Source organism: Triticum urartu, chromosome 3 (genome assembly GCF_003073215.2).
Source record: "Triticum urartu cultivar G1812 chromosome 3, Tu2.1, whole genome shotgun sequence".
Classification (NCBI taxonomy): Eukaryota; Viridiplantae; Streptophyta; class Magnoliopsida; order Poales; family Poaceae; genus Triticum; species Triticum urartu.
The window spans coordinates 464,099,239-464,171,327 of NC_053024.1; the positions used below are offsets into that span (position 1 = coordinate 464,099,239).

The 72,089-nt window shown below is 44.6% G+C and overlaps 1 protein-coding gene across 10 annotated transcripts; it reads left to right on the forward strand.

Moving 5' to 3' along the window:
* The first annotated feature begins 34,698 nt into the window (after positions 1–34,698).
* On the forward strand, positions 34,699–40,208 carry LOC125544354. Of its 10 annotated transcripts, none has more exons than XM_048708007.1 (7): positions 34,699–35,069; positions 35,172–35,379; positions 37,197–37,214; positions 38,014–38,148; positions 38,221–38,293; positions 39,127–39,246; positions 39,954–40,208. In XM_048708007.1, the coding sequence occupies exons 2-6, from the start codon at positions 35,194–35,196 to the stop codon at positions 39,222–39,224; spliced, it is 510 nt and encodes a 169-aa protein (XP_048563964.1). In that variant the 5' UTR covers positions 34,699–35,069; positions 35,172–35,193; the 3' UTR covers positions 39,225–39,246; positions 39,954–40,208. The 10 variants fall into 10 exon arrangements, 7 of the variants coding, with proteins under 7 accessions (XP_048563964.1, XP_048563965.1, XP_048563968.1 ...); XM_048708008.1 differs by lacking the exon at positions 39,954–40,208 and adding an exon at positions 39,667–39,922; XM_048708011.1 differs by having other exon boundaries at positions 34,700–35,069; positions 38,221–38,289.
* The last annotated feature ends 31,881 nt before the right edge of the window (positions 40,209–72,089 follow it).

Genomic DNA, 72,089 nt, shown 5'->3' on the forward strand with positions numbered 1-72,089 from the left:
CTATAATGAAAATTCCCACTAGTATATGAAAGTGATAACTCAAGAGACTCTCTATATGAAGAACATGGTGCTACTTTGAAGCACAGGTGTGGAAAAAAGGAATAGTAGCATTGCCCCCTTTTTGGGGGGGGGGGCTTCTTTTTTTATTTGGCCTTTCTCTTTTTTATTGGGATAATGCTCTATTAATGATGACCATCACACTTCTATTTATTTACAACTCAATGATTACAACTCGATACTAGAACAAAGTATGTCTCTATATGAATGCCCCCGGTGGTGTACCGGGATATGCAATGAATCAGGAGTGACAAGTACGAAAAAATTATGAACAGTGGCTTTGCCACAAATACTATGTCAACTACATGATCATGCTAAGCAATATGACAATGATGAATGTGTCATGATAAACTGGATGGTGGAAAGTTGCATGGCAATATATCTCGGAATGGATATGGAAATGCCATAATAGGTAGGTATGGTGGCTGTTTTGAGGAAGATATAAGGAGGTTTATGTGTGAAAGAGCGTATCATATCATGGGGTTTGGATGCATCGGCGAAGTTTGCACCAACTCTCGATGTGAGAAAGGGCAATGCATGGTACCGTAGAGGCTAGCAATGATGGAAGGGTGAGAGTGCGTACAATCCATGGACTCAACATTAGTCATAAAGAACTCATATACTTATTGCAAAAATCTACAAGTCATCAAAAACCTTGGTACTACGCGCATGCTCCTAGGGGGTAGATTGGTAGGAAAAGACCATCGCTCGTCCCCGACCGCCACTCATAAGGAGGACAATCAAATAACACCTCATGTTTCAAATTTGTTGCATAACGTTTACCATACGTGCATGCTACGGGACTTGCAAACTTTAACTCAAGCACTTCTCAAATTCACAATTACTCTACTAGCATGACTTTGATATTACTACCTCCATATCTCAAAACAATTATCAAGCATCCAACTTTTCTTAGTATTCAACACACTCAAAATAAAGTTTCACAAATCTTGAATACCAAGCATGTTATTATTAAGCAAATTACCATGCTATTAAGACTCTCAAAATAATTTAAGTGAAGCATGAGAGATCAATAGTTTCTTTAAAACAAATCCACCACCGTGCTCTAAAAATCTAAGTGAAGCACATACAGCAAGATTATAGCTCAAAAAGATATAAGTGAAGCACATAGAGCAAAACTACTTAGCTCAAAAGATATAAGTGAAGCACATAGAGTATTCTATCAAATTCTAATTCATGTATGGCTCTCTCAAAAGGTGTGTGAAGCAGGATTATTGTGGTACACTAACAACTAAAGACACAAATAATACAAGACGCTCCAAGCAAAACACATATCATGTTGGTGAATAAAAATATAGCTCCAAGTAAATTACCGATGGAAGTGGACGAAACAAGGGATGCCTTCCGGGGCATCCCCAAGATTTGGCTTTTAGGTGTCCTTAGATTATCTTGGGGGTGCCATGGGAATCCCCAAGCTTAGGCTCTTTCCGCTCCTTGTTCCATAATCAATCACAAGAATTCACCCAAAACTTGAAAACTTCACAACACAAAACTTAAAGTAGAAAACTTGTGAGCACCGTTAGCGAAAGAAAACAAAAAACCACTTCAAGGTACTGTAATGAACTCATTCTTTATTTATATTGGTGTTAAACCTACTGTATGACAACTTCTCTATGGATTATAAACTATTTTACTAACCATAGATTCATCAAAATAAGCAAACAACACACGAAAAACAGAATCTGTCAAAAACAGAACAGTCTGTAGTAATCTGTAGCTAGCGCAAGATCTGGAACCCCAAAAATTCTAAAATAAATAGCTGGACGTGAGGAATTTATCTATTAATCATCTTCAGAAAGAATTAACTAAATACCACTCTCCAAATAAAAATTACAGCAGTTCTCGTGAGCGCTAAAGTTTCTGTTTTTTACAGCAAGTTCAACAAGACTTTCCCCAAGTCTTCCCAACGGTTCTACTTGGCAGAAACACTAATTAAACACAAAAAACACAACCAAAACAGAGGCTAAATAATTTCTTTATTACTAAACTGGAGCAAAAATCAAGGAATAAAAATAAAATTGGGTTGCCTCCCAACAAGCGATATGGTTTAACGCCCCTAGCTAGGCATAAAAGCGAGGATAGATCTAAGTATTGCCATCTTTGGTAGGCAATACATAAGTGGCTCTCATGATAGTTTCATATGGCAACTTTATTTTCTTTCTTGGAAAGTATTACATGCCCTTTTTAATGGAAATTTAAATCTAATATTCCCTTCCTTCATGTCAATAATCGCACCAACCGTTCTAAGGAAAGGTCTACCAAGAATAATAGGGCAAGAAGGATTGCAATCTATATCAAGAACAATGAAATCTATGGGAACATAATTCCTATTTGCAACAATAAGAACATCATTAATTCTTCCCATAGGTTTCTTAATAGTAGAATCCGCAAGATGCAAGTTTAGAGAGCAATCATCAAAATCGCGGAAATCTAGCAAATCACACAAAGTTTTGGGGATAGTGGAGACACTTGCACCCAAATCACACAAATCATAAAAATCATGATCTTTAATTTTAATTTTAATAGTTGGTTCCCACTCATCATAAAGTTTTCTAGGGATAGAAACTTTCAACTCAAGTTTTTCTTCATAAGATTGCATCAAGGCATCAACGATATGTTCGGTAAAGGCTTTATTTTGACTATAAGCATGTGGAGAATTTAGCACGGATTGCAACAAGGATATACAATCAATTAAGGAGAAACTTTCATAATTAAATTCCTTGAAATCCAATATAGTGGGTTTAGCAACATCTAGATTTTTATTTCTTTTAATCCCACTTTCATCAATTTCATCATAAAGATCTAAATACTCCGAATTTTTAGAACGCCTTCTAGGTAAAGGTGGATCATATTCAGTTTCATCAAGATTCATATTGCAAAACAAAGATTTAATAGGAGACACATCAATAACTTTTAGATCTTCATCTTGATTTTCATAGGAATTGGAAGAACACGCTTTAATAAAGGCATCTTTGGAAGCACGCATCCTAGCGGTTCTTTCCTTGCACTCAGCAATGGAAATTCTCATGGCTTTGAGAGACTCATTGATATCATGCTTAGGAGGAATATATCTAAGCTTTAAAGAATCAACCTCAAGAGAAATTCTATCAACATTCCTAGCCAAATCATCAACTTTAAGCAATTTCTCTTCAAGCAAAGCATTAAAATTCTTTTGTGAATTCATAAACTCTTTAACACTATTCTCAAATTCAAAGGGCATCTTATTATAATTTCCATAAGAGTTGTTGTAGGAATTCCCATAATTATTAGAAGGATTACTAGGATATGGCCTAGGATTAAAATTCCCTCTATAAGCGTTGTTACCAAAATTATTCCTACCAACAAAATTCACATCCATAGATTCATTGTTATTCTCAATCAAAGTAGACAAAGGCATATCATTAGGATCAGAAGAAACACTCTTAGCAGCAAATAATTTCATAAGTTCATCCATCTTTCCACTCAACACATTGATTTCTTCTATCGCATGCACTTTTTTATTAGAAGATCTTTCAGTATGCCATTGAGAATAATTAACCATAATATTATCTAGGAGTTTAGTAGCATCTCCTAAAGTGATTTCCATAAAAGTACCTCCCACGGCCGAATCTAAAAGATTTCTAGAAGCAAAATTCAATCCGGCATAAAAAATTTGTACAATCATCCACAAATTCAAACCATGAGTAGGGCAATTACGTATCATTAATTTCATTCTCTCCCAAGCTTGTGCAACATGTTCATGATCAAGTTGTTTAAAATTCATAATGTCGTTTCTAAGAGAGATGATCTTAGCAGGAGGGAAATACTCAGAGATAAAAGCATCTTTGCACTTGTTCCAAGAATCAATGCTATTTTTAGGCAAAGACGAAAACCAAGCTTTAGCACGATCTCTAAGCGAAAAAGGAAATAGCTTTAATTTAACGACATCATTATCGACATCTTTTTTCTTTTGCATATCACATAAATCAACGAAGCTATTCAGATGAGTAGCGGCATCTTCACTAGGAAGGCTGGCGAATTGATCTTTCATAACAAGATTCAACAAAGCAGTATTGATTTCACAAGATTTAGTATTGGCAAGAGGAGCAATCAGAGTGCCAAGGAAATCATTATTATTGGTATTGGTGAAGTCACACAATTTGGTAGTATCTTGAACCATCACGACAAACAAGCAATCCAACACACGGGCAAGCAAAAAGGCAAAAGGAAAAGAGAGGCGGAGAAGGAGAAGGAGATAGGGAAAGAGAGGGCGAATAAAACGGCAAGGGTGAAGTGGGGGAGAGGAAAACGAGAGGCAAATGGCAAATAATGTAATACGAGAGATAGGGATTGTGATGGGCACTTGGTATGTTGACTTTTTGCGTAGACTCCCCGGCAACGGCGCCAGAAATTCTTCTTCCTACCTCTTGAGCTTGCGTTGGATTTCCACGAAGAGGAAAGGATGATGCAGCAGAGTACCGTAAGTATTTCCCTCAGTTTTGGAGAACCAAGGTATCAATCCAGTAGGAGGCCACGCTCAAGTCCCTCGTACCTGCACAAAACGATAGCTACTCACAACCAACGCGATTAGGGGTTGTCAGTCCCTTCACGGTCACTTACGAGAGTGAGATCTGATAGATATAATATTTTTGGTATAAAGATGCAAAGTAAAAAGTAAAAGGCAAAGTAAAAAAGCAAAGCAAGATTAAAGTAATGGAGATTGATATGATGAGAATAGACCCGGGGCCATAGGTTTCACTAGTGGCTTCTCTCAAGAGCATAAGTATTCTACGGTGGGTGAACAAATTACTGTTGAGCAATTGACAGAATTGAGCATAGTTATGAGAATATCTAGGCATGATCATGTATATAGGCATCACGTCCGTGACAAGTAGACCAAAACGATTCTGCATCTACTACTATTACTCCACTCATCGACTGCTATCCAGCATGCATCTAGAATATTAAGTTAAAAACAGAGTAACACTTTAAGCAAGATGACATGATGTAGAGAGATAAATTCATGCAATGTGAAATAAACCCCATCTTGTTATCCTCGATGGCAACGATGCAATACGTGCCTTGCTGCCCCTTCTGTCACTGGGAAAGGACACCGCAAGATCGAACCCAAAGCTAAGCACTTCTCCCATGGCAAGAACTACCAATCTAGTTGGTCAAACCAAACGGATAATTCAAAGAGACTTGCAAAGATAACCAATCATGCATAAAAGAATTCAGAGAAGATTCAAATATTATTCATAGATAGACTTGAACATAAACCCACAATTCATCGGTCTCAACAAACACACCGCAAAAAGAAGATTACATCGAATAGATCTCCACGAGAGAGGGGGAGAACTTTGTATTGAGATCCAAAAAGAGAGAAGAAGCCATCTAGCTACTAACTATGGACCCGAAGGTCTGAGGTAAACAACTCACACTTCATTGGAGGGGCTATGATGATGTAGAAGCCCTCCGTGATGACGGCCCTCTTCCGACGGAGCTCCGGAACAGGCCCCAAGATGGGATCTCGTGGATACAGAAAGTTGCGGCGGTGGAATTAGGTTTTTGGCTCCTGTTCTGATCGTTTGGGGGTATTTAGGTATATATAGGAGGAAGGAGTACGTCGGTGGAGCACGAGGGGCCCACGAGGCAGGGGGCGCGCCCTAGGGGGGGCCCACCCTCGTGACCGCCTCTTTGACTCCTTGGAGTAGGGTCCAAGTCTCCTGGATCACGTTCGGTGAGAAAATCACGTTCCCGAAGGTTTTATTCTGCTTGGACTCCGTTTGTTATTCTGTTTCTTCGAAACACTGAAATAGGCAAAAAAACAGCAATTCTGGGCTGGGCCTCCGGTTAATAGGTTAGTCCCAAAAATAATATAAAAGTGGAAAATAAAGCCCAATACAGTCCAAAAGAGTAGATAATATAGCATGGAGCAGTCAAAAATTATAGATACATTGGAGACGTATCAAAGACTCCAAGGAAGTTCTGGCCTGAAGCCATTGATACTGCATGCCATGTCATCAACCATGTTTATCTTCACAAGCTTCTGAACAAAACATCCTATGAGCTCCTCACTGGTAAGAAGCCAAATGTCAGTTACTTCAGAGTATTTGGTGCCAGGTGCTGGATCAAGGATCCTCATCACACTTCAAAATTTGCACCGAAAGCACATGAAGGTTTTATGCTTGGTTACAGAAAGGATTCGCACTCCTACAGAGTCTTCAACCTCTTTCACTATAAAGTGGTTGAAACTGTGGATGTGCGGTTCGATGAGACTAACGGTTCGCAAAGAGAGCACCTGCCAAATGTGCTAGATGAAGTTCCATCCAGTGAATCCATAAAGCTTATGGGAACTAGAGAAATCATACCGTCTGAAGCACAGCCTGAAGAGGAACTTATCATCTCTGCACCTGATCAACCTGAAGACAATACTCATCCTGAAGACAATCCTTCTAACGATGACAATGATCAGCAAGAGCAAAACCTTCATCCTGTTCATCCTCGGGTTGCAAATGAAGTACAGATTGAGAAAATAATTGATAGCATCAATGCACCTGGTCCACTCACTTGTTCAAGGGCAACACAACTAGCAAATTTCTGTGGGCACTTCGCATTCGTCTCAATATCTAAACCCAAGAAAGTTGATGAAGCCTTCATGGAACCTGAATGGATTCAAGCTATGCAAGAAGAGCTTCAACAGTTTGAGCTGAATAATGTGTGGGAACTGGTCAAGTGTCCTGATCCTCGTAAGCACAATATCATAGGCACTAAATGGATATATCGCAACAAGCAAGATGAGCATGGTCAAGTTGTTAGAAACAAGGCTCGTCTCGTTGCTCAAGGATACACTCAAGTTGAAGGAATTGACTTCGATGAAACATTTGCTCTTGTGGCTAGGCTTGAAGCCATACGCATACTGCTAGCCTATGCAAATCATCATAACATCCTTTTGTATCAAATGGATGTGAAGAGTGCTTTTCTCAATGGCAAGATTCAAGAAGAAATGTATGTTGCACAACCGCCTGGCTTTGAAGATCCAAAACATCCTGACATAGTTTACAAGGTCAACAAGGCACTGTATGCCCTCAAACAAGCCCCTCGTGCTTGGTATGACACACTCAGGGACTTCCTGAAGAGCAAAGGCTTCAAACCTGGTTCCCTGGATCCCACGCTCTTCACGAAGACATATGATGGTGAACTGTTTGTGTGCCAAATATATGTGGATGACATTATCTTCAGCTGCACTAATCAGAAATACAGTGATGAGTTTGGATACATGATGCAAGAGCAATATCAGATGTCCATGATGGGTGAGCTGAAGTTCTTCCTTGGTCTTCAAATATGACAGCAACGCAACAACATCTTCATATCTCAAGAGAAATACCTCAAGGATTGCCTGAAGAAGTTTGGAATGCAAGACTGCAAAGGTTACACGACGCCAATGCCTACCAAGAGTCATCTAGATTTTGACGCCAATGGTAAAGAGTTCAATCAAAAGGTATACTGCTCCATGATTGGTTCCTTGCTTTACTTATGTGCATCTAGGCCAGATATCATGCTTAGTGCTTGCATGTGTGCCCGATTCGAAGCGGCACCAAAGGAATCGCATCACTTGGCTATGAAGCGAATTCTTCGATATTTGGCTCACACCCCAACACTAGGATTATGGTAACCAAAGGGCTCAGAGTTTGATCTAGTTGGCTTCTCGGATGCTGATTATGCTGGTGACAACGTGGATCGCAAGTCTACATCAGGCACATGTCACTTTCTGGGACGATCACTTGTGTGTTGGTCTTCAAAGAAGCAGATCTGTGTATCTCTCTCCACTACTGAATCTGAATACATTGCTGCTATATCTTGTTGTGCTCAGCTTGTATGGATGAGGGAAACACTCAAAGACTATGGCATTCATATGAAGCAAGTGCCACTCTACTGTGACAATGAAAGCGCCATCAATATCACCAACAACCTAGTTCAGCACTCGAAGACAAAGCACATTCAGATCCGTCATCACTTTCTCGGAGATCATATCATGAAGGAAGATATTGATATCATTCACGTCAGCACTGAAGAGCAACTGGCAGATATCTTCACAAAGCCCTTGGATGAGAAAAGGTTTTGCAAGTTGCGGTGTGAAATAAATATATTGGAATCCTCAAATGTCCTGTGATCATGCACACATCCTAACACTTATGCATGTTGATGACTTAGATGTGCAACACATGAAGTAACGTATATCTTCAACTAATGAAGACTTACACTCTAAGTGTGAATACATTAACGCGGAATTTGACTTCGGAGCGCCACGATAATTGTGCGTCGTGTCTGGGTCTAATACTTCCTATACGGTGGGTAACGCCACCACCAAATTTTTGTTTAGAATACTTTCTGTTGGTGTTACATTTGCAAAGTCTTCGCATTTTGTTTGTATTCAATGTTAACATGTCTTCATGTTTATCTTCAATGTACTGATTTGGTTTTTGTCCTCTACAGCATTCACTTATAGCTATGTCTTCTAGTTAAATCTTTTGAACTAAGTGAATGTGATCGGACCCTGACCTTTCTATGATCCCGTCTTAAGTCTATCTATCCAAATCATATGCATTCTAATGAAACTGTCGAATGTCTTCGCTGCGTCCTTGTCAGCAGAAGATACATAGACAAACATTAAATCTGTTTTAAATGCTCAATCCTTTTTTCCTGAAACCCGGAGAAGAGGGAACGACCACCCGACAATCCAGGCGTGTGTGGGAACATGGAACAACCTCCAATGTGTTGCATGATCGCCACGTGTCCTTCAGATGTGAACCGCCAGGGGCACCTGCGTAATAACGTTGGGCCGTCCCTGTCCCTATAAATACACACCTCACCCCAGTCATTATCTCTTCTTCCACTCTCGTACAAACCCTAGCGCCACCGCTAGCCCTCGACGACGCCGGCGACGAAGCGCTTAGCTGTCGCGACCTCACCGACGCCGTCATCACGCCGGCCGCGGACATCGTCTTCTCCGTGTCGCCGTAGGTGTCCTCCGTCGCCAAGTTAGGGCACGGAAGATCGAACTACTCTGCCTCCTCTCCCACTCCGTCTAGCAGTTCCTCGTGTGGTAAATAAAAACTCTTTTTACAGTCTTTTTGATCTGATAGATTCATCCTTTTCAACCACAAGTGGTTTCTGTTGCTACAAAGTTGGATCTACCCTGTTTTGCATCTCATAGCATGCCTAGTATGTTCACTTATGCTTCACAAAGTAGTTAGATTCCTCACTTGTACTTATTCATGGATTCGTACAAATCTGGAACCAACTCTCTACATAAGAGTGAATGTCTTCGCACTATGAGGTCAATGTCTTCTAAACTGATTTATCTTCAAAATCTTCTAAGAATGCATATGACCTCTTCCCCTTCCCTCGCATCTCTAATGCTGTCACAGGTACATGTCCGTGGGAGAATCCCTTGGTTCTCATAGTCTGCATTCATTTGTAGAGTTCTTACAGTGTCACATAAATTCTCCTGAAGCTAGTTCCTGTCTGACCAGTAGACGGAAGACTTCGACAGTGTTGGCGCCTTTCAATCTAAACTTTATGACAACTCAAAAATCAGTTAGGAAGGGCGGCAGACAACGCCGTGGAAACACTGCTAAGGACCTGCCACCGGATCTCTATGAGTTATACAAGTCAGATCCAGAAGAAACCTACGGAGAACGCAAGAACCGAATCCAATGGATTCGAAGACATTGGGCAGAGGAATGGTTCAAGTACAGATTCGTCACCAAGGAGTATGCTGAGAAGAATGCCTTAAAGGGCCCCTGGGGAGATATAATTTACAAAGGTCTTCAGCCCAAGTCGAAGTCCGAAGCTATTGCTCAAGGCTTCTACCCCTGCATGATTCATGGACCTCAGCCTGCTAATGCCGACCCATCCTCTCTGTTATGGTGTCATGAAGATAATCTATTCAAACGCAACTATCAAGCTACAAGGAACTCAGCCAAGGAAAACAAGAAGTCTTTGGGATTAGACTTCAACACAGGCCCCTCTGCACCACGTGCTGATGGCACACGCGAAGCTGAACCCAATCTTATTGGGCCCTTCTACAACTTAGAAGGTCTCATCACTCACATTCAGGTTCAAGGGACAGCCGTGGACCACTCTGCAGATGACATTGATTCTGACGAAGAACCTGCACCACCGAAGCCTGTGAAGCAAAAGAAACCAAAGGCTTCAAAGCCCTCTTCTACACCAAAGGTCTCACGGGCGAAGCCTCTGGCCACTGCATCTCCTGAAGTCAGTGTGTAGTCTGAAGATCTCTCACGCATCTCCAAGTCTGACAAGATGAAAAAGCCCATGCAACCCACTGGTCAAGCACTGACTCCTGCTGCTGTTTTGAGAAACGAGAATGACGCCATTGATCTATCCAGCGACGACGATCTTGGCAATGACGCTCTAGAGCAATTGATAAAGAGCAAGCAAGAGGCGGAAATCTTCAATGATCTTCCTCTCTTTGATGTGGAGATCATGTACAAGTTTATTGATGAGTGGTTTGATAGCCCAGATGTCAGTTTTGATGATCTTCAGCTTCCAATTGGCCTCAGCGTCTCCTTCCACAGAGCCATTGCTCCTGAGCTGGCTCTTGCCTAGAAGATTGTTGAGCTGAAGCACAAGATTGACTATGAAAAGGCTCAGTTCAAGAAGCACATGGCCAAGCTCAATGTTGAAGACATTCAAAACTTCAAGGTCATGATGCATGAGCTCAAGGAGGCATTCCACAAGACACGAGAAGAAGCAAAAGGTTCTCGTGAGCGCATGAAGAATCTTGCTGCCAAATGTGTTCAAGGCTACAATGAAGCTAAAAAGCGCAAGGCTTCGGGGCAACCAGGTATCGACCCCAGAATGGCTGCCAAGAAGAAGAAGCCAGCTGTGGCAGAACCAGAAGCATCAAGGCAGGAAGAACCTCGCATTGTCTTCCCGGCCAGGATGACAGGCTCGAAGCCTAAGGTCCCCACAGTGGCTTCAGAATTCAAGAAAACTAGAGCAGCTGAAGTCGAAGCCAGAAAGCGCAAGACCAAAGCCACCACTGATGATGCTCCCCCAACCAGGAAAAGAAAAATAAAGAAGAGAGGCCGGGCTGCTTCCACAGAGCCCCTTGTTGTCGAGCCGATCTCAGTGGCTCGTCCTGCGTCTGAACATCGTGAACGTCGTTTGTTAGTTCATGAGCCTGCTTCCACAGAGGCTCCTGAAGCTGAAGAGAATCTAGCTGTTGACCTCACCACAGCTGAAGACATTGGTCCACACGACAATGTTGAAGATGATGAAGTCCTTCCTCAGATCGAGCACAATTTGGTATCATCGCCTGTTCTCACGAACAGCGAACTCATCAGCATTGGTCGTCCATTGACGCCAATTGCTCAGGATGACTCATGGGCTGATCACCCTCAAGAATCCCCTCGTGCTGAAGAAACACCAGTCACTCCCCCACCACAGGTCACCACTCCGGTGATTGACAGTGAAGACTTTGAGGCCCAACTAACTCCATCTCCACAGGCGTCGCCAGCATTTCGCAGGCTTCGCAAAGGACCAAGGCCACATGTCACATTGTCAAGTGTTCCAGAAGGAGAAGAGCGCCAATCCGTTTCACGCGAAGTCTTTCCTGAAGCCTCTCCTACTGCGAACATCCCTGAATCTGAAGCCAAAATGGTTGAAGATATTCCGGCTGCATCAGCCGATGACCATGAAGAAGAACCAAGAGAAGAAGAACGTTTTGGTACACCCCCGTCCAACCCTGAAGTTTTTCTCGAGGAGAACGTGTCCGATCCTCTAGCTCCTGAAGTGGAGGTTACCAATACTGAGGCGGCCACCAACATCAATACTGAAGCCAATGACGTTGTCATGGTTGAAGCTAATGTGGCGCCTGAAGCTAATGTGGTGCCAGAAGTGAATGCATCTGAAGCCAATGCAGCACCCTAAGCAAATCCACTGCCTGAAGCCAATGCCTCTGCTCCTGTACCTCCTCCAAGGCCACACACCATCGAGCAAGCATATGATTGTGGACAGCTTGTTACCGTCTGCTGGCCAATCCTGGTTCCTCCGCCTGCTCCCGGACCTCAGTTTGCCTATCATGTGGAGCACAGTCCTCATGTCCAGAAGCCAAAGCCAAGGCTACCACGGTTTCCAGGTATTGCAACTTCACCAGGATCATTTAATCTAAATGGATTCAAGGCACACAACACATTCTTCGACAGTGACAAGAACCCCTACACAAGGCCAATAATCTCTTCTGACCGATTCTGGAGTTATCAGCAGCGAAGCTATTATTCATGCATCTTATACAATAAGGGACGCATCTTTCCTCATATGCATCTTGATTGTGAAGCCATTGTTGGAATGCCATGCCTTGAAGAAGCCCTTGACTGCTTTCGTGATGCGGGTCTGCTCAACTTTGTGAATGCAAAGGAACACTGGAATGAAGAACTTCTGCTTCAATTCTATGCTACCCTCCACATTCGTGGATACAACAAGGATCCGAAGACTTGGATCCTTGAGTGGATGACAGGCGATGTTCATCATGAAGCTAAAGCCCAAGACATCATTGAGCTCACAGCCCTGCCCACTCCTGGCGAATATTATGAACCAGGTTGTCAACAACACCAGAATGCTTTGGAGAGCATTTTCCAGAAGCCAGAACCCAACACGAGCCAAATGTTGAGCATGATGAAGCCTTTGCCTCACGATGCTGAATACCCAACCGAATTCTTTGTTGAAGACCTAGAGTATCTGCCCCGCACCATTTACCATATCATCAGAAAAACTCTATGGCCTGTCAAAGGACATTCATCTGCAGCGAAGCTTGAAGGAGCAATAAAGACTTTGGTTTTCTATATCTTCAATGGCATAAGCTTCAATGCTCAAGACTTCTTCATCAGGCAGTTGGCTGCATCTGGCTCCGACATTTTTGGTCTGAAGTTCTATGCTCCATGGGTCATGCGCCTTATCAAGCTTCACTCTGCCTTCAACTATCAGCCATCTGCGCGCAATCATCTTGTATTCTTGCCAGAGGTTGATCTATCTGTTGAAGCTATTTACCCAGAGCCTGCTAAGGATCCAATCTATCTTCACAATGTTGATCGTCAAAGCTTCACCCAGCCCATTGAAGGAGTTCAGGCAGTCTCTCATGTTTATCCCTTGGCTGGCAACACACGTGCCCCTCGCGCCCAAACTGAAGCAACTGGAAGCACCATTACACAAAGGCCTCGGAAGCGATCTCGTGTTCTCAATGACCGAAAGCCTCTCGTCGCGCTACATCAGAAACAGGATAAGCATCATGACTGGATTAAGCATTAGATGCAAAGCCTCTTGGTGGACGTCAATTGCATTCGCAATCTTGCCACCAAGAATGCCTTTGTTACACATGAAACCTGTCGGAGGTCTTGGAAGAGTTTGACTTTGCTCACTGCTGAAGAAGATCTTCAAGACGATGGCTTCAGAGAAAGATTCAAGTTTGACTCCACTCCTCCAAGGAATGCTCACTTGCGTCGGACTCCCTCCCTTGAAGACTCTGACTATTCTTCCTCAGCTGCAACAGTGAATGCCAGAGTTATCGATGATCAAGATGATGTCACTTCACCACCTCCACCTTCAACGCGTCTCGATAGTGCACCAAGTTCTTCTGCACCACCGGACCTCAACGACGACCCTGCTGCTTCGCCTACACCTCATGGGAACGAGTAGAAGCTCTATGTCTTCAAACCTTTTTGGTCATTACTGACAAAAGGGGGAGAAGCATATGAGTTGATAGTCTTCAAGCGGGTCCATATGGGTGGTTGCTTTACTTTTTGCTACTTTTGCCAAGTGCTTACAACTCTCTCTTTTGGAACATTTGGTTCGTTTTGAGTTGTAACACTTAAACTTGAAGGTCGTCTGCTACTTTTTTGACACTATGTGATGCGATGATAAATTCCGCATGTGCGACGATAAATTCCGCACGAAGTCATTTGGCAGACGTCCATATTCCATTATGCATGTCATTATCTTCGATATATCCTTTCATGCATGCTGAATTGTCTTCATAAGTAAAAGAGGAGCTCTGCAAGTACAACCTGCCATGTGCATTTGCATTCAAAAGCAAATACTTATATGCACATCTTCAGGGGGAGCTTTCCTGCTACTTACGAAGACAATACTTAAATCCTTTACAATTTCACATACCTTTATCCCCATTGAAAACTTCAACCAGTTTGTCATCAATCACCAAAAAGGGGGAGATTGTAAGTGCATCTAGTGCCACCCCTAGTTGGTTTTGGAGTATTGACGACAAACCTGGTTGAGGGACTAATGTGTTTGTGAGAATTGCAGGATAACACAGGTAGAAGTCCCTCATTGATTCGGTTTACCTACCGGAGATGACCCCTAAAAATGTATAAAGACATTGAAGACAAAGGTGGTATGTGAAGGTATTCACATTGAAGACTATGACAAGAGAAGACATTGTGTGAAGACTATGGAGCGCGAAGACTTAGTTGTTTCGTTGTTTCGTTTTCTTCTTTGTTGAGTCATAGGAACCACCGTACTGTTAAGTGGGGTCCAAGTGAACCAGTCAGAATGACTGAAGTGATGCTTAACCAAAATCCTATGTCTTCGAGCAAAGACAATGAGAGCAAATCTTATCCAGAGCTGGATAAGTCAGCTTCGCTTGTAGCTCAAGTAAAGTTGTCGTGTGTGTTTGAAATCTGACCGTTGGAACACGTGTCAGTTCCTTAGTGACCCAGGGTCATTTCGGACAAATTAGGTCGAGTTGCCTAGTGGCTATAAATAGCCCACCCCCTACACCATAAATTGGTTGGCTGCTCAGAGTTAGTGCACGGCTTTTGTCGTTTGAGAGCAACCCACCTCGAAGCCTTTGAGAGAGAAATCATTGCGAGGACAAAGCCCTAAACACCCAGAGCCAAAGAGTGTTAGGCATCACTTAAGTCTTCTTGTCTGTGTGATCTGAAGACTTATTACACTTGAGGACTGTGAATCCTCCAGCTGGTTAGGCGTCGCGTTCTGAGCATCCAAGATTCATTGTGGATCGCCGGTGAACGAAGTCTGTGAAGGTTTGGAAGTCTACCTTGAAGACTTACCAGAGTGATTTGGCGAGGACTGGGTGTCCTTATCTCAAGGGGAATAAGGTGAAGACACGGTCTTCTGAGTTAAATATCAGCCTCCCTAACCAGATGTACAGTTGTCACAGCAACTGGAACTGGTCCAACTAATCATTGTCTTCAACAAGCAACTGGTTCTATCATTTCCATCTCTTTATTTACAGTTGGTCCTTGTGAAGTCATTGCCTGTTTGCATTATCTTTTGTCTTCACTGAGTGACTGCTTGTTCTGATTGGCTTCATACTATCTTCCATCCTGATCTATACTGCCTAGCTGCTATTAGTCGTTGTGCTTTCATTTCATAGAATACTTGACTATGGCTTGCCTAGTGTAGTCTACCTTCCGCTGCATGGTAATAGGTTTATTTCTATCGTTTGTCTTCGAAACTTCCATGTTTTGAAGACTTCCATAAAAATCGCCTATTCACACCCCCTCTAGTCGATCACTAGCACTTTCAGAAACGGAAGTGTACGTGATGATTCCACCCTAGGCTTGCCAAAGTGGACCCCCTCTTGATAGTACGGTGACTCCTACGAAACTAGTCCACCAAACAAGAAACGAAAGAGCTACACCGTCTTGAAGAACACTCTGAGGGGAAAGAAATCATCTCGAGCCAAAGGATGAATCTCTGAAATGATCAAAGCACACAGTTAGTCCGCAAACATGTTGTCATCAATCACTAAAACTACATCAAGAGAGATATGCCTTAACACCCGGCTGTCGACTCAGGAGACTGAAACAAGAAAATTGAATCCAAACTCCAGTTGAGCATGTCTGACGCAGAGAAACTGAAGACCAGTTTTAATGTAGAGAAAAAAGTCTTGGGCCGATGAGAAGACTGCCCTGATGCACGTGCTGAAACGGCCGAGGCGGCTCTGAAAGAAGTTACCACTGAACTCACCGGTTTAAAGAACTGTGTGTCTCAGATGGTTTCTGCAATATTCGGTGAGTCACCTTATTATTTACTTAAAGTCTATATTTGTGACCATAATGTAAGCCGCATGCTTAACTTATTGGAAATACCTCACAGGTACCCAGAGCAGCAATCTGATTCAAGATAGTCTGATAAAGCTCAAGGCGGTTTACACTCTTGTGGAGCAATTGTACACTGGAGCTCAGCGGGCTCTTGCCATTATCTCTCTAGCAAACCAAGGACCAAACTTAATTGAGTGATGTCTTGAAGAAGCTGTCCATCTTACCCGCCAGGTTTCAGGAAGTTACGTGTTCCTGTGCGAGAGCTGGAGCCATAACTGCTTTGAGCCGCTCCAAAGCCTGGGTACCGGGGTTAGACCCGGCGGACGTAGCCAAGGGGTACCCCAGTTTTAAGGACGATGGAAGTCCTTTCAATCAAGAAGATTTTGCTGCTTGTGTGAAAGAGATTCGTCCTCATGCCACCATCATTGCTGAAGAAACCAATCTCACAAAGTATCAGCCGGGTTTTGATGCAGAAAATAAGAAGATGGCCACTCCTTCATATAAAGTGACTGACTTAATCCCGCCAGCTCGGCCGCACACTTTTGCCCTGGAAATTGACCCGTCTGGTCTGATTGATGATGAGGCTGAGTTCGTCGCCCTTGATGGCTTTGACTGGTCCAAACCCCACTTCTAAACGATGGAGGAGGACGAACCAGCAAGGGATAGTCACAACCATCCAGTCAACCCGCCCAGGATTCATGAACTGGTGCCAGTCTATCATCTGCTATGTGTGAGAGTAAAAACAATATTATCTTTTTTGGGCTCCAAGCGCCTTGTAATAGGCTAGCTTAAAACTTCATGTTCTGCTTATGCCATCGTGCATATTGTGGTGCGTAGAACACTTTTGTCCGTCATATGAAGATATGCTTTATATCTCTTACAATATTAGTAGTGTTGAATCTGTTCCTGCATGAAATATATAAAATTGTCTAGCGGTTTACCGCTGGACGGGTCATATCACCCAATACACAACCAGGGAAACCAACATAACTATATAATTAAGGCCGGATGTAAGGATAATTAAGGCTGGAATAACCTCTGATTGAAGAAACACATATAAGCCTATTATGAATTTTAACTTTGAAACACAATGGCAATATCATCCGTGTGATCTTGAGTTTGAACTGCCGGTTTATGTGACCCGAACAGTAAGGGTGATAACCCAATCTTTAGAAGCCAACACTTCCATATGTATGAGGACTGTCATACACTGGCAATTTATCATGAAAAAACCAAGCTGGGTTAAATTGAAACCATACTTATACTTAGATCTAGACGAAAAGTTGCATAATAAAAAACAAAGATTGTCTTCTAAAAATGTAAGTCAAATAAAAGAAAATTTTGGAGGCTTCTGATTCGAATACGATCAGTAAACCGGACCAAAGGGGTTAAGCTAGGATTCGAATACGATCATGTAGCCCCCAGTGGCTTTGGCGTTGCGCCGATCAAGAGTGTACCGACAACTATGTTTTCTTTGGTTTGAATACGACCTATGTTTGAACAGGAAGCCCCCAAGTGACCTTGAGAATTTTTTAGTGACTCTGATTTGAATATGATCAAAGTCGGACCCAAAAGGGGTTAAGCTATGATTTGAATACAATCAAGAAGCCCCCTAGTGAGTTTGGCATTGCGTCGATCAAGAGGGTACCGACAGCTATGTTCTCTTTGGTTCGAATACGACCTATGTTTGAACAGGAAGCCCCCTAGTGACCATATGGTTTAACGGCTAGATTCAAATACGATCATCACTACACCACAACACTGCATCCCCGACAGCCAAGTTGGCTGGGAATACAAGTTATAACAACAAACAGTCGGTCGGGAAAAAGTATTGCCGACCAACAAGGTCTGTTGGAGAAAGTCCAGATGGGAAAGCCCTTTCCCGACCGACTGCTTGTTGGCCAAGGAGTATCTTTCCCGACCAACAATCTGTTGGGCCTACCACGGGCCTTCCCCGACCGATAGTCTGTTGGGGCTGTCATGGGCTTTTCCCGACCGACCATCTGATAGGGTAATCTTTCCCGACCGACTATCTGACAAGGCTACGATGGACCTTTTCCGACCGACTACCAGACAGGGTAATCTTTCCCAACCAACATACCGTTGGGCCTCATGGGCCTTTCCCAGACGATGGACAATCTTCTGTTTCCCCTCACATAGCTACATTTCACTTTACCATCAGAACATCAATCAAGTTACATAATTCACAACAGTAACATTCATGTCGACCAAGAATAATATATCAGAACCAAACAATTATAACACACATTCATTAATTTTTACATATAAATAGTGCATATGTTATGAACCAATGGCCATCCAAGTTTCCTATAAACTGATGTAACTAATGAAATAGAGGAGACATTATGGTTCATTGTCTGAGAGCAAAAATTCCTAGTGTTGTTTACTGGAATTTTTCTAAGAGGCACATCATCTGCCTTGGCTCCTTGTAGTGGGCAACTACATACCCATCCTCACAGCCTTCCACCAACATCCTTGCATCGTTCTCGTACTTGACATCAAAGCCTTCATTCTACATCTCATTGCAGAACATCCTCCAACTTGAACATCTGCAAGTAAAAATCCCGAGTTAATATTCTGCATCTGCTTCTGGAACACTTCTCAGAGAACATATTAGCAGTTACATTGCACAAACTCTAGCCTCTCTAGGTTTCCTATTTTTCAAAATCAGAACAAAATTTCAGGGGGGAGGGGGGCTACAAAATGATATGATTTTATTTTTGAAATACCAAAGTATGACCACAAGTTGCAATTTGTATCATGTTAAGCATATTGATCCTATCTGCTTACAGAATACATTTCTAACACCAATTACATATAAAAGCTTCTCCAAAACAGAGTACTACCAAAATACAACCTTCTTTTGAGGAAGTACCAAAATACTACTTAACCACATAGTTTTACCTTTCCATTTAGTGCAAAATCGTATGAGCTAATTAGAACTTTTCCCAACATGAATCAAAACTAATAAAAAAGCAAAATCAAAAGAATCAGACTACACTACAGTACATCAATAGGAAGGATACAAGTAAAATTACCATCGGACAACACTAGTGGAAGAGGTGAGGCAGAGTTGATGATGTTATGATTTCCTACCCAACGCTCGACACCATCACATAGCGTCACTGCCTGTCGTGAGCATCGCCAAAGTTGTTTACTACAAACAGCCTAGTGGAGTGCTCGTCTTCTAAGTAAATGACCTGGGGTGCCTAGGTTCGCCCTATCAAAGCTCCGCCACTTAATAAGCCAAGGTTCAGAGCAACATATTTATCAACCATCTTTTGTTACTCTGTCAAATATTGAGTAGAAGGTGTACAGTAACTATGAACCCAGGGGTCCTTAATATAAATATAAGAAGTATCAATATACATTTATATAAATATATAGTGATAATTATCTAACTACAAACAAACATGAAAAACCAGCAGTATAGATTGTGTTCTACTAGAAGAGAGCTGGTGCACAGAAAAAATGATCACTTCAGATCATATTTCTTGCTCAGAAAACTATGAGGCCACTCGAATGGGAACAACGGAGACATTAAACCACCAATGGTACAAGAAATGGTTTGATTTCATTTGTCATAACATTCAGATATTTAAAATATTCTGGAAACAGGGCACAAATAAGATGCTCTTCAGGTTAAATTTTAGGTTAAAGTAGTGCATCCAAGACCCATCATTAGGGTCATATAGTTCTGTCAGATTAATATACACAAAAAACACAAGCATGTCTAGCATCACTTCTGCATACAACAATTTTCTACTCGTGTGTTGCTTAGAAAGTTATAGAGTTGTCTTTTATTATCTTTACCTGCAATTGGGGCTCTTGGGGATGTACCCTGCTTCCTAGACGATTTTCAGGTTGACATTTTACTTGATGAAGGAGAGGCGCTTGAGCTGCATACATGAAGCCATTAACAAACTAACAATTGTGACCAACCTGGTTTAAAATATTTTGCAGTAAGCTATATTAGCAGACTGCATCATGGAATAAGCTACTAGTACGACAAATTTCTTGATAATACAACATCATTGATTAGTAGACTGTGTCATAATACAACATCATTGATAGAGTTCTAACAAGCTGATGTCCTAATATGGACTCTCTTGAGAGTAATAGTGGGCAACACCCTCATGTATGATATATCTTGGTTGCTTCCAAAAAAGAAAAGGCATGGAACAAATTGCATGTCAGTTATGCAAAACAGAGAAGAAAACCTCCAAATACCTAGTTTTCATTCACTGTGTAGAGAACAAAAAATATTTAATAATATGATGCCCCATTACTAAAATAAAAGGAACAATGAACTGAACTGAACTAGGATTATGAAGTGATGACCTATGAAGTGAACTAGGATTATGTAGTGAACTAAACTAGGATTAGGAAGTGATGACCTATGAAGAAGAAAGCTTATTATACCTTGGTGCTTTGAGGCCACCAACTCCTGGTTGGTTTCAGCGATGGCCGAAACAGCAGCAAGCAGATGAACCTGGGATGCGCGATGACGACAATGGGCCCTGCTGCTAGCTGCTGCATCGACTGTGGCGGCCTGTAAGGTTGCAGAGGCGCAACAGTAAACCGGTTCGGGGTTGAAGGGGATGCTGGGGTGGGCTGGGAATCCTGCAGCACAACACTCCTGATTAAAATTCATTCACCCTCGGTGGAATTAGAATACTTTCAAGCAGTATTGTCTCTGATAAATGAAACTATAAAACACTGCAACAAAGATTCTACTACTTCCATCATTTAATATACATGGAATTTTGATTAAGGACATACTATCGTAGATAAATATTCATAACACGGAGATCATTTGGTCCAGAAGATATAATAATATATCGACTTTATTTAATTTAGATTTATTATGTGAGGACACTGGAAGCAGTGTAAATTGAACAGAGGAGGCAGGACACCCCCGAAACCTTACCTAACATTATTCTTATTTCATTTGTAGGATTTCTTCCATTAAACCTGGTAACATGTTTAGAAATACTTTCACAAATCTACATATATATATATGTAGCAGAAATTGCAACAACTAATCAACGATATAACTACTGCCTTGAATCTGATTAGTACTACGTAGAATGTAGAATAACTACATAATAATTACATGGGAAAGAAAATAAGGAAGCAAACTATGGGGAAATTAAACATGAGTATAGGCTGGACAAATAACATCTTCTATAATCGAGAAAAAGAATCAAAATACAGTACTGATGCTTAATGATATGTCAACAGAAAATATATATGGCAATGAAGAATTTTCTATGAGAAAATCAGTAACATGAAGAGTATCTAGAAGGCCTGTTACATATGCTCCCTTCTTCTGGAAACCATCGAACAGATTAGTAACAAGTTAGACTTTCGAAATAAACAAATACTCGTAAAGTATCTCTATGAACCTGAGAAATTTTCATCCGGGGAGCAAGAGGCCAATGGATTCATGGATGGATCCGGGCCTAGTAAGTTACCTACACGTCCTGCGCGTTGAATGGAGGAGGGCTCGTTGATGAGGAACCAGATCCTGGAGACATCGAGGTTGGTACCGGAGCAGATTACGCCGCTCACCTCGAACACAACCCTGGAAGCTTCAAGGCGAGGTAGGTGAGGACGTCGACGGGGTTGGACACCACGAGCAGCAGTGCCTCCGGGGAGTGCTTCACCACTGCCGGAGGGGCAAGATCGATGGCGTTGGGCGGCGGTGGGACGGGGTGGGGATCGATTGGAGGAAGCCCCGGTCGGCGTCGGGCGGCGGTGGGAGGCGTGCAGATCGACTGGCGTGGGGGCGGAGGCATGGAGATCGACCGGCGTGGAGGCAGCGGCGCGGAGATCGGCTGGGTGTGGAGGCGGCGGCGCGGAGATTGACCGGCGTGGGGAATGTATGTGTACGAAGGAAAGCTAGGGATTTGGCTGATGTGTGCGCGGTGTGACTGTGTTGATTTTGGGAGAAAAGTTCGCGGGTTGGGCCGGCTATTCGCGCTGAAAAATTGGCTGTTCGCGCCCAAAAGGCCCATAGCATTCTGTCGGATTTCGGGTTCTGGCAGACCCTTAAGGTTCGAACACTGGGGTGCGCACGGAGATTACGCCTTCTACCTCTCCGTCTCGCAAAGATCTAGACTACTGAAAGAACTGCACAAGAGACACAAGGTTTATACTGGTTCGGGCCACCGTTGTGGTGTAATACCCTACTCCAGTGTGTGGTGGGTGGATTGCCTCTTGGGGCTGATGATGATGAGCAATAGAAAGAAGAACAGCCTCGCGAGGGTCTGTTCTTGGATGGGGAGATGAACTGCTGGGAGGAGTTCAGCCACCTTTCTCTTTCTCTCTCTCTCTCACTCACTGCCTTACTCTTACTTGCCGGCCTTGCTGTTTGGGTGGCTGGTTCTAGATCTGCCCTACCCTGGGGGTGGCTAGTCCTATTTATAGAGGCCCTGGTCCTCTTCCCAAAATATCGAGCGGGAAGGGAGCCAACAATGGCGGGCTAATTTGAAGGGGGACAGCAAGTATCAACTATCCTCACAAAAGCAGTCTTTGCCTGCGCAAAGCTCTGGTGATGACGCCGTCTTGGGCTCCACGGTGACCTCCGTCTCGTAGTCCTCCTGGTCTTGGTCTCGTTGCACCGAAATGGCAACCTTTGCCTGATGCCTCGGTACTCCGCGGCTGCACTTGCCCCCTTTGCACCAAAGAGGAAAGGAGGACGCTGCGCGGGCTGGCATCCGCCTAGCGCCCTGAGTCGTCATGGCTTGCGTCACGGGCACCTCGCGAGGTACCCCGCCTTGATCTCTCCGCCTCCTCGCGAGCCAGCCTGACGAGGCCGTGCCGGAGGATGGTCCGCGTCATCCGCCCCGCGAGGCTTGGCCCCTCGCGAGGGTCTTGAGCCTTGTGTTGATGAAGATGGGCCATGCTGGGCCCCCTTTTGAGCCACGCCACAGGCCGCAGGCAGGCAAGTCTGGGGACCCCCGTTCCCAGAACGCCGACAGTAGCCCCCGGGCCCAAGGCGCGCCCGGACTTGGCCGTGCTGAGAGGCGAAAGGGCAAGGGCGAAGCGCCGCGGGCCCTAACAGCCTGCGGCCTTGGGCGCCGCGTGGCGGTTGATTGGACGTGGGCGGCACTGTTCCCCCACGCCCCCTTATTCTGCGCCCTACTACGCGGACTTGTAGTTGTACACAGCCGCTCCCCTTCCTGTTGCTCGAGTGTCCGCTGTTCTTCCTCCCTTCGAACGCCAGCTCCTGCTTCCAATCCAATCTCGAATCTTCCCCCTCCTTCCCATCGCCATGGCTCCAACGAAGAAGGAGAGAGGGAAGAAACCCATGCCTCCGTCTTGTGTGCCACCATCGGTGGCCCCCGCCGTCGGCCAGTCGACCATACTCGATTGAGAGTGCCTGGGCAAGGTCAGCTTGGCTCTGGCCACCATCTTCAATGAGTGCGGGAGGACGACGGCCTGGCCCGCGCCCCACTTCTCCATCGACAGGATAGCTACCGAGGTCCCATGTTTTGACGACGCCCTGTGGGCGGGTTTGGTTCCCCCCTTTTCCGATTTCTTCAATGCCGTGCTCTCCCATTATCAGATCCACATGATGCACCTAAGTCCTGAGTCCATCACCCTCCTTTCGGTCTTCGCCTTCGTTTGCGAAGCCATGGTGGGCATCCCTCCTTCGGTTGCCTTGCTGCGCCACTTCTTCTCGCTGCGTCTTGTCGTCCCTACCCAATGCTGGGCGTCCGTGAGCTTCGCTGCCGAGCCTGAGACTGCGGCCTCTGGGATCGACTTCAAGCTCCCCCTGCCCGCGGTTGGGTTCCGCGAGCGGTGGCTGTACGTGGACGCAGGGGTACCCAGCCCCCTGCTATCAGAGCGGGCCTCGCTTGCGGTCCCCAATTCGGGTTGGGTCCAGGAGACGCTCGAGAGCCCCCGGCTCGTCTTCGTCTGGCGCCGCTTCGCGCTCTTGAGGTCGCTTGGCGTGACAGCGCCCAAGGTGGTGAGGGAGTTTCTGTTATGCCGTGTTGCTCCCCTTCAGCGCCACTCTCGCCGGATGTGGGCCTTCCATGGGCGCGAGGATAACATGAGGCTCCAGGAAGAGGACCTGGCTCCTGAGGTGCTCAAGACGGCTCTCTTGACCTTGGCCGGGGACCCCAACCCCGGCAGCGTCTGGCAGGGAGGGGCCTTGTTGTATCTCTGCCAGAGCAGGGTCGACTTCGTGAAGCAGATGCCCGTCTTTGATGAGTGGGGGCTGCGTCCCGCCGGCCTCCAGGGACCTCGTGAGAATCCAGTGGTGGTGACTGCCCTTCCAATCGGCCAAGGCGACTCCTCCTCAAGTGGCGGAGCAGGGAGGCAGGAGGCGCCGAAGGCCGAGAGGGCTCCCGATAAGGTGACAGCGCCAGGTGATGCTCTCGAGGGGACAGCCCCTGGGTCCCGTGCCGCTGCGGCTGAGGGTGGTAAGCAGCCGCTCCCAGCGCCCGGGGCTAAGGCCTCGGAGGCCCCAGCCGCATCTTCTGGCGAGGTGATGGGCGGCATGCGCCAGGCAGGCGCCCCTGATGTGGATCGCTCCGATGCTCCGTCTTCGTCGTAGGTTGATCCTTGCGCTCTTCTCTTGGGCCGCTTCCGCATGGACTTTGAGGCCCTCCGGAGAAAAGGGAGGCCCTGGGTGATGACTTCCCTTACCGCGTGCTAAAGCGCAGGAAGTACTTCGCCACTGACGAGTGAGTCTTCTCCCTTTCTGGCTCCTGATCCTCTTGTTGCTTTCACTGATCCTTGCCCCATAGGCCCCTTCTGGCCGAGCTCGCGGAAGTAGCCAAGGTGCCACCTCCTTTGGCTTCGCCCCTCTACCGTCCTCAAGTGCTCCGAGCAGCTCTGCCCTTGTGGTGATGGCGATTGAAGGGGAGGACCATCCCGAGGTGCACCGCGGCCCTTCATTCCCCCCCCCCCGATTTTCCTTCGCGGGCCCTCTTGGGGCATAGCCAGCCTGCCGTGGGCTTCTCGTCTGGTCGCGGGCTGCGACTGGTTGAGGCGCCCCCTGCGCCCTTCATCTGGAGACGGGCTGGCTCCAGGCTGGGCTTCTGGTGCAGTGCGCCCGGCCGTCGCGAGGATGGCAGCCCCCAGCCCCCTGCCCGAAGGGGGAATGATGATTCGTGGCCCCCAGCGCATGCTTGGGGCAGATGATGGTGTGGAAGACGTGCTCGAGCGCGCCCGGGAGCGCCGCGCTCGCCGCCAAGGGTTCCTTCGAAGGGCGACTGACGTGGTGAACCTACTTGGGGAGGAACTTGCTGACGAAGATGCGCGCCTGGAGGCCGAGGGCCTGCGCCTGGCTACAGGGAGGCGCGAGCTGGAGGCCACCATCGCCCTCGCGCACCGTTAGCGTGATCTTGACAATGAAGAGGCGAAGGCGTCGCTAGAGGACTCTCGGGTGGCCCGATCCCAGGCTGCCGAGGAGGCCCGGAGAGCTGACCGACGGCGAGAGGTGGCGGAGGAGCGGGCTCGGGAGCTCCTGGCCTAGTGCCACTCACTGGAGGAGCAAGTGGAGCTGCGCGAGTCGGCCCTTGCGTCGATGCGGGTGGCCTCTGGCGACCCAGCTGAGCTCCAGAAGCGTGGAGAAGCGTTGACACTGGAAGCTGCCGAACGCACCCGCGAGTACGAGCGGCTGGAGACGAGGGAGCGCTTGGTGACACAGGCAGAGGACGATGTCGCCGCACAGGAAGCTCGTGTCCTGGAAGAGGTCGGACGTCGGGTGGCGATGGCGCGCCAAGACCTCGAGCGCGAGTTCGAGGGGAGACTGGAGTTGATCCGGGTCGAAGCTGAAGGGAGGACCGCAGCCTTGAGGGTCAAGCGGGAGGAGGCGACGCGGCTGGCCGACGCCTCCCAGGCCGCCCTTGAGGTAGCGCAAGGGGAGTTAGTCGCCTCCCAGGCCGAGATGCTCCGTCTTCGCCAGCGGGTGGAGGAGGCTGAGGGCGTCGCGCGCCAGAACACGGATGAGATACGTCAGCGGCAGGTCCTGGAGCACGTGCACGGCCCCATGCTTGCCACGCTCCGGGAGAGAGCTAGCGCAGCCTTGGGCAACATCTGTGAGGCGGCTGTTGGCGAGCCGCACACAGCCAACTATGCTGGCAACCTTCAGTTCTTCACCGCCGTGGTGACGCAGCTGGAGGCGCGGTCGGCCAGGGCCAACAGGTTGGTGGAAGAGAGGAGCCGCGCCCTGCTCGGGCGCGCCTTTTCCCGTGTCTTCAGTCATCTCCTGAACATGGATCCCCACTTCGATTTTGACGCCGTCATCGCCCCAGTTCCCCAGGCCGTCCGAGGCGATCTGGCGCACTGGGTGGAAGACAACGTGGACGCCCTTGTCAGGGCCTTCGCTTCGGACGATGACGACGCGATCATGGCTGCTGACAAGGACGGTGCGGCGAACGGCCCTGGCACCGCTGGTGGCGAAGCAGACAACGATGGCGAGTTCGGCGACGCCAGCGACGGCTCGGGAGGTGCTTCCGAGGATGCATTGGGGGATTGGTCCGACTGAGTGTGTATCGCTCCTGTCTTTTTTACCCTGCATGAATAGAACTCAGGTTTTTGACCTGATGGTTGTGAGAGCATTTTGGGAGGGGAAGCCCCTCATGTAAAACCTGTGTTCATCGTATTGGTATTTGTCATATTGCACGAGCGCCCGCGCCTGGTGGTTGGCTGGTTTACCTTTGTTTCGCGCAAGCCCCGAAGCAGCCTGTGGGAGGGCGTGACGTCCTGGGTGTTCTTTAGTCGAATCCGTAGGATATGAGAGTATCGCCGGCGGGGAGCTTCACAGGCGTTGGCCTTTTTCATAGGCTCCGGGCCTTTTCCCAAATGCGACGGCTTCACAGGCATTTGCCTTCTTCACAGGCTCTGGGCCTTTTCCTGAACGCGACAACTTGACAGGCATTTGCCTTCTTCACAGGCTCTGGGCCTTTTTCAAAACGCGATAGCTTCACAGGCACTCGCCTTGCTTCACAGGCTCTGGGCCTTTTTCAAAACGCAATAGCTTCACAGGCGTTTGCCTTACTTCACAGACTCTGGGCCTTTTCCAAAACGCAATAGCTTCACAGGCGCTCGCCTTGCTTCACAGGCTCTGGGCCTTTTCCAAAATGCAATAACTTCATAGGCGTTTGCCTTGCTGCACAGGCTCTGGGCCTTTTCCAATCAGGACAACCTCCGCAGGCACCCGAGAATCCTCCCGAGAGGGAGCAACAACGGCAGTTTGGGTTGCGCACGAGCCAGGCCTGACCCGACTCGCGAGGGGCTCGTGAGGGGAGGCAGCTGTGGCGAAGCGGTAACCAGAACGCGAGAAATGGCTCGAACGAGAATAAGCACCCCTTCCCCGAACACACGCAAATCTCAAATTCGAATCCAACTTAAATCCAGCGGGGGAAAGATACAACCAAAGGGAAAGGCAACAAAAGCAAACAAAAGGCCGCGTCCGGCACCTAGTCTAGTCTTGGACGTCTTCTCACCAGCGCGGAGCTAAGTGCTGCCACTGGGCGTGGGAGGGAGCCCCAGGGCCTGAGGCCGGCACCCCTGAGACTCTGGAGCGTGTACAGCCCCACTCATTATTACGTGAGAGTGTCACGGGGCGGCGAGCTTCACAGGCACCGGGCCTTCTTCACAGGTACTGGCCTTGCTTCATATCGCCAGATGAGGGACCCGCCTTGCGCCACACTCTAGTGCCATCAGCAACGACCGAAAACCAGGACGCCGCCCGATGGGGTAGAGCGGTCGCCAGCGGTTCCCCCGACGACCACGGGTCCTCCGCCAGGGGCAGGCCCTGAGGCACCTCCCCAGCAAAGGGCCTACCTCCTGAGAACACCTTGCTCCGAACGCCGCGGTGGTGATGTCGGATCTCGGCCCCTCTCCTGCAGCCCCCTGCACCCTCCTCCCGAGGGGTAGGAGACTGTGGGAGCGGGGCAGCTGCTTGCTGCGGCGACCTGCACCTCCTGCGATCCATGGTTAGTGTATACCTGCTCTTGAAGAATTAGCGGTGCCCAATAATCGTTGCCTCCAGCATGGCCAGTGGGACCGTTCCGGGGCTCCTGGAAAGGCTCGGCTTCTAGTGCCTCGTCCCCCCAGTTTGGGCTGAGGAGCGAGCCTTGTCCGTTCTCGTGGGGGTGTCCTTGGTCCATCATGGGGGGCACGTATTCTTCCGGCGCTGTCATCCCGAATGCCGCGCCGTAATGCCCCGCATGCCACGCGGTCCCGCCTGTCACGCCCACTGCGGGGTGGCAGCGCGGCCGCGCACTAGGGTTGCGGGTCGCGTTGAGTCCTTCTTCTCCGCAGGCCGGGGGCGGGGGCAGCGCCGCCGCCGGTCCGGTGCTGACAGCTTCGCCGGCGTCGGAGCAGCCCTGGAGCCCGCGGGCGCGTGCGGAGCCCCCGCGCAGGTCGCCCTGGGCTTGAGATGGGAGCTGGGTGGAGAAGGGGTGAGCCCCCGAGGCGGCGAAGCCCAGGAGCTCCGCCACTCGCTCTAGCAGCACATCGTGGCCGCCCTCCAGCAGTCTGCACCGCAGCAGCTCTCAGGCCACCGTGAGCGCGGCCCTCGAGTTCGCCTGCTCCCGGCGGGTGTACGGTGTCGTGGTCGCGGCGTGATTGGAGGCCCTTGCTGCCGATCATGCCTGCCGCGGTGTAAGAGTTGTCGAAGTCTGTCCGCGTTGCCCGTGGCCCGCAGCGCCCTGTGGACCGCGAGCTGCCTGGGGCACGGGGTCGCCCGAGGCAAGCGGTTCCGCGCGGGCAGGCCACGCAGCCCATGGGTTAGGGTTGCCCTCATGGTCGCCGGGCATGGTGATGACGACGCGACGGGGCACGGAGCGGTGGAAGACGAATTCCGGCGCACCCCTACCTGGCGCGCCAAATGTCGGATTTCGGGTTCCGGCAGACCCTTAAGGTTCGAACACTGGGGTGCGCACGGAGATTACGCCTTCTACCTCTCCGTCTCGCAAAGATCTAGACTACTGAAAGAACTGCACAAGAGACACAAGGTTTATACTGGTTCGGGCCACCGTTGTGGTGTAATACCCTACTCCAGTGTGTGGTGGGTGGATTGCCTCTCGGGGCTGATGATGATGAGCAATACAAAGAAGAACAGCCTCGCGAGGGTCTGTTCTTGGATGGGGCGATGAACTGCTGGGAGGAGTTCAACCACCTTTCTCTTTCTCTCTCTCTCTCTCACTCACTGCCTTACTCTTACTTGCCGGCCTTGCTGTTTGGGTGGCTGGTTCTAGATCTTCCCTACCCTGGGGGTGGCTAGTCCTATTTATAGAGGCCCTGGTCCTCTTCCCAAATAACGAGCGGGAAGGGAGCCAACAATGGCGGGCTAATTTGAAGGGGGACAGCAAGTATCAACTATCCTCACAAAAGCAGTCTTTGCCTGCGCAAAGCTCTGGTGATGACGCCGTCTTGGGCTCCACGGTGACCTCCGTCTCGTAGTCCTCCTGGTCTTGGTCTCGTTGCACCGAAATGGCAACCTTTGCCTGATGCCTCGGTACTCCGCGGCTGCACTTGCCCCCTTTGCACCAAAGAGGAAAGGAGGACGCTGCGCGGGCTGGCATCCGCCTAGCGCCCTGAGTCGTCATGGCTTGCGTCACGGGCACCTCGCGAGGTACCCCGCCTTGATCTCTCCGCCTCCTCGCGAGCCAGCCTGACGAGGCCGTGCCGGAGGATGGTCCGCGTCGTCCGCCCCGCGAGGCTTGGCCCCTCGCGAGGGTCTTGAGCCTTGTGTTGATGAAGATGGGCCGTGCTGGGCCCCCTTTTGAGCCACGCCGCAGGCCGCAGGCAGGCAAGTCTGGGGACTCCCGTTCCCAGAACGCCGACAGCATCGGACTGTTGATCGGGGTTATTTACCGACCGATGGTCCATGGGCCATAAAAGAATTCCCAACCGACACTTGGACGGTACACGTGGTAGCATTCCCGACCGACCGCAGGTCACCGTACAGAGTTTTCCCGACCCACAGTCCGTTAGAAATTTTCATGGCTGACTGTGGGTCGGCAATAGTGACCTTTTCCCAACAAATGTCAGTAGGGAATTCTGGTGCGTGGTGTAGTGCATGTGCCGGACCAAAGGGTTAAGCTAGATTTGAACACAGTCAGCCCCCCATTGGTCATTTTGAAATTATTATGATGAAGACATGTGATTATTGAGGATGAAAAGGACAGAGGTCATGCTTTATTACTTATCATAATATATACAATGTCAAAGTACGTACATCATGAGAGTCGGTGGCTCAAGTATAGTAAGGCCGAAGATGAGAGATATTCCACGGCCGGTGGGTCTCTTCCTCCGTCTTACGTGAGTCTTTGTGCTCTTGAACATCGATGAGGTAGTATGACCCGTTGTTTAAATTCCCGCTGACCACAAATGGTCCTTACCAAGGCGAGGATAACTTGTGTGCATCAGTTTGATCCTGGATGAGCCGGAGCACTAAGTTACCTTCTTGAAAGGTTCTGGACTTAACTCGGCGGCTGTGATAACGGTGCAGGTCCTGTTGGTAAATCGCCGAACGAGCTGCTGCTAAGTCACGGTCTTCATCTAACAGGTCAAGTGCATCTTGAAGGGCTTGTTCGTTATCAGCTTCAACGTAAGCCGCCACGCGGGGTGAGTCATGACGGATGTCACTAGGAAATACTGCCTCTGCTCCGTAAACCATGAAGAAAGGCGTATAACCTATAGACCTGTTAGGGGTAGTATTGATGCTCCATATCACGGAGGGTCACTACTAGAAATATGTCAACTAGTGACATTCTTTCAGTGACCCTGGAAGAATTGGTCATAGATCTATGACCATTTGAGGCCAATTGGTCAAACGTTATTCGGGGGGCTCCAAACCCTAAACTATATCGACCATTTTGGTCAGAAAGGTCGTAATTTCCTCACACGAAATGGTCATAAAGTAGACAACACTAGTCCGTTGCCTTATTTCTAGCTGATCATGACCAATATAGATGGTCATAACCTTGTAAATTGTGGTGGATTGGTATGACTTGGCGCCACCTCATCAGTCTCCTATGTGTCATGTCCATGTGTCAATTTTTGCCCTAGGTTGTGAAGCAACCTATATTTTTGTCATTCCCAAAATTCCCAAACAAATCTCATAAACTCTTCGGGTCATATCTTCATCAAATATGTAAAATCCTTCCTTGCCTAGTTCAAAAATAATTCAACAATATTCATTTTCCTATTCTGTTCACAATAACACTTTATGAAGGAAGTGCTATTTATATATTCTTGATTGCCCTTGAAATTTTTGGGCACTTTTTCCTATCCAAATCATTGCCTCATGACAAAATTTAGCTCCATTTTCCTAGCAAATCTTCCTCGGCAAATTTCCAAAGTTTTTGTCCATCTAGAAGCATTGTGAAGGAAGTACCTTTTTTATATATCCAAATGACATGAAATTTATACAGTTCCTTCATATGCCCAAATTATCACCCTGCTTCAAATTGCATCTCATTTAGATCATCTATGTGAGCCCAGGTTCAATTTATATTTTATGGCCAGATTGGCACGTTGCAAAGCAAGGATTATCTAGACCCCTCCTATTAGCCTAAAACTTTTTGGGCACTCTTCCATACCCAAATCATCGCCACATGATAATATTCAACTCCATTTTCCTGGTAAATCTTTCTCAGGAAATTTCCAAAGTTTCTACCTCGAGAGAAGCTTTGTGAAGTAAGTACTAGCTAGGCTTACCCAAATGATCTGAAAATTTACAAGCGCATGACCTACACCAAATTTGAGCTCATTTCATTCATCCATTTTCTCTTGCTAATTTTTCCAAGTTTCTGTCCAGAGAGGAGCATTGTGAAGGAAGTACCACTTTGGCATGTCCAAATGGTATCAATTTTCTACAGTGCTTTCCTATGCCCAAATAATCATCCTCCACCAAATTTCAGCTCAATCCATTCATTATTTTGAGTCGAGCTTCAACATTCATAGTTTTGTCCAGTGTGGTACTTTGCAAACCAAGTACCACCTAGGATCCTCCTTTTGAGATGAATTTTTTTGAAGACATTCCTCTTAGTAGACGATCATCCTCAACCAAAACTCACGCCCATTGGCCACGTGCATTTCCCGTACCGCTAATCAAACACTTGGCTGCTAATTCATCTTTGAGCATAGGTCGGTCTCCTTGTGAGATTCTTCTGTTATAATTTTCTTCCTAGAACCTACCTGGGGAGTGCCCAACCTACTACACATGCCTAGGCCTCCCATAACGCATGTCAACACCAAGGTCACGCGGTGACCACGCGACGGGCATGCGAATTTACGCGCTTTGGAGGGCCCTGGGCCACCATCCAAAACTTGACGTATCGCCACCAAATCATGCATTTATGCTTAAATAGATACTTATGTAACTAGAATTGATTTTTGGGAAAAATAAAGAGTAAACAATAAGGTAGCTGCAGTTCAAATTTGACTCGCTTCCTACTGAATTAGCGAAAATTTATCTTTTTCACCAGAGGTGGATCAAAACTTTTGAAACCCAACCATTTTATAAATTATGCATTAAATATGGCCTAGTATTTTATAAAATTGATTAGGTCCACTTTTGCAACAAATATATGGTAGGTCCTTCACAAAAAAAACTCATTTCAGGCACTCAAAAAATGGAAAATGAATTTTCCATACAAAGAAAATGGAAACTCCCTTAGGAAACATTGTTTGGAATCCCAAGATGCACCCTAGTGCACAATATGAGATCATTTGAACAAACTATGCCATGAATGTGGCCATAAGATTGATCGTTTGGCTTGAAAGCCATGAATCTTCACGCATGATAGCTCATTTCTGAGAACATTTTTTTAAATAATTTTCGTATTACAAGTTTATTATTTTTACTGGTAACTTGGTCACATATAATGACACAATGCGAAGGTTTTCCAATTTTTTCAATTTTTTACGCCCGTTTCAAAATGCGGTCAAAACGGCGGGCTTGACTGTTCCTAGCTAGTGGTTGAGCTTGGAAAACTTTTGATGTTTCTCTGATTAAATAGATACTTATGTATCTAGAAATGATTTTTGGAAAAAATAAAGAGCAAACTATGAGGCAGCTGCAGTTCAAATTTGACCCGCTTCCTACTAATCGATAGAAATTTGTCTTTTTCACAAGAGGTGGATCAAAACTTTTGACACCCAACCATTTGGTCAATTTTGCATTAAATACGTCCTGGTATTTTAGAAAATTGATTTGGTATAATTTTGCAACAAATATTTGGCAGGTCCTTCACAAAAAGCTCATTTTGGGCACTCAAAAAATGGAAAATGATTTTTTCGTGCAAAGAAAATGATAACTTCCTTAGGCAACATTGTTTGTCATTCCAAGATGCACCCTTGTGCACAATATGAGATCATTTGAACAAACTATGCCATGAATGTGGCCATAAGATTGATCATTTGGCTTGAAAGCCATGAATCTTCACGCATGATAGCTCATGTCTGAGAACACTTTTTAAAAATAATTTTCGTATTACAAGTTTATTATTTTTCCTAGTAACTTGGTCACATATAATGACACAATGCAAAGGTTTTTCTAATTTTTTTGACTTTTTTTGAATTTTTATGCCCGTTTCAAAATGCGGTCAAAACTGCGGGCTTGACCGTTCCTAGCTAGTTATTGAATCTTGGAAAACTTTTGATGTTTCTATGATTAAATAGATAGTTATGTATCTAGAAATGATTTTTGGAAAAAAAATAAAGAGCAAACTATGAGGCAGATGTAGTTCAAATTTGACCCGCTTCCTGCTGAACCGGCAGAAATTTGTCTTTTTCACAAGAGGTGGATCAAAACTTTTGACACCCAACCATTTAGTCAATTATGCATTAAATATGTCCTATTATTTTAGAAAATTGATTTGGTACAATTTTGCAACAAATATTTGGTAGGTCCTTCACAAAAAAGCATATTTTGGGCACTCAAAAAATGGAAAATGATCTTTTCGTGCAAAGAAAATGATAATTTCCTTAGGCAACATTGTTTGGAATTCCAAGATGCACCCTTATGCATCATTGTTTGGAATTGCAACATTGTTTGATTTCTTTATTTCTTTATGCCAATTTCAAAACGTGGTTAAAACCATGGGCATAACCGTTCGTAGCTGCGGGTGGAATCTTACAAAACTCATAGTGTTTTGTGATGAAATATATACATGTGTACCTAAAAATGATTTTTGGAAAAAACAATGAGCAAACTATGAAGTTGTTGTACTTCAAATTTACCGGGTTCCTCCTGATTTGGTATAAGTTGGTTAAAATCTATAAAATATGGTATAACTTGAGTGAAAATTTTAGTGGTTCCATTTTGCAAAATATCGTTGGTAGTTGCTTCATAAACCCTTTTGTTTTTAGCGCTTAGAGACTATATTTTAAATTACACTCGTAGTCTCCAACCAATCAGGACGTCTCTCCCGAATCACCCTACCGTGGGCGATCTGAACCATCCGATCGTCCCGGATCCAACGGCAGACTTGACCCCCTCACCATCTCACCCAACTAGCTAGCCCTAACACAACCTGCACCACTCGTCCTCTCGTCCCCCTCTCTCCTACGCACCCACAACCGCCGCCCTCTCCCTCCCTCAGATCTCGATCTGCCGCCGCCCCCAAACCCACCCCCCCCGTCGACGACCCTCACCGTAGACGTGGTGCTGTGGCGCCGAGGCCGGGCCGACCTGACCGCCCTACTCCTAGCGACCGCCGTCGCTTCCTGGATCCTATTCCACGGCGCCTCCGGATACACGGCCGTGTCGCTGGCCGCCGACGTGCTCCTCCTCCTGGTCGTGTTGTACGCGTGGTCCAGGGCCGCGCGCCTCCTTGGCCACCCCGCGCCTTGATGGCCCTCATCGTCATCACCTCGCTCCAGATCCACCACCACCACCTCAAGGCAAGGAAGGCCCCCTCACCACCTTCCCTTTCCATTTTAGCTCCCCTGCCCTAAACGAAGGACTGACTGACACTGGAGCCCCGCTCTCTGTTCCTCCGTCAGGTGGATCTCGGTAGGTCCGACTATGCCACGGCCACAGCCACGCAGCAGCAGCGGGAGGGGGGACGGCGACAATGGGAAGGCGGCGGCCCGCTGGAACTGGAACCGGAGGACCGGCGCCGAGGGCCTGCCGCGCGGGATCGTCCAAACCAGCTCCGACATGTTCCTTCGCCTGCTTTGGGACCCCGCCACCAAGCATGCCATCCCCAAGGTCCGCTCCCCCTCCTCCGGCGCCCCCCTAACTGTCACTGTCACCGTTACTCTTCCACATCTTGCTCTGCCACCATTTGTACCTTCGCTATGTAAGGAATGAGTGAATACTGATGAGCTACATTCAGTCAGTTTTGAGAAAATCTAGTCTAATGAGCTTGATTTCTCAAAAATCTAGTTTTGACAATCTCATCTGTATTAATTGCTCTATAAGTTTAGTTTGAGCAAGATTCAATGTAAATCTTGTCAACTAACAGTGTAAATCTTTTCAACTAAAAATAAGCACTATGAATTCCCAGCAAAGTTCCATTGCATTTCAGTTAAGTCCATCAGAAGAGAATCTAGTTCAGAGATGAAAACTAAGAGAGAGTTGTGGTATACTGCTATGTAAATTTTGTATCTAAGCCACTCCTATGCTTGTTTTAGTGAACTAATTTCATTTACATTTGATTTCTTAGGAGAAGTACCATAAGGTGGTTAAGGAAAATTAGAATCTAGAGAAGCATGTGTTCTCTTTGAAGGTATACCACAGTATGTTGAAGAAAAATATGTTAGCTGAACTGCTGAAGTAAAATTAGTTTCAGGTGAACATTTCACCGTGGCTTTAGGTTCAGGTTCTCCTTAAGTCAGCCTTCTAACTGAGATTGGAAACACAAAGGATGACCTGAAGCTTCCCACTTATGATGTCCTTCTTTCCTAGGTTTGTGCTCTAGCTGTTAAAAGCGTGCTCTAGCATATCTTGTAACACTTTAAACAAGCAGAAGCCTGTAATTAGTGTTGTCCCTGAACATCTAATTTTTTTAACACACTTCAGCACAATCAGCACTATCATAGCAACACACACACTTTTACTCCTAATTAATTTGAACTTGACACAATATCAAGGACTTGGAGTACATTATTAATGTGGATTCAGTTTACTGAAAATTAGGTTAAATTCAGCACTAAAGTTTTGTTCCTTTGCTGCTTTGGTTCCTCTACAACACTAGGGTATAGGTTTGGCTGCCCTATAACACTAGCTTACATAGCTCTACGAGTGTCGAAAATATGTTCCTCTACCTCTAGTTTTGCTCTGCTTCCATTTCATCTCATCTCATTTAGTTGCTTGTTTCTGAATTTTTTCTACTATGATTATGAATGTGCAGATGTAACACTTCAACTAAAGAGACCAAGGCACAAGTTCCTGATCCACTACTGCTGACCCACACTATTTAAAAGCCACTTAAACTAATTAAAGAACTTAATGATCCACTGCAAAGGATCTATCTATGTTGCAGATTTTACACTAGGACGACGCAGATTTAACTTGCAGATTGCACAACCAGTCCAATTTAATTTCTGGATTTGTATGGCTACCTGATCCACTAGGAGTAATTGAATTTCACTATTGGATTAATACTGCTAGAGTAATTGAATTTCACTTCTGGATTTGTACAGGAGTACCAGTACAGGAGTAATAGACCTGTTCGGGTGCTACTTTCCACATCAAAATAGACCTGTAATTCTGTTTGTCTTGGTAAAAAGCAATTCCACATCAAAATTTGGGATGTGTTACTCCCTGCTCCTGTATTCTATTAGCACCAAGTCTGCCTTGCCTGTGTATTATATACTTTATTTTTCTTGCTAGAGTACTAGAAGAGTAGTGCTATCTTGCTGCTGGTGACACTCCAAGATAATGCACTATTTTATCTTCTCAGCGTTGTTGTTCTTATTTACTTGCAAGTTTTTACTATGCAAGGTTCAGTCATGCCATCTTTTGCTTGTACTGCATGTTAATGTCATCAAAATGCTCACACCAAGTTTGTGAACTGTGGCCAGGTACCAGAGGCTGACCAGGTACTCCATCGACATCTCTAGCTCCCACATGTCGCCCTGGGCTGTAGCGCCCTCTCGTGGGCGATCGACATCCTCTTGGTGGCGCCACTCCAATTAGTATAGTGCTGCTATAGTGTCGAGACAACATGCTATTCAAAACTTTGATAATATGTCATGCACCGTATCCTAAATTCAGGATCTTAAGCATTGCTGCAAAGGATAAGTTGTTAGCTTTCACATGTAATTCTATCATTTTCCTAAATTTATATCTCCACAATCATGTGAAAATAAATAAACACTGCTATCTATTTAAAAGTTAATTCAATTGGGCAGGGAGGAGCAATGCTTGCAGCTAGGTATCAATTTCATACTTGTCAGTAAAGCTGCTGCCACTTGTAAGGCACATGCATGTTGGGTGTCTTGCCGCAGTTGCAGCCATGCTAATCTTTTCCTATGTGAGATTAGAATTTGAGTGCCATCATTCATCTCTTGGTATCTTGTTCTCTATGATGACTGTTCATTGTTGAGTGCTATATATATATATATATATATACTTTGGTTGTCATGCAGTGCTTGTAGTTCCATATTTTGTTGATGCACCGATAGCTGTTCAGAACTGTAGTAGTGTAGTTAGTTTTTTGAATTATTTGGTGTGCATGGAACACTGATTTTTCTTTAATACACTGTCCAAGTCATGATTTTTCTCAACTGGTGCATGTATATATATTTGGGTGCTAGTCAATTAGAGAATGTATGTGATACCATGTCTGTACTATGTGCCAGTGTAGCTGTACTGATGCTTTGGGATTCATCTGTGCAGCAGAGGACAAGGGCTTCATGGACAACCAAGGCGCATGGTGCTCGCAAGCGACGAATGGAGTTTGTTCGACATAGGCACGGAGGAGGAGGAGGACGGGCACGGACGAAGGAGGACAAAACATCTCTCTTCTTCCAGGTTCTTCTCCTTACCTTCACTTCTTGTACGTGCCTGTGCTGTAGCTCACCCATGGTCTTGTTTGTCCTGCAGGTTAGTGAGCAGCATCAGGAGGAGGAGCTCAAGAACGACCACCAAGAGGCACCACCGCAACAGCAGATAGCACGTCCATCTCCACCTCCCTCTCCCTCTGCTCCCAATCCTTTTTATTAGAATATATTGAGTACATTCTGTCAACTTGTGTGTCAGTAAGAATATTATTGCTGTTCAAGTATAGTAGCTTCTGTCCAAGTGCTCTTCATCTTGTGTGTCATCTGCAAGGCAATCAAGTTAATTAGATGTTGCTCTTTTCATGTTCTGCTTCATACATACATGCATATGTGATAGCTCCCTGCCTCCCTGCCTGCTACATCTCCGCTTGCATAAATCAAAGAGAAGAAAGAAACACTCAGCTTAAAATAATTGTAATGAGCAGCACATGCCTTTCATTTTACAGGATGGTCATTGTATCATGATAACTGGATCATGTCTATGCCAAATACAAATCATTGAGCAGTGTTCCTAATGGCCTGTTACCTTGAATAATAATGTTGACATGAGCACTTTGGTTGCATGTTTGTGACTTCTTGCTTGAATCCCAAAGTTTCAGATCAACGTGGGGTTCAATGTTTGCTTTCCATTCTTATTGTCCGTCTTAGATCGTTCCCAGTTCACTGAATCAAGTTGCCTGACCTACCTATTAGGCAGGCTCACATAGCTGTATCTGCCGTGTCCTTTCCAGTTGGACATGCGCAAGCTGTGTTTTTACATAAGCTCATTTGAAAATCACATACTAGTAGCAGCAAAGTTTATTGCAATAGTTGTCTGTCAACGTTCAGTGCGAGCAGCAAAATTCAGTTATGCACAAGCACCATTTAGCAGCAGCATAGGTATATAGCATTCATTTAGCGGCAGAAAAATCCAGTTCATTTTACTCGCTGCTCTCTTTGGCATTTACAGTCTTGGACTCTCTGGCTGCTCCTCTGGCCAATGGTGAAGCGCCCGATGAGGCCAGCAGCAAGGCAATGCGGCGGGATCGTGCTCCCGTGATCGTCTGAGGCGCATGCTCTGCTGCTCAAGGTACGATTACCTGTTGATTCCATGGTCTCAATGTTTTTCTCCTACATGGTTCGGAAGGTGAATCTGCCATTTGAGAAGTCAGACTGCTGTGGATGTAGCATTAAGCCCCTGGATGTAGCTTTTTTGGCTTACAAAATGTGTGTGTGTTCTTTGAATTTGGTACAAAATCAGTGGTTTGAAGTATTCAGACATGTAATCAACTGAATTTATTGGCAAACTGATTGACAAATCTGAAGATGCTTTGTCAGTTGGTCAAGGCGCAAAGTGTGTGAGTAGGCCGCTGGTTTTCATTATCAGTAAACAGTTGGTTGCTGTGTAGGTTTTTGTTGCTGTTGTGGTAGCCCCATCGCTGTTGCGTTGAATCTCATGCCAGTGCTGGTGCGCCTGTGGCTTGATGTGCTGTGATCTTTATCTGTGTAGGTTTTGTTTGATGATATGCTTAGATTATGATCATAAGCATGGTGGTTTGATGATGCTGAGGCCGGCTGTGGAATTGAACTGTCATTCATTACATGCTCTGTTAAACCATGATATAGTTGCTGGAACTGAGCTTAATATTCATGTCTATATGTGTGTGTGTGTGTGTGGAGTAAAGTTGTGGTTTGTGCTTCTCCTTTGTAACGTGATGAAACAAAGAATGTCCTTTACTCCTTTTTTGAATGGAATGTTCATAATATATTGGCTCCAGTTTTTCGAATTCTTATCAGCTGATTCATGTAACAGGGTGTCCGTGGAAGGCCCAGTACTGACTATTGAAGGAGCTACATGTAGAAGAAGAAAACACTTGTAGACCAGTGATTCCCATACTTTAGAGCTTGTATCAACTAAGCTTGTATTACATGTAACTTTTAGAACTTGTAAAGTACTGTATATGTAATAGCTTGTAGTATGTGTCATTTGTAGAACCTGTACAAATCTGGCTATTGTTATTTGAAGTATCATGTGTGTTTTTTGCTTGCCAATTTAACTATTGGTTATTTTCTTACTGTTAAATTGAAATGTGAAGAATGTAGGCCTAATAGCTGGGACCCACTTATCAGAACTTGACAAGTGGGACCTATTTGACTAGTGGACCCATTTTATAAAAAAGAAAACTAAAACTGTTGGTACAAAAAGGCCATGGCCCATGAAATAAGAAGGCTGAATTGTTGGGCTTAGCCCATGAAGTCGACCAAAAATTGACAGGAAAAAAATATAGAAATGCTAAATTAAAGGGCTCGGCCCATGTAAAACACCTAATCAGACAGGGCTGAATCTGATCAACGACCTTTTCAATTGGTCGCAATTTTGCCATGTCGGATCCGACGTGGCCTGGGCAGAGAGCTAGCGACCAAAACAAAAGGTCATAGAATTAATGACCTTTTGTTTTGGTCGTGGAATTCCACGACCTTCTCACAGAGAAGGTCGTTAATTTCAGTTTACAACCGCCAGCTTTTGACCTTCTGTTTTTGGTCACAAAAAGGTCACAAATGAAAAACAATGACCTTTCAGTGACCAATAGTGATGGTCGCAAGTTGACATATTTCTTGTAGTTGGTAATTCCTCCACCCAACAACCCGGCGTCTGTTGAAAAGGAACCATAAGTCGGGTGATGCGTCTCCAACGTATCTATAATTTTTCATTGCTCCATGCTATTATATTATCTATTTTGGATGTCAATGGGCTTTATTTTATACTTTTATATCATTTTTGAGACTAACCTATTAACCGGAGGCCCGACCCAAATTGTTGTTTTCTTGCCTATTTTAGGGTTTCGCAGAAATGGAGTCCAAACGGAATGAAACCTTCGAGAACGTGATTTTCTCAACAAACGTGATCCAGGAGACTTGGAGTGGGCGTCAAGAAACGACCGAGGAGGCCATGAGGCAGGGGGCGCGCCCTCCACCCTCGTCGGCCCCTCGTTGCTCCACCGACCTACTTCTTCCTCCTATATATATCCACGTATCCCCCAAACATCCAGGAGCACCACGAAAACCTAATTCCACCGCCGCAACCTTCTGTACCCGAGAGATCCCATCTTGGGGCCTTTTTCGGAGCTCCGCCGAAGGGGGCATTGATCACGAAGGGCCTCTACATCAACTCCATGGCCTCTCCGGTGATGTGTGAGTAGTTTACTTCAGACCTTCGGGTCCATAGTTATTAGCTAGATGGCTTCTTCTCTCTCTTTAGATCTCAATACAAAGTTCTCCTCGATTTTCTTGGAGATCCATTCAATGTAATCTTCTTTTGCGGTGTGTTTGTCGAGATCCGATGAATTGTGGGTTTATGATCAAGTTTATCTATGAACAATATTTGAATCTCCTCTGATTTCTTTTATGTATGATTGGTTTATCTTTGCATGTCTCTTCGAATTATCAATTTGGTTTGGCCTACTAGATTGATCTTCCTTGCAATGGGAGAAGTGCTTAGCTTTGGGTTCAATCTTGCGGTGCTCGATCCCAGTGACAGAAAGGGAAACGACACGTAATGTATGGCTGCCATCGAGGATAAAAAGATGGGGTTTATATCATATTGCATGATTTTATCCCTCTACGTCATGCCATCTTACTTAAAGCATTACTCTGTTCTTATGAACTTAATACTCTAGATGCATGTTGGATAGCGGTCGATGCGTGGAGTAATAGTAGTAGATGCAGAATCGTTTCGGTCTACTTGTCACAGACGTGATGCCTATATACATGATCATACCTAGATATTCTCATAATTATGCTCAATTCTATCAATTGCTCGACAGTAATTTGTTTACCTGCCGTAATACTTATGCTCTTGAGAGAAGCCACTAGTGAAACCTATGGCCCCCGGGTCTATCTTCCATCATATTGATCTTCCAACACTTAGTTATTTGTATTGCCGTTTATTTTACTTTGCATCTTTATTTCTCTTTATCATAAAAATACCAAAAATATTATCTTATCATATCTATCTGATCTCACTCTCGTAAGTGACCGTGAAGGGATTGACAACCCCTTTATCGCGTTGGTTGCGAGGTTCTTATTTGTTTGTGTAGGTGCGTGGGACTCGAGCGTGATCTCCTACTGAATTGATACCTTGGTTCTAAAAAACTGAGGGAAATACTTACGCTACTTTACTGCATCACCCTTTCCTCTTCAAGGGAAAACCAACGCAGTGCTCAAGAGGTAGCAAGAAGGATTTCTGGCACCGTTGCCTGGGAGATTCGCGCCAAGTCAAGTCAAGATTTGACTCCCGACAACGAGCCATTTCTGGCACCGTTGCCGGGGAGTCTACGCACAAGTCAAGACATACCAAGTACCGATCACAAACTCTTATCCCTCGCATTACATTATTTGCCATTTGCCTCTCGTTTTCCTCTCCCCCACTTCACCCTTTCCGTTTTATTCGCCCTCTTTTTCTGTTCCCCTTCTCTTTTTCTATTTGCCCTTTTGTCTGTTTCTTGTTTGCTTGTGTGTTGGATTGCTCGCTTGTCACGGTGGCTCAAGATAATAATAAATTGTGTGACTTTACCAATACCAACAACAATGGTTTTCTTAGCACTCCGATTGCTCCTCTTACCGATGCTGAATCTTGTGAAATTAATGCTGCTTTGTTGAATCTTGTCATGAAAGATCAATTCGCCGGCCTTCCTAGTGAAGATGCCGCTACCCATCTAAATAGCTTTGTTGATTTCTGTGATATGCAAAATAAGAAAGATGTGGACAATGATATTCTTAAATTGAAGCTATTTCCGTTTTCGCTTAGAGATCGTGCTAAAGCTTGGTTTTCGTCTTTGCCTAAAAATAGTATTGATTCATGGAATAAGTGCAAAGATGCTTTTATCTCTAAGTATTTTCCTCCTGCTAAGATCATCTCTCTTAGAAACGATATTATGAATTTTAAGCAACTTGATCATGAACATGTTGCACAATCTTGGGAGAGGATGAAATTAATGATACATAATTGCCCTACACATGGTTTGAATCTTTGGATGGTTATACAAAACTTTATGCCGGATTGAATTTTGTTTCTAGAAATCTTTTAGATTCAGCCGCGGGAGGCACTTTTATGGAAATCACTTTAGGAGAATCCACCAAACTCCTAGATAATATTATGGTTAATTATTCTCAATGGCACACCGAAAGATCTACTAATAAAAAAGTGCATGCAATTGAAGAGATTAATGTTTTGAGTGGAAAGATGGATGAACTTACGAAATTGTTTGCTAATAAGAGTGCTCCTACTGATCCTAATGATATGCCTTTGTCTACTTTTATTGAGAATAATAATGAATCTATGTCTGTGAATTTTGTTGGTAGGAACAATTTTGGTAACAACGCATATAGATGTAATTTTAATTCTAGGACGTTTCCTAGTAATTCCGCTAATAATTATGGTAATTCCTATAGGAATTCTTATGGAAATTTTAATAAGATGCCCTCTTAATTTGAGAGTAGTGTTAAGAAGTTTATGAATTCGCAAAACAATTTCAATGCCTTGCTTGAAGAAAAATTGCTTAAGGTTGATGAATTGGTAGGAACGTTGATAGAATTTCTCTTGATGTTGATTCTTTGAAACTTAGATCTATTCCACCTAAGCATGATATCAATTAGTCTCTCAAAGCCATGAGAATTTCCATTGATGAGTGCAAAGAAAGAACCGCTAGGATGCGTGCTAAGAAAGATTGCTTTGTGAAAGTGTGTTCTTCTAGTTTTTATGAAAATAAAGATGAAGATCTAAAAGTTATTGATGTGTCTCCTATTAAATATTTGTTTTGCAATATGAATCTTGATAATGATGGGACTAAAGATGAGCCACCTTTTCCTAGAAGGCGTTCCATAAATTTGGAGTTTTTAGATCTTGATGCAAAAATTGGTAAAAGTGGGATTGAAGAGGTCAAAACTTTAAATATCAATGAACCAACTATTTTGGATTTCAAGGAATTTAATTATGATAATTTCTCTTTGATAGATTGTATTTCCTTGTTGCAATCCGTGCTAAATTCTCCTCATGCTTATAGACAAAATAAAGCTTTTACTAAACATATCGTTGATGCTTTGATGCAATCTTATGAAGAAAAACTTGAGTTGGAAGTTTCTATCCCTAGAAAACTTTATGGTGAGTGGGAATATACAATAAAAATTAAAATTAAAGATCATGAGTGCTATGCTTTGTGTGATTTGGGTGCTAGTGTTTCCATGATTCCAAAAACTTTGTGTGATTTGCTAGGTTTCCATGATTTTGATGATTGTTCTTTAAAATTGCACCTTGCGGATTCCACTATTAAGAAACATATGGGAAGAATTAACGATGTTCTTATTGTTGCAAATAGGAACTATGTGCCCGTAGATTTCATTGTTCTTGATATAGATTGCAATCCTTCATGTCCTATTATTCTTGGTAGACCTTTCCTTAGAATGATTGGTGCAATTATTGATATGAAGGAAGAGAATATTAGATTCCAATTTTCGTTAAAGAAAGGAATGGAACACTTACCTAGAAAGAAAATTAAATTACCATATGAATCTATTATGAGAGCCACTTATGGATTGCCTACCAAAGATGGCAATACCTAGATCTATCCTTGCTTTTATGCCTAGCTAGGGGCGTTAAACGATAGCGCTTGTTGGGAGGCAACCCAATTTTATTTTTATTCCTTGATTTTTGCTCCTGTTTAGTAATAAATAATTTATCAAGCCCCTTTTTTGGTTGTGTTTTTTGTGTTTAATTAGTGTTTGTGCCAAGTAGAACCATTGGGAAGACTTGGGGAGAGTCTTTTTGATCTTGCTGTAAAAAACAGTAACTTTAGTGCTCACGATAATTGCTGCCATTTTTATTTGGAGAGTGCTATTTAGTTAATTATTTTTGAATACAATTGATAGATAAATTCCTCACGTCCAGCAATTTATTTTAGAATTTTTGGGGTTCCATAAGTGGTCTAAACCTACAGATTACTACGGACTGTTCTGTTTTTGACAGATTCTGTTTTTCGTGTGTTGTTTGCTTATTTTGATGAATCTATGGCTAGTGAAAGAGTTTATAAACCATAGAGAAGTTGTAATACAGTAGGTTTAACACCAATATAAATAAAGAATGAGTTCATTACAGTACCTTGAAGTGGTGTTTTGTTTTCTTTCGCTAACGGAGCTCACGAGATTTTCTATTTAAGTTTTGTGTTGTGAAGTTTTCAAGTTTTGGGTAAAGATTTGATGGATTATGGAACAAGGAATGGGAAGAGCCTATGCTTGGGGATTACCATGGCACCCCAAGGTAAAATACAAGGACACCAAAAAGCCTAAGCTTGGGGATGCCCCGGAAGGCATCCCCTCTTTCGTCTTCATCCATCGGTAACATTACTTGGTGCTATATTTTTATTCACCACATGATATGTGTTTTGCTTGGAGCGTCTTGTATGATTTGAGTATTTGATTTTTAGTTTACCACAATCACCCTTTCTGTACACACCTTTTGAGAGAGACTCACATGATTTGAAATTTATTAGAATACTCTATGTGCTTCACTTATATCTTTTGAGCTATATAGTTTTTGCTCTAGTGCTTCACTTATATCTTTTAGAGCACGGTGGTGGATTTGTTTTATAGAAACTATTGTTCTCTCATGCTTCACTTATATCATTTTGAGAGTCCTTTAGAACAACATGGAAATTTTCTTTTAGGAATAACATAAAAACTTTCATAGAAGTGCGTTGAATACTATGAGAAGTTTGATACTTGATAATTGTTTTGAGATATGGAGATGGTGATATTAGAGTCATGCTAGTTGAGTAGTTGTGAATTTGAGAAATACTTGTGTTGAAGTTTGTGATTCCCGTAGCAACCATTATGTGATGAAGTCGGAGCATGATTTATTTATTGATTGTCTTCCTTATGAGTGGCGGTCGTGGACGAGCGATGGTCTTTTCCTACCAATCTATCCCCCTAGGAGCATGCGCGTAATACTTTGTTTTGATAACTAATAGATTTTTTTAATAAGTATGTGAGTTCTTTATGACTAATGTTGAGTCCATGGATTATACGCACTCCCACCCTTCCACCATATACCTTCCTCAAAACAGCCACCATACCTACCTATTATGGCATTTCCATAGCCATCCCGAGATATATTGCCATGCAACTTTCCACCGTTCCGTTATTATGACACGCTTCATCATTGTCATATTGCTTGCATGATCATGTAGTTGACATCGTATTTGGGGCAAAGTCACAATTCATAATTCTTCATACATGTCACTCATGCATCATTGCACATCCTGGTACACCGCCGGAGGCATTCACATAGAGTCATATTTTGTTCTAAGTATTGAGTTGTAAGTAAATAAAGTGTGATGATCATCATCATTAGAGCATTGTCCAGAGTGAGGAAAGGATGAAGGAGACTATGATTCCCCCACAAGTCGGGATGAGACTCCGGACGAAAAAAGGAGAAAAGAGGCCAAAAAGAAAAAAAAAGAAGGCCCAAATAAAAAAAATATGTTTTTGAGAGAAAAAGAGAGAAGGGACAATGCTACTATCCTTTTTTCACACTTGTGCTTCAAAGTAGCACCATGATCTTCATGATAGAGAGTCTCCTATGATATCACTTTCATATACTAGTGCGGATTTTTCATTATAGAACTTGGCTTGTATATTCCAATGATGGGCTTCCTCAAAATGCCCTAGGTCTTCATGAACAAGCGAGTTGGATGCACACCCACTTAGTTTCTTTTGTTGAGCTTTCATATACTTATAGCTCTAGTGCATCCGTTGCATGGAAATCCCTACTCACTCACATCAATACCTATTGATGGGCATCTCCATAGCCCGTTGATACGCCTAGTTGATGTGATACTATCTTCTCCTTTTTGTCTTCTCCACAACCACCATTCTATTCCACATATAGTGCTATATCCATGGCTCACGCTCATATATTGCGTGAAGATTGAAAAAGTTTGAGAACATGGAAAGTATGAAACAATGGCTTGGCTTGTCATCGGGGTAGTGCATGATTTAAATATTTTGTGTGGTGAAGATAGAGCATAGCCAGACTATATGATTTTGTAGGGATAACTTTCTTTGGCCATGTTATTTTGAGAAGACATGATTGCTTAGTTAGTATACTTGAAGTATTATTATTTTTTATGTCAATATTAAACTTTTATCTTGAATCTTTCGGATCTGAACATTCATGCCACAATAAAGAAATATTACATTGAGAAATATGTTAGAAAGCATTCCACATAAAAAATTCTTCTTTTATCATTTAGCTACTCGAGGACGAGGAGGAATTAAGCTTGGGGATGCTTGATACGTCTCCAACGTATCTATAATTTTTGATTGCTCCATACTATTATATTATCTATTTTGGATGTCAATGGGATTTATTTTACACTTTTATATCATTTTTGGGACTAACCTATTAACCGGAGGTCCAGCCCAAATTGTTGTTTTCTTGCCTATTTTAGGGTTTCGCAGAAAAGGAATATCAAATGGAGTCCAAACGGAATGAAACCTTCGGGAACGTGATTTTCTCAGCAAACGTGATCCAGGAGACTTGGAGTGGGAATCAATAAATGATCGAGAAGGCCACAAGGCAGGGGGGCATGCCTACCCCCCTGGGCGCGCCCTCCACCCTCGTGGGCCCCTGGTTGCTCCACCGACCTACTTCTTCCTCCTATATATATATATCCACGTACCCCCCAAACATCCAGGAGCACCACGAAAACCTAATTCCACCGCCGCAACCTTCTATACCCGAGAGATCCCATCTTGGGGCCTTTTCCGGAGCTCCGCCAGAGGGGGCATTGATCATGGAGGGCCTCTACATCAACTCCATGGCCTCTCCGGTGATGTGTGAGTAGTTTACTTCAGACCTTCGGGTCCATAGTTATTAGCTAGATGGATTCTTCTCTCTCTTTGGATATCAATACAAAGTTCTCCTCGATTTTCTTGGAGATCTATTCGATGTAATCTTTTTTTGTGGTGTGTTTGTCGAGATCCGATGAATTGTGGGTTTATGATCAAGTTTATCTATGAACAATATTTGAATCTCCTCTGAATTCTTTTATGTATGATTGATTTATCTTTGCAAGTCTCTTCGAATTATCATTTTGGTTTGGCCTACTAGATTGATCTTTCTTGCAATGGGGGAAGTGCTTAGCTTTGGGTTCAATCTTGTGGTGTCCTTTCCCAGTGACAGTAGGGGCAGCAAGGCACGTATTGTATTGTTGCCATCGAGGATAAAAAGATGGGGTTTATATCATATTGCATGAGGTTATCCCTCTACATCATGTCATCTTACTTAAAGCATTACTCTGTTCTTATGAACTTAATACTCTAGATGCATGCAGGATAGCGGTCGATGTGTGGAGTAATAGTAGTAGATGCAGAATCGTTTCGGTCTACTTGTCATGGACGTGATTCCTATATACATTATCATACCTACATATTCTCATAACTATGCTCAATTCTATCAATTGCTCGACAGTAATTCATTTACCCACTATAATACTTATGCTCTTGAGAGAAGCCACTAGTGAAACCTATGGCCCCCGGGTCTATCTTCCATCATATTAATCTTCCAACACTTAGTTATTTATTTTGCCATTTATTTTACTTTCATCTTTATTTATCTTTATCATAAAAATACCAAAAATATTATCTTATCATATATTTCAGATCTCACTCTCGTAAGTGACCGTGAAGGGATTGACAACCCCTTTATCGCGTTGGTTGCGAGGTTATTATTTGTTTGTGTAGGTGCGTGGGACTCGAGCGTGATCTCCTACTGGATTGATACCTTGGTTCTCAAAAACTGAGGGAAATACTTACGCTACTTTAATGCATCATCCTTTCCTCTTCAAGGGAAAACCAACGCAGTGCTCAAGAGGTAGCACCGAGGCTTGAGACCTTTCAAGATTTCCTGATTGGCCCTTTCAGCTTGACCATTGGATTGGGGGTGAGCTACTGATGAAACATCAAGCCGGATATGATCACGTTGGCAAAATTACTCCATAGCACCCTTGGACAGATTAGTACCATTGTCAGTTATAATGCCGTGTGGAAAGCCAAAACGAAAGATCACCTTTTCCATGAACTGAACCGCCGTGGCTGCATCACACTTACTAACCGGCTCTGCCTCAACCCACTTTGTGAATTTCTCAACTGCTACCAAAAGGTGTGTATTTTTATCTTTGGATCTTTTGAAAGGTCCAACCATGTCGAGCCCCCAGTCTGCAAACAACCAAGTAATTGGAATCATCCGCAATTTTTGAGCCGGCACGTGTGCCCGTCGTGAGAATTACTGACAACCATCACACCTACTGACCAGATCTCCGCATCAGCGTGAGCCGTCAGCCAGTAAAAACCATGACGGAAGGCTTTGGCTACAAGGGACTTTGAACTAGCATGATGGACACAATCTCCTTCATGGATTTCATGAAGAATTTCTTGACCTTCCTCAAGGGAGACACAACGTTGAAATGCCCCTGTGACACTGCGATGATGCAACTCACCATTGGCAATTGTCATTGATTTAGACCGCCAGATTATCTGTCTAGCCAAGGTCTTATCCTCAGGCAACTCGCCTCGAGTCATAGAAGCCAAATATGGTACTGTCCAATGTGGGATGACGTGAAGAGCCTCCACCAATTGTGCTTCCGGGTCTGGAACAGCCAAGTCTTCCTCTGTAGGTAAGTTGACAGAAGGGTTATGCAGAACATCTAAGAAGGTGTTAGGTGGCACCGGCTTACGTTGAGACCTCAGCCGGCTTAAAGCATCAGCCGGTTCATTCTTTCGGCGATCAATGTGTTCTACTTGGTAACCCTTGAAGTGTCCAGCAATGGCGTCAACTTCATGGCGATAAGCCGCTATGAGAGGATCCTTGGAATCCCACTTGCCTGATACTTGTTGAGCCACCATATCTGAGTCGCCAAAGCACCTTACCTGGCTCAAGCTCATCTCCTTAGCCATCCGAAGACCATGGAGCAAAGCCTCTTACTCAGCTGCATTGTTACTACAGGGAAACATCAACCATAGCACATAACAAAATTTGTCACCTCGAGGGGAAGCTAAAACAACTCTAGCCCCCGAGCCCTCTAATTGCCTGGACCCATCAAAATGAATAGTCCAATATGTGTTGTCCGGCTTCTCTTCAGGCATCTGTAGCTCTGTCCAATCGTTGATGAAATCCACCGGTGCTTGAGATTTGATAGTCGTGTATGGCACATACTTTAAGCCATGAGGCCCAAGCTCAATGGCCCATTTGGCGACTCGTACCGTGGCTTCTCTATTTTGAATGATATCTCCTAAAGGAGCAGAACTAACCACAGTGATGGGATGACCCTGAAAATATTTCTTAAGCTTCCGGCTCACCATGAACACCCCATAAACAAGTTTCTGCCAATGTGGATATCTCTGCTTGGACTCAATAAGCACCTCACTGACATAGTAAACCGGCCGTTGAACCGGATATTCCTTGCCAGCCTCTTTGCGCTCTACTACAATGCCCACACTGACAGCACGTGTGTTAGCAGCCACATATAACAATAATGGCTCCTTATCAATGGGAGAAGCAAGGACCGGTGGCTCAGGGAGCTATCTCTTCAGATCTTCAAAGGCGGTGTCACCAGCATCACTCCAGACAAAATCGTCTGTCTTCTTCATCATTTGATATAGCGGTATGGCGTTCTCACCTAACCGGCTTATGAACTGGCTTAAAGCAGCAATACGACCCACCAAACGCTGAACATCATTGATGCACGCCGGTTTAGCCAATGATGTGATTGCTTTGATCTTCTACAGGTTAGCCTCGATGCCTCTGTTAGAAACCAGAAAACCCCAAAGCTTGCCCGCTGGCACTCCAAAAATGCACTTGGCCGGGTTAAGCATCATCTTGTAGACCCGGAGGTTATCAAAGGTTTCCTTCAGATCATCTATCAAGGTCTCCTTCTCTCTGGATTTCACCACAATATCGCCCACATACGCATGAACATTGCACCCAATCTGATTGTGAAGACAATTCTGCACACATCACTGATAAGTCGCATGTGCACTCTTAAGACCAAAAGGCATAGACACATAACAGAAGGCTCCAAACGGAGTAATAAAAGCCGTATTCTCCTGGTCCTTAACTGCCATCTTGATCTGATGATAACCAGAATAAGCATCCAAAAAGCTCAACCGCTCACAACCCGCCGTAGCATCAATGATTTGATCAATACGAGGGAGAGCGAAAGGATCAACTGGACAAGCCTTGTTTAAGTCCATGTAATCCACACACATACGCCAAGTATTGTTCTTTTTTAGCACGATCACGGGTTAGCCAACCACTCTAGATGAAAAACTTCAATAATGAACCCGGCCGCCAAGAGCCGGGCCACTTCTTCACCAATGGCTTTGCGCCTCTCTTCATTGAACCGTTGAAGAAACTGCTTGACCGGCTTAAATTTTGGATCAATATTGAGAGTGTGCTCAGTGAGTTTTCTCGGTACACCCGGCATGTCAGAAGGTTTCCACGCAAAGATGTCCTGGTTCTCACGATGAACTCGATGAGCGTGCTTTCCTATTTGGGATCCAGATTAGCACTGATACTAAACTGCTTAGATGAGTCACCTGGAACAAAATCGACAAGCTTGGTGTCATCAGCTGACTTAAACTTCAGGGCCGACTCATGTTCCGTAGTTGGCTTTTTCAGAGACGTCATGTCCGCCGGGTCAACATTGTCTTTGTAAAACTTTACCTCCTCTGCAGCACAAACAGATTCAGCGTAAGCAGCATCGCCTTCCTCACATTCCAAAGCTATCTTCTGACTCCCATGCACTGTGATGGTGCCCTTATGACCCGGCATCTTGAGTTACAAATAAACATAACACGGCCGTGCCATGAACTTGGCATAAGCCGGTCGTCCAAACAGGGCATGATACGGGCTCTCAATTTTGACCACCTCAAAAGTTAACTTCTCAGCCCTAGAATCATGCTCATCTCCAAAGGCTACTTCCAGTTCAATCTTGCCCACTGGGTACGCCGACTTACCTGGCACCACTCCATGGAAAACAATGTTGGACGTCTTAAGATTTTTGTCAGTCAACCCCATGCAACGGAAAGTCTCATAATAGAGGATGTTGATGTTACTGCCTTCGTCCATGAGTACCTTAATGAATTTATATCCACCCACCTGAGGTGCCACAACCAAGGGCAGGTGACCCGGATTGTCAACCCGGGGGGGGGGGGGTGATCTTCCCTACTCCATAGAATAGGCTGCTCAGACCATCTCAAATAACGAGGGACTGCTGGCTAAACAACATTTATAGCCCTCTTATGAAGCTTTTGGTCCCGTCTTCACAAACTGGTGGTGAACACATGATACTGGTTGCAAACAGGAAAGAGAGGGAGGATAGAGAGAGAGAGGGCGAATAAAACGGCAAGGGTGAAGTGGGGGAGAGGAAAACGAGAGGCAAATGGCAAATAATGTAATGCGGGAGATAAGGGTTTGTGATGGGTACTTGGTATGTTTGACTTTTGCGTAGACCTCCCCAGCAACGGCGCCAGAAATCCTTCTTGCTACCTCTTGAGCACTGCATTGGTTATCCCTTGAAGAGGAAAGGGTGATGCAGCAAAGTAGCCTAAGTATTTCCCTCAGTTTTTGAGAACCAAGGTATCAATCCAGTAGGAGGCTACGCGCGAGTCCCTCGCACCTGCACAAAACAAATAAATCCCCGCAACCAATGTGATAAGGGGTTGTCAATCCCTACACGGTCACTTAAGAGAGTGAGATATGATAGACATGATAAGATAATATTTTTGGTATTTTTATGATAAAGATGCAAAGTAAAATAAAAGCAATGAAAATAACTAAGTATTGGAAGATTTAATATGATGAAGATAGACCCGGGGGCCATTGGTTTCACTAGTGGCTTCTCTCAAGAGGATAGGTATTTTACAGTGGGTGAACAAATTACTATTGAGCAATTGACAGAATGGAGCATAGTTATGAGAATATCTAGGTATGATCATGTATATAGGCATCACGTCCAAGACAAGTAGACTGACTCTTGCCTGCATCTACTACTATTACTCCACACATCGACCGCTATCCAGCATGCATCTAGAGTATTAAGTTCATAAGAACAGAGTAACACCTTAAGCAAGATGACATGATGTAGAGGGATAAATTCATGCAATATGATAAAAACCCCATCTTGTTATCCTCGATGGCAACAATACAATACGTGCCTTGATGCCCCTACTATCACTGGGAAAGGACACCACAAGATTGAACCCAAAGCTAAGCACTTCTCCCATTGCAAGAAAGATCAATCTAGTAGGCCAAACCAAACTGATAATTCGATGAGACTTGCAAAGATAACCAATCATACATAAAAGAATTCAGAGAAGATTCAAATATTGTTCATAGATAAACTTGATCATAAACCCACAATTCATCGTTCTCAACAAACACACCGCAAAAGAAGATTACATCGAATAGATCTCCACAAGAGAGGGGGAGAACTTTGTATTGAGATCCAAAAAGAGAGAAGAAGCCATCTAGCTAATAACTCTGGAACCGTAGGTCTGAGGTAAACTAATCACACTTCATCGGAGAGGCTATAATGTTGATGTAGAAGCCCTCCGTGATCGATGCCCCCTCCGGCGGAGCTCCGGAATAGGCCCCAAGATGGGATCTCGTGGATACAGAAAGTTACGGCGGTGGAATTAGGGTTTTGGCTCCGTATCTGATCGTTTGGGGGTACGTAGGTATATATAGGAGGAAGAAGTACGTCGGTGGAGCAACAGGGGGCCCATGAGGGTGGAGGGCGCGCCTGGGGGGGTAGGCGCGCCCCCCTACCTCGTGGCCTCCTTGTTGGTTGCTTGACGTAGGGGTCCAAGTCTCGTGGATCATGTTCGGTGAGAAAATCACGTTCCCGAAGGTTTCATTCCGTTTGGACTCCCGTTGATATACCTTTTCTTCGAAACCCTAAAATAGGCAAAAAAACAGCAATTCTGGGCTGGGCCTCTGGTTAATAGGTTAGTCCAAAAAATAATATAAAAGTGTATAATAAAGCCCAATAATGTCCAAAACAGTAGATAATATAGCATGGAGCAATCAAAAATTATAGATACGTTGGAGACGTATCAAGCATCCCCAAGCTTAATTCCTGCTCGTCCTCGAGTAGGTAAATGATAAAAACAGAATTTTTGATGTGGAATTCTACTAGGCATAATTTCAATGTAATTCTTCTTAATTGTGGCATGAATATTCAGATCTGAAAGGTTCAAGATAAAAGTTTAATATTGACATAGAAATAATAATACTTCAAGCATACTAACTAAGCAATTATGTCTTCTCAAAATAACATGGCCAAAGAAAGTTCATCCCTACAAAATCATATAGTTTAGTCATGCTCCATTTTCGTCACACAAGAATGCTCTCATCATGCACAACCCCGATGACAAGCCAAGCAATTGTTTCATACTTTAGTAATCTCAAACTTTATAAACCTTCACGCAATACATGAGCGTGAGCCATGGATATATCACTATGGGTGGAATAGAGTATAATGATGGGGGTTATGTGGAGAAGACAAAAAGGAGAAAGTCTCACATCAACGAGGCTAATCAATGAGCTATGAAGATGCTCTTCGATTGATGTTAATGCAAGGAGTAGGGATTGCCATGCAACGGATGCACTAGAGCTATAAATGTATGAAAGCTCAATAAAAGAAACTAGTGGGTGTGCATCCAACTTGCTTGCTCACGAAGACCTATGGCACTTGAGGAGGCCCATTGTTGGAATATACAAGCCAAGTTCTATAATGAAAAATTCCCACTAGTATATGAAAGTGACAAAATAAGAGACTCTCTATCATGAAGATCATGGTGCTACTTTGAAGCACAAGTGTGGAAAAATGATAGTAGCATTGTCCCTTTTTATTTATTTTTTTCGGCCTTCATTTTTTATTGGGACAATGCTCTATTAAATGATGACCATCACACTTCTATTTATTTACAACTCAATGATTAAAACTCGATACTAGAACAAGGTATGACTCTATATGAATGCCTCCGGCGGTGTACCGGGATATGCAATGAATCAAGTGTGACATGTATGAAAAATTATGAACGGTGGCTTTGCCACAAATACGATGTCAACTAAATGATCATGCAAAGCAATATGACAATGATGAACGTGTCATGATAAACAGGATGGTGGAAAGTTGCATGACAATATATCTTGGAATGGCTATGGAAATGCCATAATAGGTATGTATGGTGGCTGTTTTGAGTAAGATATAAGGAGGTTTATGTGTGAAAGAGCATATCATATCACGGGGTTTGGATGCACCGGCGAAGTTTGCACCAACTCTCAATGTGAGAAAGGGCAATGCACTGTACCGAAGAGGCTAGCAATGACGGAAGGGTGAGAGTGCGTATAATCCATGGACTCAACATTAGTCATAAAGAACTCACATACTTATTGAAAAAATCTACAAGTCATCAAAAACCAAGCACTACGTGCATGCTCCTAGGGGGATAGATTGGTAGGAAAATACCATCGCTCGTCCCCGACCGCCACTCATAAGGAGGACAATCAAAGAACACCTCATGTTTCAAATTTGTTACATAACGTTTACCATACGTGCATGCTACTGGACTTGCAAACTTCAACACAAGTATTTCTTAATGTCACAACTACTCAACTAGCACAACTTTAATATCACTACCTCCATATCTCAAAACAATCATCAAGCATCAAACTTCTCTTAGTATTCAACACACTCATAAGAGAATTTTATTATAAATCTTGTATACCTAGCATATTAGGATTATTTAAGAAAATTAACATGCTATTTAAGACTCTCAAAATAATCTAAGTGAAGCATGAGAGATCAATAATTTCTATAAAACAAATCCACCACCGTGCTCTAAAATATATAAGTGAAGTACTAGAGCAAAACTATATAACTCAAAAGGTATAAGTGAAGCACATAGAGTATTCTAATAATTTTCGAATCATGTGCGTTTCTCTCAAAAGGTGTGTACAGCAAAGATGATTGTGGCAAACTAAAAAGCAAAGACTCAAATCATACAAGACGCTCCAAGCAAAACACATATCATGTGGTGAATAAAAATATAGCTCCAAGTAAAGTTACCGATAGAAGTAGACGAAAGAGGGGATGCCTTCCGGGGCATCCCCAAGCTTTGGCTTTTAGGTGTCCTTAGATTATCTTGGGGGTTCCATGGGCATCCCCAATATTAGGCTCTTGCCACTCCTTGTTCCATAATCCATCAAATCTTTACCCAAAACTTGAAAACTTCACAACACAAAACTTAAAGTAGAAAATCTCGTGAGCTCCGTTAGCGAAAGAAAACAAAAGACCACTTCAAGGTACTGTAATTAACTCATTATTTATTTATATTGGTGTTAAACCTACTGTATTCCAACTTCTCTATGGTTTATAAACTATTTTTGTAGCCATAGATTCATCAAAATAAGCAAACAACACACGAAAAATAGAATCTGTCAAAAACAGAACAGTCTGTAGTAATCTGTAGCTAGCGCAAGATATGGAACCCCCAAAATTCTAAAATAAATTTCTGGACGCGAGGAATTTATCTATTAATCATCTCCAAAAATAATTAACTAAATATCACTTTCCAAATAAAAATGGCAGCAGTTCTCGTGAGCGCTAGAGTTTCTGTTTTTTATAGCAGGATTAACAAGGCTTTCCCCAAGTCTTCCCAACGGTTCTACTTGGCACAGACACTAATTAAACACAAAAAACACAACCAAAACAGAGCTAGATAAATTATTTATTACTAAACAGGAGCAAAAATCAAGGAATAAACATAAAATTGGGTTTCCTCCCAACAAGCGCTATCATTTAACGCCCCTAGCTAGGCATAAAAAGCAAGGATAGATCTAGGTATTGCCATAATAGTAAGATAGATCATTAAAACTAATTTCATATTCTCTATGTTCGGCAGCAAGTTTTCTTTGAGGCAAGCAAAAGTAATCAAAAGGGCTACATTTAATGGGACAAAAGTCCCCAAGATCAACCTTGGGAGGTATAGGTTCCTCCTTTGGCCCTTCATATTGCACAACCAATTCTTCATTATAAGCATTCTTTTGACATAACTTTGTGAGCCTATACTCAAGAGAATATCCTAGTTCATTATTTCAAATGGCCAAATCATCATTAAGTTCAGAAATTCTATCAAATAAAACATTGGTAGGAACTCTTTTTCTAAGATTTTCATTGAAAGCAACATAGTCTAGAGATTGAAAGTGCATTATTACTTCTTGATCAAAAAGGATAGCCTCTATGGGAGGACGGCAAGCGTCCACCCTATAATGCGCAAAAATTTCTTTGGCCTCTTTTATTATGAATCTGAACTCATCAGCCAAAAAGATAGTAGCGGCACGCTTAACAGAAGAATGCTCAATATTAGAAAATTCTAGGAAAATCCTTTGTATGCAAGGGTGCATGTGCATGAATTGTCTTTCAAGTTCAACTACAAGCATGGCAATAGCGTTCGCAAGACTACTAGTTCTATGAAGGATAGAACTAGCCATAGAAGGCAAAGCACCGGCACAAGTAAAGAAATCTTGGATAACTCCTTTTCCAATAATATTACCACTACCAATACAGAATTTTTTTGTATGTAAGATAGGGGGTTCTTCAGCAGGAGCATCAAAATTTTTCATGATATTATTATTGTCCATATCGACAATAATTTCCCCAATTTCAGACATAACGGCAGAAAGTGCAAAGGCAAAAAGAGGCAAACGGGAAAGAGAGGGAGGATAGAGAGAGAGGGCGAATAAAATGGCAAGGGTGAAGTGGGGGAGAGGAAAATGAGAGGCAAATGGAAAATAATGTAATGTGGGAGATAAGGGTTTGTGATGGGTACTTGGTATGTTTGACTTTTGCATAGACCTCCCCGGCAACGGCGCCAGAAATCCTTCTTGCTACCTCTTGAGCACTGTGTTGGTTTTCCCTTGAAGAGGAAAGGGTGATGCAGCAAAGTAGCATAAGTATTTCCCTCAGTTTTTGAGAACCAAGGTATCAATCTAGTAGGAGGCTACGCGCGAGTCCCTCGCACCTGCACAAAACAACTAAATCCTCGCAACCAACGCGATAAGGGGTTGTCAATCCCTACATGGTCACTTACGAGAGTGAGATATGATAGATATGATAAGATAATATTTTTGGTATTTTTATGATAAAGATGGAAAGTAAAATAAAAGCAATGAAAATAAATAAGTATTGGAAGATTTGATATGATGAAGATAGACCCGGAGGCCATAGGTTTCACTAGTGGCTTCTCTCAAGAGCATAGGTATTTTACGGTGGGTGAACAAATTACTGTTGAGCAATTGACAAAATTGAGCATAGTTATGAGAATATCTAGGTATGATATTGTATATAGGCATCACGTCCAAGACAAGTAGACCGACTCCTACCTGCATCTACTACTATTACTCCACACATCGACCGCTATCCAGCATGCATCTAGAGTATTAAGTTCATAAGAACAGAGTAACGCCTTAAGCAAGATGACATGATGCAGAGGGATAAATTCATGCAATATGATAAAAACCCCATCTTGTTATCCTCGATGGCAACAATACAATATGTGCCTTGATGCCCCTACTGTCACTGGAAAAGGACACCGCAAGATTGAACCCAAAGCTAAGCACTTCTCCCATTGCAAGAAAGATCAATCTAGTAGGCCAAACCAAACTGATAATTTGAAGAGACTTGCAAAGATAACCAATCATACATAAAAGAATTCAGAGAAGATTGAAATATTGTTCATAGATAAACTTGATCATAAACCCACAATTCATCGGTCTCAACAAACACACCGCAAAAGAAGATTACATCGAATAGATCTCCACAAGAGAGGGGGAGAACTTTGTATTGAGATCCAAAAAGAGAGAAGAAGCCATCTAGCTAATAACTATGGACCTGTAGGTCTGAGGTTAACTACTCACACTTCATCGGAGAGGCTATGGTGTTGATGTAGAAGCCTTCCGTGATCGATGCCCCCTCGGGCGGAGCTCCGGAACAGGCCCCAAGATGGGATCTCGTGGATACAGAAAGTTACGGCGATGGAATTAGGGTTTTTGCTCCGTATCTGATCGTTTGGGGGTACGTAGGTATATATAGGAGGAAGAAGTACGTCGGTGGAGCAACAGGGGGCCCATGAGGGTGGAGGGCGCGCCTGGGGGGGTAGGCGCGCCCCCCTACCTCGTGGCCTCCTTGTTGGTTGCTTGACGTAGGGTCCAAGTCTCCTGGATCATGTTCGATGAGAAAATCACATTCCCGAAGGTTTCATTCCGTTTGGACTCTGTTTGATATTCCTTTTCTTCGAAACCCTAAAATAGGCAAAAAAAACAGCAATTCTGGGCTGGGCCTCCGGTTAATAGGTTAGTCCCAAAAATAATATAAAAGTGTATAATAAAGCCCAATAATGTCCAAAACAGTAGATAATATAGCATGGAGCAATCAAAAATTATAGATACGTTGGAGACGTATCACCTGGCCAGATTGCTGATTATATCCACCTTGATTTCCTGGAGAGCCTTGAAAATTGGAATTTGAACCGCCACCCGGACCATGAAAACCGCCACCACCTGAGCCGCCGCCAGGCCCATGATTGCTATTGAACATGTTAGAGTTCTTGAAAGCCTTCATGATCGTACAGTCCTTCCACAGGTGAGTGGCCGGTTTCTGGTGAGTACCGTGCCTTGGACAGGGCTCATTTAACAGCTGCTCAAGAGTGGGACCTGACCCGCCGGATCGAGGAGGTGGCCTCCCCTTACGTCGCTGATTGTTTCCCTGTGCATTGGTGTTAGCCACAAACTCCGAGCTACCGTCAGCCTTACACTTATTATTGCCTCCTTGATTCGCCGGGTTATGCTGATGACCCTTGGCATTGCCGTTCTTCTTCCCCTTCCCTATCTTCTCATCGTCAGACTCGGGATCCTTGGTACTATTAGAGTCGGCGTATTTGACTAGAGCCGCCATCAGCTAGCCCATGTCATTACAATCGCGCTTGAGCCGCTCATCTTCTGTTTTAGAGGCGTAAAACATCAATTTTTCTCCAACATTAAGACTACAGAGCCGGCATCCATCTTATCAGATGAATGTATTATGGCCTTGACCCGGTGCACCCAATGGGTCGTGGACTCACCTTCCTATTGTTTACAATTAGTCAAATCCACAATTGACATGGGCTGCTTCCAGGTGTCATTGAAATTCTGAATAAACCGGGCTTTTAATTCTGCCCATGAGCCGATGGAATTGGGTGGCAGCCCATTCAACCAAGTGCGAGCCATTCCATCTAACATCATGGTGAAATACTTGGCCATTGCCGCGTCACTGACCTCCAGTAGCTCCATGGCCACGTCATAGCTTTCAATCCATGCCCCTGGCCGTAAATCGGCCGTGTAATTAGGCACCTTTCGAGGCCCCTTGAAATCCTTTGGCAAACGCTCATTACGCAGAACTGACACCAAGCAAGGGACACCTCCAGTCCTTGTGGCCACGCCTGCCTCAACAGAGGTCGTCGGATGAACCGGAAAAGACTGGTGAGCCGCCCGCTGAGCCGCCTGAACAGCTGCCTGTTGAGCCGCCCACTCAACCTCTTGGCGGATCCTGTCCAGGTCAAACAAGTTAAGAGCTCCATCACGTGTCGGGTCATGCCCGCATGGCTGGTCACGACGCCGGGTGTTGCTTGAAACGGCCACTGAATCTATGTGCCTGCTATAACTCGGGCTCCAGCTTGGGCGAGGGGTCGAATGAATCCTGTCTCGACTATAAGAATATGCCTCCTGCTGCGCCAGAGCCGCCTGAAGAAGTTCTCTGACCCTTTGGGTTTCAATCCCCGTCGGAGAGTCACCCTCTGCTGGGAGAGTCGCCAATCGCACCGCCGCAGCGATCATGTTCTCCAAAGGGTTAGAATAATGACCTGGTGGTGTTGGTACATAAGGAGGTGGAGCAGTATTCATATGAGGAGGTTCCATCACCCGTGGCTGACCCGGCGCCCTAGCCCCGGGCGTTGCCACCTGGTTTACCTCCGGCGGGTTACTGGGGCCTACACCGGGTGTGCGGAAGAGGTTTCTAGGAATATAAGTCAGAGGCAGACGTGATTGAGCCTTCTGGTGTCTTCTCCTCATGACCTCATTTGATGCGTTTAGATCCATCGTGAACTGAAAAGCCTCTGATTGAATCTGATGAGCTCGAGCGTCCAAAGCCGCCCGCTCCGCGGCGATCCTGACGTCCTCCGCTGCTAGGTATTCCTTGGCTTGTACTACCTCCTCACATAACTGTGCCACTTCTGCATCGTGCTGAGCCTGATCCGCCGTGTTAACCACGACAGTCAACAGGGCTGTCATCCTATCCATGAGATCCATCAGCACCTGAGCCGGCGGGCGCGTAGGGCCTCCTGCCCCGGCCGCCGCCGACCCGGAGGTTATTGCTGCCACAGCCGTAGAGTTTTGAATGGGTTGCGTGCCAGTCATGAAGATCCCTGCTCTGCTTGGCGGCTCAAAGGGGTCTGGAATACGGCTGCCATCGAAAAAACCCCGAAGCCCACCATCTTGCAATTGATCATTGAATCCGTCTCACCTGTGGACGATCTACCGTCAGAGAAGATGGCCGTCTCATCGCCAGACACCGGTCCTTCAGAGAACTCTCCTCCATGGATGCATCCCACGAAGGCACTCTTCACGGCGGGCTGAGTCTGGGCGGGTCTCGCGCGCTGAGTCGTCTCGATGATGTCGGTGCAGATGTCCGGCTCAGGGCCCGGCTCGCCGATCTGGCCGATGAAGACGTGGATACCGCCGAAGGGGACCCGGTACCCGTACTCAATTGAGCCGGCGTCGGGGCCCCAGCCAGCGTCGCCGATGTAGAGCTTGCTGCGATGACTCTTGGTCATCCGGCTCACAACGTATCCCTTGAGCCCTTCAAAGTTGCCCTTCAAGGACTCAAATCCACCGTGCGCATGCCCCATGGTGGGTGCCAACTATCATGGAATTGTCACGGCATATGTCCTAGTGAAAGGACTTAATCGTGGAGCCATCGCAACTAGGAAGCTTAAAGGGGTTAAACGGGACAAAGGACACAAGGAGTTATACTGGTTTGGCCCCTTGCGATGAAGGTAAAGGCCTAGTCCAGTTTGAGGTGATATTGCTAGGGTTTCGATAATCGGGGAGCTAATACGCTTAGCCTGGCTCTCGATCTGTTGTTTCTTGTCCTAAGCCGCCGCCGGGTCATCCCCTTATATACACGGGTTGACACCCTGTAGCCTACAGAGTCCTAGCCAGCTCATACAACGTGTCCGTGTAGGATCGAAAGTATGTCTAGAGGGGGGGTGATTAGACTACTTGACCAAATAAAAACTTAACCTTTTCCTAGTTTTAGTTCTTGGTAGATTTTAGCTATTGTAGGACAAGTCAAGCAATCATCACACAATTCAAGCAAGCATGCAAAGAGTATATTGGCAGCGGAATGTAAAGCATGCAACTTGCAAGAATGTAAGGGGAAGGTTTGGAGAAGTCAAACGCAATTGGAGACACGGATGTTTTTCCCGTGGTTCGGATAGGTGGTACTATCCTACATCCACGTTGATGGAGACTTCAACCCACGAAGGGTAACGGTTGCGCGAGTCCACGGAGGGCTCCACCCACGAAGGGTAATGGTTGCGCGAGTCCACGGAGGGCTCCACCCACAAAGGGTCCACGAAGAAGCAACCACCCACAAAGGGTCCATGAAGAAGCAACCTTGTCTATCCCACCATGGCCATCGCCCACGAAGGACTTGCCTCACTAGCGGTAGATCTTCACGAAGTAGGCGATCTCCTTGCCCTTACAAACTCCTTGGTTCAACTCCACAATCTTGTCGGAGGCTCCCAAGTAACACCTAGCCAATCTAGGAGACACCACTCTCCAAGAAGTAACAAATGGTGTGTAGGTAATGAACTCCTTGCTCTTGTGCTTCAAATGATAGTCTCCCCAACACTCAACTCTCTCTCATAGGATTTGGATTTTGTGGAAAGAATATTTGAGTGGAAAGCAACTTGGGGAAGGCTAGAGATCAAGATTCATATGGTAGGAATGGAATATCTTGGTCTCAACACATGAGTAGGTGGTTCTCTCTCAGAACATATGAGTTGGAATTGTGTATGTGTTCTGATGGCTCTCTCCACGAATGAAGAGGAGGTGGAGGGGTATATATAGCCTCCACACAAAATCCAACCGTTACACACAGTTTTCCAATCTCGGTGGGACCGAATCAACAAACTCGGTCAGACCGAAAAGGTAAACCTAGTGACCGTTAGAGATTTTCGGTGGGACTGACATGCAACTCGGTAGGACCGATATGGTTAGGGTTTGGGCATAACGTAATCTCGGTGAGACCGATTACACAAACTCGGTGAGACCGATTTGGTAATAAGCTAACCAGAGAGTTGGTCAGGCAAACTCGGTGGGACCGATTTGCTCTTTCGGTGAGACCGAAAAGTTACAAAAGGGAAACAAAGAGTTTACATTGCAATCTCGATGGGACCGATTCGCTCTTTCGGTGAGACCGAAAAGTTACGAAAGGGAAACAGAGAGTTTGCAATCCCATCTCGGTGAGACCGAGATCCCTATTCGGTAGAACCGAATTGCTAGGGTTTGGTAGTGGCTTATGACAAGTGAAACTCGGTGGCGTTGGATAGAAAGAATCGGTAGGACCGAGTTTGGCTTAGGGTTTAGGTCATATGTGGATATGGGAAAGTAGTTGAGGGTTTTGGAGCATATCACTAAGCACATGAAGCAAGAGGCTCATTAAGCAACACCTCATCCCTCCTTGATAGTATTGGCTTTTCCTAAAGACTCAATGTGATCTTGGATCACTAAAATATAAAATGAAGAGTCTTGAGCTTTTGAGCTTGAGACAATCCTTTGTCCTTAGCATTTTGAGGGTTCCACTTTCACATCCATGCCATGCCAATCATTGAGCTTTCCTGAAATAGTCATCTTGGAATAGCATTAGCTCAATGAGCTATATGTTGTTATGAATTACCAAAACCACCTAGGGATAGTTGCACTTTCGATCTCCCCCTTTTTGGTAATTGATGACAACATATAGATCAAAGCTTCGACAAATGATAATAAGCATGAAATATATCGTCGCTTTGAGAAGTATGTGACAAGTAAGAGCTCCCCCTAAATTTGTGCATATTTAAAATTTTCTTTGGACTGCAAATGCACAAAGAGTTAGAGTCATGGGTTACTCTTCCATGTCACATACATCTTGGTGGAGCGCTTAAAATGATAAGAATGAAATACATGCACTCATCACCAAGAATAGTGAATGATCACATAAGATAGATAAGATGATAATATTAAGTAAACATTAAGTGTAGCTTATGATCAAACACATGATCATCAATGTCTCACGAGCAATGACATAGTATCTCACACAAAAGCAAACAAAGTTCGAAAACCACCAAATAAAACAAGAGAGAATAAAAGCAACACTAAAAGCAGCACTCTCTCTCGACGCCTATGATCTATACATTTTCTCCCCCTTTGGCAACAAGTTACGAAAAAGTTCCTAGAAAATGCATAGTGCTAAGTCGACACTCAGGCTTGATCTTCAGGTGGTGGTGGAGTCCGGAGCACTCCAAGGACGAAGCCTTCTGTAGATGTGGTCGGAGTCGAGGCTGAAGTGGACGCTGGAGCTGGTGGAACTGAGGCTGTAGCTGGTGCAGACGTGGTGGCTCTGGGGTCAGCAACTGGCACTGCAGACGACCTCGGACCTCGTGGCACTCTGGCAAAGGCATCAGTTGTAGTCTTGCCTCTCCTCTCCTGCATGTCATCCTGGAGCTGCTCCACTGCAGTCTGAATCTCTATCACTTTGACATCCAAGTCATAGAACTTTTGTTCCATGATCCTCTCTAAGCTTGCCTGGTTCTGAGTTAGGGTGGCTAGTCCTTGCTCAATCCGCAGGGTGGATGCAATCAAGTAACCAAGCTGCTCTTGTTTGGTTTTCAAGAAATACTCAGATGCCTCCTCTTGAGTTGGCATCTTGGCAGCTTTCTCCTTCCTCGCCTGCTCCTTCTTTGCTTGTGCTTGAACTGATGATGGTTCATTCTCATTCATCACAACTTGGTTGTCCTCAAAGTCTGGATGAATAGGCAAGTGTTCCTTGTCCAACAACTATATGCCTATGCCCATCTTAGAGTTGATGAGCTCCTGAATCTGTGGGGCATATCCACAGCTCCTCTTCTGGTCTGCTGCTGTCCTCTTGATTGTTTCTACCATGAGGCTCATCACTTTGAACTTCTGTGGCACATCAAATACATGAAGCAAATTGATTGCATGGCCTCTGATCATCTTGTGATCACCTGACTTGGGCAACAGAGTGTGCCTAAGGATCCAGTTAATGGTTGGCAGCCCTGACAGAAGATAATGCACAGACCAAAACTTGAAAGTATCAAGTGACTCGTTTGGAATTTCCTTGTACATATTGGACATAGAGTTGTGGTCCATCTTCTTCTTGGAATAGATATCCAAGTCATCCTCATGCTCCTCTGGGGCATTGATGAGCTGTGCCCACTCAGCAACAGTAGATTGGTACCTCGTACCTTCAGACATCCACGTGATCTTTCCATTTGGGTAGAAATGTGCTGTGGAGTAGAATTGCATACTGAGTTCCTCGTTCCACTTTGTGAGCTTCTGCCCAACAAAGTCTGCTACTCCACAAGCATTGAAGCTGTCATACACTCCAGGGTAGTGTTCTTCATTGTCCTTGATGTACTCCCAATTGACCCATCTCATGTCACAAACTATGGGCTTCTTGTCCAACAAAACTGTCTCATAGAAGTCCTGCTGTTCCTTAATGTGAAACCTGTAATCAACAGCAGTTCTTCTCCTTGAAGCATACGGATCTGCTTCTCTCCACTTCCTCAGCCCTGAGTCTCTTCTGAGCTTCATGTCCTCAGCCACAGGATGAGCATCACTATGGTCTGGGATCTTGGGCTTGAGCTTTCTCAGAACATGCTCTTCATCATCTTCTTCAGCAGCTTCAGGCACTGGGCCTTGTTCTTCTCAGCAGCTGGGATGCTTCTTGTATTCCTCTTTGGCTTTGGCTTTGGAGCTGGCTTGGCCTTAGAAGTAGTTGACCCTGATCTTATGGCATCACCCATCAGCTTGGGTGCCTTAGGTGCTGGTGCAGCAACCTCTTCTTCTTCATCCTCATCTTCCATGATGGAAGCCTTTCCAAGCACTTTGGCTACGGTCTTCTTGACCCTTTCCTTCCTCTTCTTTCCTTCAGCAGCAACTGGCTCTATGGGAGTGGGTTTCTCAGTTGAAGCTCTGGCCTTTGACATAGGCTGCCGACCTGCTGGCCTTTTGACTTTCATCCCTGGCTTTGTGCCTTGAGCTGAGCCATGTTCCTTCACAAGCACTACTCTCTTTGAAGTTGCTTCCTCTTCTGCCACATAATCCTCATCCTCTGATTCTGAGGTTCTCTTCTTCCTCTGTCTGGTGGCAGCTTTAGGCAGATTGCTAGGAGTACTTCTGCTGCCATCATCTGAAGAACTTGAGGGACTAGTGCCCTCACTCATCTGCACTTGCTCTTCTGACATGTTCTGGCTATCACTTTGGTCTGACATGATGAACAAGCTGACTGCTGACCCTGTGAATAGGTTATAGATGAGATAGAGTGGATAAGCATCAAAAAATGCATAGATTTTTGCAAAAGAATAATTCAAAACTTAGTTTTAGTTTCCCACTGAAAGCATCTCGGATCTACCGATTTCTAAACTCGGTGATACCGAAGCAGTTTTGGCACCTAAACTAGTGAACTCGGTCAGACCGAGTCACAATTCAGTGGCACCGAGACTGCTAGGGTTTCACAGAGTTCCGAAATCGGTCACACCGATAAGTAATTCTCGGTCAAACCGAGTCTCACTTGTGCAATGGCATAAGCCAAATCGGTGGGACCGGGTTTTTCAACTCGGTGGGTCCGAGATGGTTTCGTCGGAAACCTAACCCTAAATTTTTCGAATTAAACCTAATCTACGAGTTCATTGACCGGATAGAAGTTTAACAAACGTGGCAAGAATCATGATGATCACAATGTGCTAAGAATCGGATTGGGGAATAGCACAAAGATCGAGTCCATACCCTAGTTCGGCGGAGACTCGCTACGGCGGCAACGGCGGGGTTGAATTTCCGTTGACGGCGACGGAGACCAGTGACTGGAGGCGGCTAGCGGCGAGGAGACGATCCGGAGACCAAGTTGGTAGAGCAGGCTATCGCGCGGGCGAAGGAGTTCGGAGAAATTTCCAAATTTTTGCCCGTGACTATATATAGCCCGACCCTGTCGGTGTGACCGAGTGGAACAACTCGGTGGCACCGAGATGCAAAACTGTATACAGTTGTTGCAACTCGGTGTGACCGAATGGTTCAAATCGGTTACACCGAGATTGAAAACCTAGATCAACTTAATGATCTCGGTAGGACTGAAAGTAGGGTATCGGTCAAACCGAGAATCATAAAGAGGTTTTGGAAGTTTAAGTCTATGACGAATCGAGGACTCCGAGCGCTCCTCACACAGAGTGGTTCGAATCTGACTTGATCAAATTTTGTGATGCAGCATGAATAGAGTTTGAGACGAGAAAATCATAGATAGCTAGAGGAGGTTCTTAGGCATTCTTGTCCATCCACTTGGCAAAAGGAAATAAAACCAAACAATCAAAACAACAAGTGGATGTCCTCGAATGAGTAAAATATGCAACCAGCATGCTCACACAATAAGATGGCAAATGAAATATGTGACAAGGCATGCACAACCAATTCTAGCATCTATCAAGCAATTTGCGATGACAAGGTCATCTATATATGAGTATATTGACTTAGGAATCAAGTGAGAACACTTGATAATAGGTCATACTCATCGTTTAAGCTCAAGTGGGGTTACCACTTTTACATAAAGCATTGTTGTGTTCACATCTTTAGAGTTGCTTTAGCTCAAGTCTTAGAGTAAAGCTCCCCCTAGATGTGATATCCCCCCTTAGAGGGATGAACTAACCTCGGGTTTTGTCGATGATGACTTCATGTAGATGTTGAAGATGTGGATGCTCAATGTTGATGTAGATCACTTGGAGCTATCCATTTGAGTGAATTGCACTTTCAATACCTACATGGGTTAGTCCCACAAGGAACAAACAAGGATATCCATAGACATAGAGTGATGCACACACAAGATGATGTCCATGAAAACTTTTAGGTTACCTTGTCCCTTGTCTTACCAACAAGAGGGTTTGTGACTCCTTGAACTAGTGCAAGATGTGGAAGTTGATCGCACTTGTTCTTGCCAAAATGATAAGAGTGAAGTATGTTGGCAGAGTCACCCTCAAGAACTCTCTAGTTCTTCTTCTTTTGGATCCACACCATCTTGATGGGAATCCTTGGAGTTGTAGTCGTACTTGATGAAGTGGAACTTGAAGTAGTCTTGGGAATCCACTTGACTAAGGTCTTAGTAGCTTTTTCAAATGCATCAATTTCCTCTTGAAGCTTGTCCTTGCCTTTTTGCTTGTAGTCTTGTGATGGAAGATCATCTTGAGCTTGTGTCCCCTTGAAAGAAGTATCATACTTCTCTTGTTGAGGAACAAACTTTGTCTTGGGGTATTGATCTTCTTCCCGCTCAACTCCATTGGCATTGAACTTTCGTTCAAAACCAACACCTTGATTCTTCCGGTGCATTCCTTGCTTGCGCACAATTTCCTCGAATTGCTTACTCCCGGCAAGGCTTTTGTACACTCCTTTCTCTATAATTCCCTTCAATAAGCTATTTTCTTGCTCAAGTGTAACTTGGCTAAGAGAATCATTAGTGGAATCAAGAGAACTACTAGAAGCAACAATATTGGATTTAGCATGATCATCGTTACTGCTAGAGGAAGAATCTTTCTTGTTCGTGTTACTAGACTTGACTTGAGGCATGTAAGTGGATAAGAGTAAACGCTTGGCAATGTAAGAAGAACTTTTCTTGCGGAGATCATCATTGATTGCTTTTAAGAACTCATGCTCTTGCTCAAGATTGAGCTTTTCAAAGCGTAATTTCTCATGAGCTATTAAAAGTTCTCGATGATCTTCGAAGATAGTTTCATGAGCTAACTTAATAGTGTTTAGTTCTTTAGTTAGGGCCTCGATCTTCTCCTTATCATTGTCATTCGTTTTATCTTGATTAGCATGTTTAATTGACATTTCATCATAGTATTCATCACTAGAGTTGTCAATAAGCAAATCATCACCTAACAAGTCATCTTCATCACTATTGAAATCAACATACTCGGGGTGTGTTACCTTAGGACCTTTGGCCATGAAGCATCTTCCAATTCCTTCATTTGGTGAGTCAAATATGTCGTAGGAGTTGGTTGACACAAGTGCTAGACCGGCAACACCTTCATCTTGAGTATCTGAGGAGTCGGAGTGATAACTTCTCTCGGAGTGGCTATCGGAGTCGGAGCCGGATACCCATTCACCAACATGAGCTTGATGTCTTCGTTTTGTGTAGCTCCTTGATGATTTTTCCTTCCTTTCTGAATCCTTGCTTCTCCGTGAGTATCTTCGTTCATAACGATCATCTCTACTCCTTCTCTCTCTTGGTGGTGATTCTTTGCTTCTTCTTTTTGGAGAATCTTCTCTTCTCTTGTAGGGAGCCGTACACTCATTGGAATAGTGTCCGGGTCTTCCACAACTGTAGCAGTTTCGCTCTCGACTAGAAGATCTTTTGTCATTGTAGGACCTTGACTTGAAGCTTCTATCTTTGCTTCTACTCTTGTAGAACTTGTTGAAGTTCTTCACCATTAAGCTCAATTCTTCATTGAAGTTTTATTTCACACTTGATGATGTAGGGGCTTCACATGAGGTTTTGTAGGCACCACTTGATTTGTTGTGAAGTTCCTCCTTATCCTTAAGTGACATCTCATGAGCAACAATTCTTCCAATCACCTCTGTTGGCTTGAGATCTTTGTAATTGGGCATCATTTGGTTCGATGTGCACACAGTATCATATTTTCCATCCAAGGCTCTTAGAATCTTCTTGATGATGAATCTATCGGTCATCTCTTCACTTCCTAAGCCGGCAATCTCATTTGTGATGAGAGCAAGCCTAGAGTACATTTTAGCGACACCTTCACCATCCTTCATTTTGAACTTGTCAAGTTGACTTTGAAGCACATCCAACTTGGATTCCTTGACGGAGTCGGTACCTTTGTGCATATCAATCAAAGTGTCCCAAATCTCCTTTGCATTCTCAAGACTGCTGATTTTGTTGAATTCTTCGGGGCACAATCCGTTGAAGAGAATATCACAAGCTTGAGCATTGTATTGCAACATCTTCAACTCATCCGCGGTAGTTTCACGGTTTGGTTCTTTCCCATCAAAGAAGTCACCTTGCAAACCAACACACACAATAGCCCAAACAGCGGGGTTATGTCCAAGAATATGCATTTTCATTTTATGCTTCCAACTAGCAAAATTAGTACCATCAAAGTAAGGACCTCTACGGTGATAATTTCCCTCGCTAGACGCCATACTCTCCTAGGTTGTGAAACCAAGGCTATGACCACCAAAAGCTATGGAGATCAAAGCAAATGGAGACCAAAGCTCTGATACCACTTGTAGAATTGAAAGTATGTCTAGAGGGGGGGGGGTGATTAGACTACTTGACCAAATAAAAACTTAACCTTTTCCCAGTTTTAGTTCTTGGCAGATTTTAGCTATTGTAGGACAAGTCAAGCAATCATCACACAATTCAAGCAAGCATGCAAAGAGTATATTGGCAGCGGAATGTAAAGCATGCAACTTGCAAGAATGTAAGGGGAAGGGTTTGGAGAATTCAAACGCAATTGGAGACACGGATGTTTTTCCCGTGGTTCGGATAGGTGGTGCTATCCTACATCCACGTTGATGGAGACTTCAACCCACGAAGGGTAACGGTTGTGCGAGTCCACACAGGGCTCCACCCACGAAGGGTAATGGTTGCGCGAGTCCACGGAGGGCTCCACCCACAAAGGGTCCACGAAGAAGCAACCACCCACAAAGGGTCCACGAAGAAGCAACCTTGTCTATCCCACCATGGCCATCGCCCACGAAGGACTTGCCTCACTAGCGGTAGATCTTCACGAAGTAGGCGATCTCCTTGCCCTTACAAACTCCTTGGTTCAACTCCACAATCTTGTCGGAGGCTCCCAAGTAACACCTAGCCAATCTAGGAGACACCACTCTCCAAGAAGTAGCAAATGGTGTGTAGGTAATGAACTCCTTGCTCTTGTGCTTCAAATGATAGTCTCCCCAACACTCAACTCTCTATCATAGGATTTGGATTTTGTTGAAAGAAGATTTGAGTGGAAAGCAACTTGGGGAAGGCTAGAGATCAAGATTCATATGGTAGGAATGGAATATCTTGGTCTCAACACATGAGTAGGTGGTTCTCTCTCAGAACATATGAGTTGGAATTGTGTATGTGTTCTGATGGCTCTCTCCACGAATGAAGAGGAGGTGGAGGGGTATATATAGCCTCCACACAAAATCCAACCGTTACACACAGTTTTCCAATCTCGGTGGGACCGAATCAACAAACTCGGTCAGACCGAAAAGGTAAACCTAGTGACCGTTAGAGATTTTCGATGGGACCGACATGCAACTCGGTAGGACCGATATGGTTAGGGTTTGGGCATAACGTAATCTCGGTGAGACCGATTACACAAACTCGGTGAGACCGAGTTTGGTAATAAGCTAACCAGAGAGTTGGTCAGGCAAACTCGGTGGGACCGATTTGCTCTTTCGGTGAGACCAAAAAGTTACAAAAGGGAAACAAAGAGTTTACA

What these genes read in the sequence shown, in the direction of transcription:
- LOC125544354 (XM_048708007.1), top strand. Translation starts at nt 35,194, where the DNA reads ATGCCACGGCCACAGCCACGCAGCAGCAGCGGGAGGGGGGACGGCGAC. An exon ending in AAACATCTCTCTTCTTCCAG is followed by an intron (nt 38,149 to 38,220) that starts GTTCTTCTCCTT and finishes TTTGTCCTGCAG; the next exon opens with GTTAGTGAGCAGCATCAGGA. An exon ending in ACCGCAACAGCAGATAGCAC is followed by an intron (nt 38,294 to 39,126) that starts GTCCATCTCCAC and finishes TGGCATTTACAG; the next exon opens with TCTTGGACTCTCTGGCTGCT.